Below are 72,089 nucleotides of genomic sequence, written 5' to 3'. Positions count from 1 at the left end.
GTCACGAAAAATAGTACTTGATGGTGCCCAGAAAGCCAAGTAAGACCCGAGCACAGGCAATAAAGCGAGCTCGGTCATCGATCGCGCAAAATGTGATCTACGGATCAAACGCATCTCATAATAGTGCGAAGCATTGTTTGGCTCATTGTCGGCACTTTGCGGTAGGCATGCACTTTACTGTCGCGCCTCGCGTCAAGAAAAATAAAATAATCTGTGACTGATGTGGGAATCGAACCTCTGTTGTCGAGCACGGCAGTAGAGTGCCTTCGAAACTTCGCCGCGATGGCTCTTTGAGGCTGTTCTTGTTATTTTCTTTTTGTTATTGCCGGCCGCAGTGAAACACTTGGGAGCCAAAAATAAACGAATATTTTATAGCATATAAATCAAATCTGTTGACAGCTTCAAGTCTCAACAAGATTGATTCAAACGCCTCGCGAAGCTTTGGACGAAAAGCGGTCCAGAACCAATTGTCACCTACACCAGCAAGGGATGTTATTGGAGCAGCGATTGAAACGTGGTTAGGTGATGAGGGGAAAAAATCGATCAAGAAAGGCTGCCTGTTAACAGGAAACAAGACTGAACTTGAATTTATTCAGCGGAAGTCATATCTGCAATGAATTTTATGTGATGCGTCGAAGAAAGAAAATAAATTTTAACTTGATAGTTAAGGAACACCCTGCATTTTAGCGCCTGCTATAGGAGGGTTGTTCACACCGCTATAAGTTGCAATGCAGTTTATCTAGTATAGTGTGCAGAAAAGAGCGTTGATAATATTCAGCTACTGCTATACGCCACCTATATATTTTGTTCACTCTGAAAAAACGCGGGTCAAAAGAGAGTCACACCAACGTGACTCCTATTTTCTTAGCTAAGACCCCTTTTTCATGAGTCTCCGAACAATGGCCAACCCGCCTGCATGAGTCAATTGTCTCCCAATGACTTGTGAACACTCGTCGTGAAACATGGCGACTTAGTAACTCGAGATGGAGTCTTGGCGAGAGCAAGGTTACAATGCAGGAGAAGTACCAGATACTTTATTTTGGTCTTATGCTTGCTTCTGGCTGAAGCAGACACTCAGGGTTTGTGTCCTGGTTGTAATGTAGTCTCTAACTCTTTCGTTCTTTTCATGTTCTGGGATGTCTTCAAAGTATAAATGTTGATTTTCCTTGGCCATATCTGTTGATATCGCATAGCTGGTTTTCTTGTGGTAAGGAAGACCTGGATTTGTCACATGGGATTCTGACCACAAGTGAATCTAAAAAAAAAAGCGTATTGGCTACTAAACGGAACACAGCAACGAGAAAAGATCAGCAGACGCACTCAGCAGTGTGTGTTCCGCGACCATGGAGAAACATTAGCGTATGCAACACAGCTTTTAAGAGCCCTTAGAAATATAAGACCAAAAACGTAGAAGTTTCGCCCGAAAGGCGTAACTTCGATAGCCATAGCAGTGTATTAGACAAGTTAACGAAGCAAGGTTCGTAGCTTCATCGGATGCATAAATTGCGGTAAACGTTCGCTTACTAATAATTAGCAAGTACGGAGTCACGCGCACACGTGCACACATGAACAGATCTCACTCAAACCGCGAACACTCGCTGTCACAGCGTTGGCGCGATGAAGGGCGCAGGGGAGACCGAACGCTTCTGCTGCCTCGTCCTTCAATGCGTCTCCGAAACTTGAAATCGCACTACCTCGGCTCCCCCCATCTTTGCACCCAACGGAGATTATCTCCAAGACAGGACGAGGGTGGCGCAAGACCAGGCTAGAGCAACGGCTAGAGGTAGAGAAGCGTGCTAAACCAGCGCCTTTCTTCCCCCGGCTCGCGCGCATTTATCACATGACGTCCTATATATGCATGAGGTGCCCACTCAGCTACTATACATCTCGCCTTACTCTTGAAGTGGAGTGTACCTTGAACGCTTCCTATCACGGACAGAGCCAACGGCGCGTGATAGGATATTATCGCACTTCGGCCTGATACATAAGCTCATGGCAACGCCGGCAGATATAGTGCGCCGGTTATGCCCGTATAATTGCTGTCGTAATAAACGTGACAATTGTATGAAGAATCAACCATGCTGCTTCTCGACACCGTGATAGAGCTGCGAATGATATTGCTAAAGATATGTTGCTAAATCTCCACCAAATCACTACGCTCGCAATTGGTGACAGCGACACACAGGCGCTATAATTTGTGGAGGAAATACAGGACAGCTTCAGGTGCAGCTTCAGGTGCACTAGAGAATTGTGTAACATGGGCGTCTTTATAGTTCTTACCTTACCTAAGGAAACTGCACTCGACAGAAATTGAGAGCAGCCACACCGTTAGAGTTAAGCAAATTAGGCGCAATTACGCCGCGTCTTCATTACTCTTCGAGCACGCTCCAAAATCTCAACGATACATATTTCAAACGTAACCACACTCGGACAAGTAAATTTTGCTTCTGTAAAGTAACGTAACGGGTGTTTCAAGACAAAAGTTTAAATTCATTGCTTACTAATTTTTGAACTATTTTTACCTGACGTTTCATTATCAGTGCGCAAAACAATTTTTCCACAATTCGACGAAAGCAAACCAAACCAAGCCACGTGTTATGCGGGTCCAAAATGATCCAAAGTCGAAGCCATCAAAAGAATAATGCCATTTTGCAGTTGCGTTGCATCGTGCGCGCGTCCGTTGTCGAATGGTTCTGAAAGCGCTGCGTTGTGGGCGACTGCAATCTGACGTTACGGCAAGTTACGGTGGCAACTTTCTTCCGTGCTATCTCATTGCGAAGAGAAGGACATCCAGCAGCAGCGTGGGAGCGACATGGAGCGAGTGCAGCTAGCCGGACCGTCACTTGCACGCGTTGTACTGGGTAGCGAATTAAATGGCCCTTCAGGACGCCTGCGCGGCGGAGCCTGATACTGCAAGAATATGATATCACTGTAATCTACAAGTCCGGACGAAAAGACGCGCCTCCATTATCCCGCCGCTGCAAGGCTACGATGGTGCGGACGCCTTCCTTGAAATAATAAACGCGGAAGACTTTGCTGAACGGCAACGCGCACGTCCGGAGCTACAAAGCCTCGTCGACCATTTGGAAGGGAACGGCGATATTATCCCTAAGGCATTCAGGCGAGGATTCTCTTCATTTTACCTTCAAAACAACCTAGTCGTAAAGAAGACCTTCTCACCAGTCCGCGCCAACCTCCTCCGTGTTGCTCCTTCTGCAGCGCGTCAAGTAGAACTGGACGCCCTACATGACCATCCGACCGCTGGACAGGTCGCACTCGTCCTGACGTTATTGAGGATACAGGAAAGGTATTACTGGCGACGCCTGACTGTCGACGTAACCCGTTACGTCAACACATGCTTAGAGTGTCAGCGATGGAAGACACCACCGACAAGGCCTGCGGGATTACTACAGCCGATCAAGCCTCCTTGCCGACGTTTTCAGCAGATCGGGATGGATGTGTTGGGACACTTTCCGACGTCAACATCCAGAAATAAGTGCGTCGTCATGGCGACGCACTACCTCACCCACTTCACTGAAATGAAAGCTCTGCCGAAAGGTAGTGCTGCCGAAGTGGCGAAATTCTTCGTCGAGAACTACCTGCTGCAACATAGTGCTCCAGAAGTCAATTACCACCGATAGAGGGACGGCCGTTACAGCAGGGCTCAGCCAATCAATTCCGCAATACAGTGAGACAAGCCACAGGAGGACAACAGCGCACCACCGACAGACGAATGGCCTTATGGAGCGCCTCAAATAGACCCTCGCCGACGTGCTAGCAACGCACGTCAACTTCGAGCACAAGACGTGGGATACAGTCGTTTCGTACTTAACTTTCACTTATAACACGGTAGCGCAAAAAACAACTAAAATGACGCGGTTAAAACTGGATTACGGCAGAAGCCCGTCGACGACTCTCGAAACCATGCTGCCGCACCTCACCGACGAAGAGAATCTCGACGTCGCCGCCTACCTCCAGCACGCCGAAGAAGCCCAGCAACTCGCCCGCCTGCTCATCAAAAATCAGTAGAGGACCGATAGTTGGCACTGCGATCTGCGATGACGATATATGGACTGCGAGCCTGGTGATTGTATTTGGGTTTGGACAGCGATACGCCGATGAGGACTGAGTGAGAACCATTTAGGCATCAATTTCCGACTTCACAATATCATCCGATGCATTGGCGCACTCGACTGTGAGGTCGCAGCGATGAGACTCACGACCATAGAGAGTCCGTGTTTTGCGACTAAAGGGGTTCTACCAGCGCTAACGAACTTTGGGACATTGAATGGCTTAACTATTGTCTTTGTTTTTAAAGCGAAGCTTCCCTTCCCTCTTCTCTTGACATTCCCTCTGTTGCTGCTGCTGTGGCTTCTGCTGTCAGGCACACCGCTTTAGGCGGGGGGGGGGGAGGGGGTGGCAGCATGTGGATACTTGAGAGGAGCGAGTCAGAGAGGAAAGTCGACGCTAGAAACTAGATTTTAGTCCACCGTGTCGAATGTGCGCAATGCTCTCTGGAGCTTCCTCGCCGTCGCCACATTAGCCTCTTGACAGCTGTAATTATCCGTGACTCCCCTCAGAAGCATTGCAGAAACTGCAGAGCTTCCCTTTTTAATAATACCCCTGTCAGACCGACAGCCTTAACCGAGGTTAAACTAACTGCGGTTACGTCTGACCGCAGTTACCACTAGCTACACAGCAGAGGTAACCATAGTAAGCCGCCTACTACGCCATGCTTACCGCAAATTGAGCTTGGCAACCTCGGTTTACTCTTGCAAACCAAGAAACAGGCAAGATGGCGGACGCCATGGCTATAGCGTGTTACCATCGTCGATCCAAATGCCAATGAGCGCAAGGCGCCGTAACTGGCCAGAGTTGACAACAAGGGCGCTTATACGCATTTGGGAGGATCATCTTGGGGCGCTGCGCTCGAATACGAGGAATGCGCGAATATAAGCGAAAATTCTGGCGAACGCTGGGCTCCCCCCTGGGGAATCACCGTACAACATGAAGCAGCTGCGGCTAAAATTGGACAACCGGAGCAAGTGTTATCGGCAAGTACAGAAGGTGCCGGTTGACATGCGCAATCAGAAAAGCTTGGCGCTTATGATAGAATAATAGGATGCCGGTTATTGCGTGGAATAAGCTTCGCCGTAGAGTAGGCTTCGCTCGATAGGCAAAGTGTCTCTTCACCAGCATACGTGCGCTTGCAGGGTAGTGGCGCCACAGTCTTTCAAATGTTATGTTTGCTCGCCCTTCTTTACTAACGCCTTCATTGTCGTGCCGCTGCGCGTGCTTGGCTTCGGGACTCGTGCCGCATATACAGTTCAATACAACCAAAGGCGGCCGACGACGTTATCTTTAACTCAAGTTAATGATGGCAGAAATGTCTGTACAATGAACGTGATATGGAAGAAATGCATGATACGGATGCCACAAGGACCTGTGCCGTCTACTTTGTTTCCATTTACAATACTCGCCTGAATCGCTGTACTGCTGTGCAGAGCATTGCTGTAGCTTGCTCGATACTTTGCTGAACCTTTCATTCTGAAGCCCATTTTGCAGGGACAGTACATGGTACACGAGCTAAGCGTCGTTAGCATTAAAGGCAGATTTAAAAGGAATTATTTTTGGAAATTTGTTGAGTATTTTATGCTCAAACAATCATAATGTCGTTGCAGCCGATACTTACCCTTTGTATATGCCACCAGAACTAAAGTGATAACAACGTGGGTTTCAGTGGCTTCTGGTGCTTTTTCTTTTTTTTTTGCATGGCACTGTCTGCTAGGTAAGTTAAGATATTTAAAAGGCTTTTACAAGTCTCGATAAATATGGAAATTCCCGGGCCTGCAGGATTTGTTCGCAAGGGACCCTTTAAAATTCATGAGGTGGAATGGTATGTACCCCACCACACGGTTGTAGAATGCGTGCACCAAAATGCAACTTTCTTTTCTAGGAAGGAAAGGCTGCTCAACACCAAAACTGGGTCCAGTAGCTCGAAATGGCCCTACTACTGGCTCATTCACAACCTGCTTGGGTCTTTACCTATGAACGATGAATTCCTGGTGGAGGAAAAGATCGAGGTAAATTAGGATAACAGTGTAGTTTGGGGGACTAGTTGATTGTTGTTTAGGAAAGTCCAATGCTAGAGATGAACAAAGGAAAACCGGCTAGTATACGATGTTCGTGATTATTTGTCATCTCTGAAACTACCCGCAATGGTTGCTCAGTGGCTATGGTCTTGAGCGGCTGAGCACGAGGTTGCGGGATCGAATCCCGGCCAGGGCGGCCGCATTTCGATGGGGGCAAAATGCGAGAACACCCGTGTGCTTAAATTTAGGTGCAAGTTAAACAACTTCAGTTGGTTAAAATTTCCGGAGTCCTCCATTACGGCGTGCTTCATAATCACAAAGTGGTTTTGGCGCAAAACACCCAATAATTTAATTAATCTCTGAAACTGAAATTGGATATTCTTCAAAGTATATTATGTACTAATTTCTCGCTGAATCTTGTGTAGCATGAAACAGGCAGAATACATCAAATGCAGTAATTGGGTTGTGTGCAAATAATTTTTTTTTGTTATCAATATAAAAGTGCCAGCAAGTCTCGGTTAGGTTAACACTGCAAGAATGCCACGCTTTATGATCAGGCAGAAAAGTGCCAGCACAAGATTGGTGAGTTGCAAGAACAATACAGAAAATTATTCTGATAGAGGTTCAATGGGCTATGAAGGAATGTAATCAACTATGAGAAACACTTTGCGAAACGAAAAAAAAATATAGTGTGTCTGCAATATTAAAAGCATTCAATACATTGTAAGCAATTTATGTTCGACGTTCCAAAGCGGCACTGAAGATATGAGAGACACTATAGTAAAGGCTGCCTAAAAAAATTTCACCCGAGGTTCCAGAATTTGTACGCATATATGTAAGTACACGAGTGTCCTTTTATTTCACATCAATAAAAATGCATCTGTTAAAGCTAAAAATGACCAACTATTGCTAGTCCTGCATGCACATGATAGACATCAGTGTGAAAAATGGTGCGAGAAATATGAAAAGGCAGAACGAGCAGTTAGCATCCCATTGTTTATTCTAAGTAATGGCACATCATCGGAAGTAGTGCATCAGTGCCAGTTTAAGTTCATGGTTTGCTTGGCGAAGTCAAAGATTCCCGCCTCCTTTTTCTGACCAATAGGTGTGCTCGAAAAAAAGCCTTGCAAGCTCTGCGACAACCTAACTTCAATGTGCGGCATAATGAAGTATCACAAAACTGCATTTATGCAGGACAAAAGTAAAAATGTGGTACTACATTTTTTTTATGCTGTCCCTTGCACATGTGTCAGAGGTTACAGAGCTGGCTGAAGGCGGACAGGTAATTGGGTCCTTGGAAGACAGTTTGGCTTTCGAAGCTGATGGTGACATGGCAAAGCCGGCAGCTACTTCTACGGCATACAGAGATGACATCCGTGATCCAGCATCCCCGCCTTCCTATCGGTGTAAATGGCGTAGCAGGGGAACTGAATGCTAGTACACCCTCGGCTAACCATAATGGTGCAAATGCTACAAGAAAGCTTGCAACAGGTCGCGTGCGCTCAGCCACTGTTGTGCAGACGCTCCTGGCTAGGCCCAACGAAGAAATGTTACTCCGTGTGCGGTAAACCTCCCCCGCGGTCTTACCCGTGCAGAGGAGGTTGCGCTTCGGAGGATCCGGGTCGGGGTAGCCCTCACTCCTGCCGTGACTAGGAAGTAGCCGCACTTTCGCTCGCTATATCCTCGTCCTGAGTGTCCACTCTGCAAGTCGCGAAATGTTGAAGCCGACATCCACCACCTGCTGTGGGTTTGCCCTGCACTGAAACCGACGGGGCTCCGGCACCTCGCAGCAGCGGGACTCTCGCCGCATAATCTGAGCCATTACACTGCTTGGACGCAGGGACCGTATTATCGATCCCTCTTGGACTTCATTAAGTAAGCAAATCTTTTTAAATTCATTTAATTATCCTTATTCACCCCCATCACATACCCTTGTATGCCCTGAGGCATTTATCCTCGCATTAAAAAAAATATGTTACCCACCAGGAAATCTTAGCAAAAATGGCGCAAGCAAATCAAGAGGTTCGTGCAGCCTCAAGCGGGAACTCATGACATCAATGCTTGCTTGATGCGCATGATGCCAAACATTTCGAATGAAGGACCAAGTGTCAATAAAACCGTTTATGATCTGCTGTTTCTCATGCTGGCCTTGCAATTAACATCTACACACTGACTTCTGGTGACCATTTTAAGCGTGGAAACGCCGAAGAGCATTCATTAGCAGGGTTTAGTCGCCACCACATAGCGACTCTTCACCAGATTAGCATGTGGTCAGTGTTGACAACATTAGGTTCTGGTTGGTGAAGTAGGACCGCCAAAGTCCCAAAATCACGCATATACTTAATAAATATGGCTGGACAAATTAATAAAGAGCAGCTTTATTTGCACTGCAACTGAGCAAACAAAGTAATGAAAATATGTATGCACAAATTTAGCACACAGGCCCACGTGGTTTTTGCATGAAAAAATTCTGTGCAGTTGTGATTGCTGGTATCATCCAGGCTAGTCGACCATTAGCAGGAACTCCAGACAGCAGAATATGTACAGTAACGTGAATCTACAACAAGATACCCTGTAAAACGAAGGATAATTCTGTCCCAGTTCTACTGTGAGCTGTGCACTACATTTACGACAAAGCGACCAGTATAATAAACGATTTCTAAGGCCCGAAGCTCTCCGCTCTAAAGTATTTCGACTGTATATAGCTCAACTGAATCTGCAAGCACGTGGTATGTGGCAAATGAGAATTGAGAAAAAATGTTAAAAATTGCAGTAAATGAAATAATACGCAAAGTGCAACGAAACCAGCACTAACTTGCAAATAAGCCCACTGAAAAAATCACGCTTTGACACAGTCGTGCATGAATCATCAAGCCTTCTTTCACAATTTTATTACTGTCGCATATCAACGATCACTAACGCCGAGGTATAAAGATTGTTTTCAGTTGCACGCTTCGAACGACAGGTTAACGACAGAAAACGCATGCAAGCTGCAAATGAATGAACATAGAGTGAATGACAAACCCATGCTGAAGTGGCATTTTTTGTAAGCACACTTCTCATAATACGACTATGAATGTCTTGTGCACTTTCAACTAAAGTACCTTGTATTTGCGGCAAATCCAGATCAACTTGATGAAAAGCTATTGGCAAAGTTCAACATATTTCACATCAGTACACTACTATGACAATAAATGGACACCAAGGCAAGCGAAGCAGTCATGCTGTGCACAATCTAAGCTACCAAAAAATTTTAATTCTTCAAATGAACCAGAAACTAATTTCACAACATGTCCACATTTGATCATAGAATGCAATGCAGGTGTTTGGCCAAGTCATTCTTTCCTACAACACTAGATGGTTTCCCTCGCTTTGTTGTGCAAACTGACTGAGGTCGTCGTCTGTCGTACTTTCTGAATGCATCAACCCATGTGACGTCGCAATGATCATTAAGCTGCTCACATACCTTATGTAGAACACAACACGCACGAATGATGCAGTTCATGTTGTCAACATCGCACTCGAGATGATACAAGATGTGAAACTCTGCCTTCAGCCAGCCAAATGCATTTTCAAATACGTGCCTTGCACTCTACAGCCGGTAGTTTAAAACCTGTGTATGTGACCTGGCCGGGCCAGGTTGCGTATATGGTTTCATTATCGTGGCCAGCAAAGGGAATGGCTAGTCAGAAAGCAACACAGGACCAACGCAACCACCCTGCAGTACTTTTGTTTTGCTTGTGAACAGGCTCCCTGCCAACACTTTGCAAAGCCGTGACGGCTGGAACACACTTGCATCATGATTTCTTCCAGGCAATCCTACATTGGTATACATAAACCTATATGTGTGGTTGACAATGGCCAATCTTATAACGCTGTAGCACCCTTTATAATTAATGTAATCAGTGGCTTGATCCCTGGGAGGGGGGGGCGACACTTCAATGTTGCATTCATCCAGGACGCCCATGCCTTGGGGTAAAACATAGAGAGCTGCGAAACGGCGCAAGTGCTCGTCCACTGGCGAAGCTTATGTAACGCGACTCTAGACTCCGTACAATAGTGGCGCAGAACTCGCGGAACGCCAGCTTTACCGTAGAAAGACAAACACCAAAGATATTGGCAACTCTTCTGTCCTCAGCAGAGGTAGCGAGACAATACAGTCTTTTCTCTACTCATTTATCTAGTGTAATCACCTCTCGCATGTTCGTGCCTAGTCGTCTCAAAAGCTCATAAACACTCACAATGTAATCGAAGGTCGAGTGGTTCATTCTAAGTTCTCTCTCAATCCGCTATCAGGAAGGTACGGAAGTGCTGCTCCGTATCACGAACTCTTCTGGTGATCGTCCACACAGAATGATCACCAGAAGGAAGTGCTGCAGCTATCAAAAGCTCTCGGCTCCTGCGCCGAGCACGTTCGAGGTCAGCGTCCGCTTTTTCTAACCTGTAAACAGAAAAACATTCAGATGGGCATTTTTCGCTTGTCCTCTAGGGCATTCCCTTTTCTACAAGTGTTTGCTCCCATTGAAAGGGCCTACGATAAAACTGCCAATGAGGTGGGCATTACTTCGGGATAAAACTGGAGTACCGTAATATGGCCATTTTACTCCCATTTAGCTGGGAGGTACAATGGGAGTTGTGTGAAGGAATTAAAGGCATTTTAGATTAGGAGCGGCAGGCACGTAGCGAAATGCTTGGTGACGCGGGTCAAGCACTTACACACCATGAGACGGAACACCGCAGGCCGAAGTATCGGACGCCTGCGATCAAGGCTCAAGCAAAGTCGGCTGTCCGTGAGCTGCCACCCGAGCAGGCGTTGCGCCTGCTCGGAGCGAACGCCGGCGTCCGACACTTTGGCCAGCGGTGCTCCCTCTGTCAATGCAATGGTGAATGAACCTGTTTGCACCCTTCTTCGACATTTTTCCCTTTCACTGATCACAGAGCCCCTCTTTGCAAAGCTTGTGCTGTCATACAGTCGTCCTAAAGTGATAGTTATTGGCAGTGGCTCCTAGGCCAGCAAACGCCTTCGAGAGCAGCTGCTACTAGCTGAAAGGAAAAAAAAATACACTAAACACACACTGATAGAGCAGAAATTATTTGACACCAAATGTAACGAATATGTTCACTTTCTGGCCGAAAAGAAAGCACATTTTTACCCCAGTAAGACAACTGTCAGGATTTTAAAAGGTAACACTGTACACCGTAAACATGCCCGTTACTAGTATTTTACATGTCCTAACACAATGAAACTAATAAATGAAAGAAATGCTATGAATGTTTATCTCTTTTCATATTGAACTGTAACTATAGAATCATGTGCTTGAACTGTTAATTTGTACTGATATTCCACACTTTTGCACAGACTATATGTTGAGCTTGCTTGACTAAGCCACGCGAAATTAACAGTAGCTTGTGTAATGAGTCACGTGAGTGTTATTTTGCGTTAACTAGCACAAAAGTTTAATGATAAGTGCCGAAGTACTATATTATGAAAGTTGCACTCATCACAGGAACACGCTAAATAATTTAGTGTAGTTATTGCGCTGTATTTCAGAGCAAGCTATTAAAAATTAAAATATTGTATTTTACGAGCCAGAACCACCACCTGATCATGAAGCATGCCGTAGTAACCCCAGATTGATTTGGAATCCCTGAGGGGCCTTAACGCGCACCTAAATCTAATTACATGGGTGTATTCGCATTTCGCTCCCATTGAAATGCAGTTTTATTTATGACTAGATTTGTGAGAGTTCCAAACAGGGTTCCCCCTATATTATTACAGTGCATGCTCTTTAAACGGAACCATGGGGGACCAGGGAAACTGGTACTCTTTACCAAGAGTTCTATTTACTGAGAGACATTGCAGAGAGCCAACCAACCAATCATAAGGATGGTGTTGAGTTTAAGCGGCAGTTTCGCTTAAGCGATTTCCGTTTATCGAGACTCCATTGTAGCTTGTCATGGGGGATGAGTTGTATTCTGCATGGACACTTTAGCATATGGCTACCATGTTTAGACGAATATTGTGCAAGCAGCAAGATTTCATTGTACCCAGTGCAAAATATAAAGTAAGCAATGTAACATGCTGCAAATGCAGCCTCGAACAAGTACCTTCCCTGATCATATCCAATAGCAGCACCTTTAGATGAAATTAGTCATGCTTTTCCACGGTTAAGTGCCTTGTTTCAGAAATCAAATCCTCCTTCTCACATTGGCCTCGAATCTTGTTGTTCCCCGAGTTGAGTTCATTTGAGATTTTATTTATTCTCACTTCAATTAGCATATCGCTCTTATTTAAAAACACATGGTATCGCAGTCTCCAACTAGATATAAAATTTGAGCTGAAAACAGTAGCAGACATCCTGAGGTAAAAGCCTAACTATTCTTTCGAATCAGAATGCCTACTCAAAACACAGCTACGCAATTGCAGACAGGACTGGTAGTATAGCAGCCAGGACGGATTTAACGGACATAAAGGAGCAAAATTGTGTGAATGTCGAATTATTATTTTCTCTGTGGAACTATGCTTTGAACTTATAAAATGGAGATGAAAATAAAGTAATTGGGAAGGAAACCTGCATTTGATTCAAGTAAATAAAATACTGCCCATGCTAGTTTTCAAGGTGCACACTACATTTCCTTTCTGCCAATGTGAGTTTGTTACCTTGACATGGGTTGCCAAATATATTGTTGTATTGTCGGTCGAGGGTGGTGGAACGAATGTAGATGAAATTTTTCATCAAGAAGACTTGTCAGGTTGAACAACAAAAGTCTCAGGCTGGAGCCATTTAGTTCCCTTGAAAGGAAGTTGGCTCCAGCATGAGACGTCCCCTGTTGGACAACCCTTGATGAATAAGGTCGCCATCTTTCCATTTACCCTCGTCTTATTCAGAATGGAGGTAAATGGGCCTATAGGGTAATGACAGATAGTGCTGGCTGACAACTGCAGAGAGAAGCTGGACTTTGTTTTAAAAAAATAATAATGAGCTCAAGGACTTTGTGCATGGCGGTCTCTCCAAGTGCAAAAATTTGCTTTCAATGAATGACAGAGTTGGCACGTTTATTGCGAATTCAATAGGACGAACCAAACATTAACTTAACAGAGTGGATATGACGACAAGTATGGATGAATGTATGGGGAGTGCCATTTCTTCATTTCACAAGCTTGAGGCGAGCCGGACTTCTTCCTGAATTTGAGTAAATTTTTCCCATGAAATACATATTAAGATTACTCTCTTCATAATTTGAAATTTAAGAATATGGTTATTTGGTTAGTTATCTTTAGGTGGGAACAGCGCCAAGGACACTGACAAAGTAAGGGCCTATAGAGTAATGACACATAGTGCTGGCTGACAACTGATTTAATTTTACACAGGCAAATAGTTAAGTACTCTCGAATGCTTCCTAAAAGCCATAAAAAACATAAGCAGGAAGCAGTTGTACAAAATGATGTATATGTATGGAAAATGTACCTGGTGATCGGTTTACAGACAAGTATGTCATTCGCTTGTCAGTTAACAAAGCATTTGCTACACTGAAACATTTTACCTACAATTTGGCAATTCTGTGGGCTTTCATCATTGGTCGGGTCAGTTGGTTGCTGTTGTTACTGCTATTAGAGTACGGTTGAAATATAATGTAGACTGCACAACTGCTACTGGCCACTATAAACATTGGGTAATTTCGCTGCAGCAGGATAACGCATTGTCCTCCTGACGCGAAACCTTCCAGTAAGGTTTCACAGTTGTCAGTAGCACTTGTCTCATCTGTCTCTCCTCACACTGTTCCATCGATTGCGCTTCACCATACTACAATAGGCATCACAAACAGAGACAAAAATACACCCTTCTGCAGTTCTTACTGCTACTTCGCGCTCATCAAATTCAGCCCGCCAGGCGTACTGATCACCATACAGTATTCTAGCGTAATGGCACCAGAGAAATAAATGAAGACAAAGACATGCACGACACAAACGCCTAACTTAACTCTAGTCTAATAAGAAAACAGGCATCATATTGAACAGGCAGTGACATGAAGTGACACCATTCATTCAAAAACAAATCCTTCATGCAGTGTAACTGAGAATGACTGACGCATTGGCGATTTCGTGTCAATCTGTCAAGGCTTAATTATCTTACATTCGCTTGATGATAATGTCTGGCTACTACGAGTTTTGAAGGACACAGGAATAAACCCATCTCTCTTGGAGTGCACCTCAATGTACGGATGAGAGTTGTTGCGCACAAACAACTTCATTAGCCCCAACCTGAAAGTAATACAATGTATGTCTATGCAATGCAGGGAAGACGGGATGAGAATGGCAGACTGTACATAACCTCCGTTGCACAGTGCACCGTCTGCAAGCTGTTCCACACGCCAGAAACAATTTGTTTTCATGGCTTAAGTGTTTTTCTCCAATCAGAGCAAATCTCTCTCCAGATGCTACATTCAGAATAAAAATGGTCTTTAGGGAACAGCTGCACAATTACCCATGAAAATCACAAAACCATACAGAACAACTGCGACCACTTTTTTTACTTCATTCATCTCATTCATTATATTCCATCTGTATGCGCAATTTAGGTGCGCAAATGTTTTTTTCAGGCCCTTGTTAGGAGAGTTCTGTGCTGTGACCACAAAAGGCAAGAAGCCAAGAAATAAAAAGAAAGGTTGATAGTGGCTTGAAGCACAATATGCATCCAGTGAGCTAGGCCGCACGCATTGTGTAGTCAAATGCCATCATAAGGTCATGCCTTCATCGGACAGACGGTATGCTCTAATAATGCGAAATCAGGGAGATTGAGAGAGTACGAGTCATAATTGTGAAACAACCCTCCCTCACACATTGTTAAACATTACAAAGAATGTGACTGCGGTCCTGTGTTCCACAAAACTTGCGTTGTAGCCAGGTATAATTGCCTGACAACATGCGAGGTAAACGTCGCCTGCAACACTTTAAAAGAACAACAAAAGTATCAGTGATATATTAGTCGCACTGAACGATGACTTTCTTTTAACAGAGATCATCACACGTCACCACCTCTTATTAAATATTGCCTGTTTCCTTATTTCAAAGCTTGAAGTGAGATCCGGTGCTTGTATCATAAGCGTACATATCTTCCTTCGTTTACTTTGTGTGGTGTCATTACACCAGAATTTGTATAACCAAACGGACACACATGTCTTTTGTCAGTTTATAGTGGTGCCCGCAAAGTCTCGCAAATATCAGCTTATTTTGTGAAAACATGATTTTGTATATATGCTTTTCCAAAAAGAAACGCTGCCAGGCCAAGAAGGTAACAAAAATCAAGGGCATTAAGTTAAATCCACGGCGATGTTTTACTTCTTCGCCTTTTTTTCTTATACCTAAGCGGATAAGCCAGAGTATGAATGGTGAAGAACTGCACCAAATAAGTTGTTGAAATTATTAAAAAAGCGTTAATGCAGCTAAGCATAGATTTATGTGCGATGAGAAACACCAGTCTCAGTTTCTTTCCTTCTGATACAAACATGGTATATTTTATTCCTTTGGCATGAAGAAAAGCATATGTAGACCAGACAAGTCGATATTTGAATGAAAGCCTTCATGATTGAGCACCACTAAAATGTGACGATTGGGGTGCATACATTGTAAGCCGTGCAGATGACGGCCTGAATTTCACAAGTGCAACGTGCTCGTAAGAGCCGCAATCATTAACCCAGAATGTATTAAAAAACTCACAAAATAACAAAAAAAAAGACGAATGTGGCAGTCCAGCATCTGTTTTCTGAAGTTACAAGAAAATGGCATGTTTGTTGACAAACCTACCACCATGGCACATTTGTGTGTGACCATCCCCTGGCTCTTTATGTTGTTTCATGCCTTTGACAAAGAGTTATTGGATATTTAATTGCTGGTCTTTTACGAAAACAGATCAATTGTCAGTCAGTGCACTGTGCACCAAGCCATTTTCCTATGTGGACTCGCTTTGTGTCCTTAGCCCTGCTCTCACCTTTTCAGAACTAAGAATCGCAAAAAGAGTTCTATTTAAATCTACATGCCAGAGGTTGTGGGTTCTGCACTTGAATTATGGTAATTATAAGTAAAACAAATTACTAGTTCTGATGAACTTTGTTTTAATATTCCAATTGCTTATTTGAGCGCATAACCAGTCAGATCATTCGTATTAATACAAGAAACCAAATTCAACACACAGTTCTATACCGGTTGCTGCTGTATTGACTTTAGCACGCAAATTGGGTGAAAGGACAGGTAACAAGAAATACACACAATCATCAACTTTCATATGACATTACTGGTAACATGTGCACATGATATAAGCTACGAAAACCTATATGAAAGTAAACAAAGGAAAAAGTACATCTTAATAGAAAAAAACAATACAATACAAAGAAAACAAAACTTCTTTAAGTAGCTAAGCCACAATCAAGATGCAAATGAGGGCCATACTTTGGCAAGCACACATTTAGTTATTTAGCCCAGTCCCTCGATGTCACAATTGCTTGTTTGACAGCGACACCGACGGGGCATCTACGCATATCTTTATGCAATGTGCCATTTTCGCTTCCTCCGAAATCCTTTTGTGGTTGTTTATTTAGTATGTGCTTCGCCTTTAAGGGCATTGCAGTCGGGGGTATACATTCTGTGTAATGTAACTTACACTGAACGCAAGCACACAAAGCAGGGAGGGAATTATCTTTCGAAGCTATGCAAACATTTGCGGGCGGAAGAACCTCTCAATCCCTTTGGTCCAACGAAAAACACAATGTGAGGCATCACCTATAAGTAAGAGGAAATTAGTAAATTTTCTTAGTCTGATCTCTTTCTTGTGAAGTATGATGATAGCCTTATATGAATTTCTCCATCTCTACATGTTTTGAACAGTGTATGCTGTCAAATAATTTTAATTAAAGCCATGTTGTACATTCTTTTAAATCCTGTCATTGCAGCTTACCCTTACTTTTTGTAATACAAAGCATTTTAGTATGACTTTCTCTTACAAATCTAACTGCCATATTTTGAACTTTTTAAAGCATGCCAGCCAACTCAATAGTATGGGCATACTAGGAAAACACTTGCTTATTCAAGTATTGAATGCACATAAGCACAATATAGCTGTTCTTTGAGGTTTTCGGGTAGCCGACAAAGATGTATATGGATGGACACACGACGGCTACTACACCGATAAGCATCGTGACCAACCAAAATTAAGTTTATTCCGACGTGGGCCGGCATGGAGCAGAGTGAGGAGACAACAGTCGGCTTTTTCTGGAGGTAGATATAGTTAAACACCGACATAACGAAGCCTTTAAAACCAGCGATTTGGTTTGGTGTACTGAGATTCCGCCTTTTAGTCAAATAAGTACATTTGGAAATTGATTGTTTTCACACACAAGGGGCAGCAGTTGGATAAATCAAACTTGAATGGGTAAAAATTGTTTGAATTTGAGAGTCGGCGATTATGGATATGGTTTCATAGTGCGTCAACGATACCTTCACATAGGTAGTCTGAAGCGAATCCAGCTCTGCTTTCGCATCCACTCTGCCCTCGCTGATACTGTCACACTCGGTGCGACGACGCTTTCATGAAAAGTGCGAGCAGTGGCGGCGAATAATTTGTCTCTCGCTTCAATGCATCTGTGAATCTACTGATTAGGGAATTTCCAGTGAAGCAACTCTGTAACTTTATGCAACCTCCAGTACTAAACACACGGGAAGATTATGCACATAATACCACGCCATGTCAGCACCTCCACTCTTTCCGCACGCAGCAGATCACCTCTAGAACAGGGTGTGCAGGCTGAATATGTGCTCAGCTGCTCTAGAAAAGAAGACACGCATGGAGTGGGCCCTTCTGAGGGTCGCCTTAAAAGCTCAGTTTGTCATATTTTAAGGGGGGGGGGGGGGGGGGGGTTTCTGTTATAGGCTAGTGCAAAAAGTGAATTTGCTTCATTCCTATTAAGACATTTTGTACTTATGGTAGAAAATTTATGAAAGTGTAGGACATTTTATTACTTTTCGCCTCTGTCACTCAGAATATCGTACAAAGGCATAAGTAGCCATTGTGGCTTTGTTTCATCCAAGATTTTCATGCTGAAAGAAAGGCATGTGTTCAAAAATAAGCTTGGTTGCGACATGTGAAGGAATTGTGTAAAATCACATGAACGGTAGCTGAAATCAAAATATAGTCGCGACTTCCTTGCGACTGGAACACATTCACAAGGAAAATGACCTTTTGCCACAGCACAAGCACCCATACTAAGCCAAGGACTGTATCAAGCTGATACGAGAAAAGGCTTTCAAAAAATAATGTTCCCCGGCTTGGTGAAATTTTTAAAACTATGGTTAACGCCTGGCACCAAGCCTTAGATCCAGAAGGAATGAAGTTCTTGTTAGTAAATAAATGTGCCCAGAAAAATGGGTCATGTAACATCTGCGGCAAGGTGTGAACAAGAAACTCGCTTTAGCTGGCTGCAGTGCTCCCTGCGAGGAGTATTCAGGCAGAAAATTGTTACCGCAGTATGACTGTGCCGTCAAGAAAAACAAATGTGATAGACTACATCAACGCACATGGAAAAACTTTTAGTCCGTGCTTGCTGGCACCCTGTGTCTGTATTCGCCTCAAGGAGGCCTTGTGGCGCCCATCTGCTGGAATCTTTCCGTGGCGCTGAAAACAACATTGTGTGACACTTGCTGTTACGTGTTAATCAGTTTATTCAGCGGTTTAATCATGGCAGCAGTTCAATCACAGTTACTTCGAAGTGTTTACATGTTTGAAGCATTGCATGTGGGCGTCTTGGTTACACAACAGCCTAGATCTTACATCCCAGTCTGGTGTGCAACGAAACAGAGGCTTTTTTTGGAGCAATTTGGCGCTTTTATATTGGTTATTTAGTTGGCATGATTATTCACAAAAGAGCTATAGGTAATTTTGCTGCAATAACAGTACTGTTTTCACGTCATTCGTCCTCGGGAGTGCGACTTGCCCTTTAACCACAATTATTGCTGAACTGTGATATATTAATGGCCTATTATATGTGGAACTTCAACAGCTTATATTTTTCTTGTCCTCAATCCACACTTCTGCCAGCATTTCTGCACAGGCTGTTGTGACTGATGTCATACCAAGGGACCATGCTACAAGCCCTGTGTACATCGCTTGCATGACTCTTTCGATGACAATATTATTTCATGTTCAGCGACTTTATCAACTAAGCAACTAGCGGCGGCTTGAACTTGGGGTATGCATGAGAACCCGCACCAGGCTTGGTCAAATAGGTCCGGCACTGCAGCACTGTGCAGTGAACCATACTGCAAAAGTTGGCAACTAAATTGCCCCCTTGTGATTGAAACAATATTTTCAACCTTACAATCAAGGCTTCAATTGCCCAGCCAGAGAGCTGCAGCAAAGGTGTGAACTATAGTCATGTGAGGTCACATTCTATGTCATAGTGATAGCAGTCGATCTCTCCAGTCGTGGCCTTCAGCCTCGTCAGGCATCCCTTTTCTGTGTACGTGCTTGTGTAGGACTAAGCCGGTCGTGCCAGTTTGTTATTCAGCATTAACATTATGTTCAAACTGTATCCGAAACACATTTCCTTACACAGTGCGACAGCCTTTGAACGTTCAGGATTACCGCCAAGAGCCCTTTGTCCAAGAAGCAATAAAACAATGTTCATGTTTTCCAACTTGAACATTGCTTCATTAAAAGCTAACATGATTTGGTCTCAGCAGACAGATGTGAGTTAAAAAAGAACCCTCACAAACTTCTTTCGAAGTCATTCTAACTTTGTCAATAATCCCGCGCCTTTTTGATGTGTCCGTTCAACAATGGTCAAGGCAAGTTGGCTCTGAATAATCAAAATAATAACTTTGCAAGGCCAGCTACTTGGTTACCCCTGTCTCTTCAGCGGGCCTGAAGTGCCTTGCAGCCATCAAGGCAGGAGTGCGGAAAACAACAAAGCAAAGTGTGGCAAACAAAATGTGTTCGTGGAAATTCCACATATTTATGGACTATTACACTGACTGAAAAAAATAGTGGTTTCCCAATACGGTCTTGATGTACGTAGCTGTTTCAGTCACGAACAGCCAGCTGCCAAGTCCTGCACAAACACTGTGTACAGATGCCCATGGATTAAAGTGATTAAAGTTTAAAGCGTGCGCATATGGTGCAGTGTGCTACATTTCATGTTCCTAAGGCTGCAGTACACTGGGCAGATCGGTTGCTACTTCAATAGTAGGCCCTTGGAGTCTCACAACCCTTTGTTCACATTTTGCTGCAGATTGTATCAAATGCGAATTCAAACTGTTTTGCAGGACCACACCAGTTCAGTTGAAGCAATGAGACAGAGTAACCCAACAAGTAGTTTAAGCCTGCAAAGCGTTTCAATACAGTTTAGCACAGGTTTTCGCATCACGTTTTAGATTCATTATCCAACAAACAGGTTGGCGTGCAGACAGGACACAAGAGTGCAGAAGTGCACACGTTTTGTCCACTTCTCTACTTTTATGTCCTGTCGGCACGCCAACCTGTTTGTTCCATAATGAATCCTTACGAACTAGCTCAGTTTCTGTCGTTCAAAAAATATTTTAGATTCTTCTATGGTACAATGCTGTTGCTTGTTAGACACTGGTGTTTTGATGTGCACACACTCTTGTGTTGCTGTAATGACAACTTTTAACAACGATTTTCCTTCCTAACAAACGTTTGGAGACAGTGCCTGTCAGCTCATCTTTTAACCTGTTTTTCATTCGATCTGTGCATTTACATCAAACATAAACTACAAAATATCAGTACTGAGAATCGCAAAATAACACACCTGCGTAGCGATTCCGCTGAGATCATTGGAGTGGTCAGCCGCAGAATGCAGCGCAGGTACAAAGGTATCCTGAGTTAAAGAAAAATAACAACCATTGTAAGATGTTGATCAAACATTTTATTCTGTGAGGCTTTTAACATGTATACTATTTACCACATTTGTATATAAATTAGCTTTCAATAATAGCTGAACAAGGTTTATGTCTTGCCTTGGGACTGTAAGCCAGTGCTACGCCAGGCAATGGTGGCGAATAGGACACAACCTTTCAAGTGTAACTTTTGTGGGTTACATGAATTCAAAAGAACTTAGGTTCACATACTACATTGCACCTGTGGTTAGAAGGATGTGTTGCATGCAGCACCAAGGCCATGAATGGCACTGCCTAACACTTCCAGGGCCAGACTTAGTACACACACAACACAAATGTGCAACAAAGTGAACAGGTGGAGAGCTGCTGCTATAACTCAAAGATTGCATGCCTAATGCAGATGTCAATGCAGCTCCCATCTGGAGCGACTAGCCATTTTGGCCGTTTCACTTCCCTTCCTCGTTTCTTTTGTCTTCATTTTTTCTTGGTGCCATATCGTAATAAAGAACAAAAATAAAGCCCCTCAGTTCCCATTCTTGTTTTACTACATGCTGTAAAGTCATCCAAATGTACTGACGACTCTTAAGGATGTACTTTAAACATTTTGGTTTAACAACATTTTCCTCTTGGCTTCATTACACCTTAATGTACTGTTAATTCTAGATAATGCTAACAAAAAAACCTATATCCACCCAATAACACCTTCGATTAAGGTTGCACAGTCTATGGCTTCGAGATGTGTAGATACATACTTTATACACGTATACAATGGAGATATAAGTGACTGTTCTAATACGTACACTTAGCATACTGCATAACAGTCACCTGGTTCCAAATGCTTTTTTGTTATCACACATAGGACGGTTACAACTATAAATTAATTCTGGCAGTGACTCAAGACACTGCCTAAACCTTCATAGAGCCATCAATGAAATTTTTCGAATTCAGAGCAGTTGGACATAAATTGGACAAATAGCTTTATAGTGTTAAATATTGAACTGTTCTGGCACATGGCGGTAAAAGCCCATGCGCCTGAAAAATAGGTACTGCTTATCATATAAGCACTTTCTTACATTTTTGTTTACTTTCCTAGGGATTGCATCAAACAGTTTGCTTATGTGTAAATTTTGCTACATGGCTGTATTGTGTTATCACTTATCTTCTCACATTTCTCTTAATGCTATTTAAGTGCATGCGAATGGGCCAATACTACCATCAGCTAAAGGCCAAACACTATGCTGCCCAACGTACACGCATTTTACAACATTGAACAATAGACTTAGAGAATGAGCAACTCTTTTAAAAAGTGCGGTTCTTTGGACGCACTTTAAATGACACATATCCGGAAAACAATTATTTCGCTAAAATGATAACTTAACCTAATTGGTACTAAGCACAATGCATCACGCAATAAATTTGCATTTACCGGACACCATTATAGACACTGCGAACTTTTCGGCTTCTCCACAATATGGCACAATGTGCTCAAGCTGCCTGTAAACTATGGAATGTGTCTATGATACTTTTTCTAAGAAGCACAGCAAGCATGAGAAGGTCCTAAAGAGAAGGTCAGAGAAGCAAAGCAAATTATTAACCATTCCTGTCTATGTGGCTGTGGATGTGAAGGTGCAAGCAAATGATGTATTTGAACTGTGTTTTTAATCGTGGAATACTAGAGAGCGCATTTTTGCAATAATAATGCGATAGACAACAATTACAATAATGTGACAGAAATCAACCTAATGAATGTTTTTATGAACTTGCACGAGGTTTTGGTCCTCCCCTGTTATGCTGATGGACACACCTGCGTACTTCTACTGTGCACAGTCTTGTTTGAGTCTTTTATTTTTTTGTCACATAATGATTTACATAATGGACTTGTCCTGAAATACGTCATGTTGGGCTTCCCCAGTAAATTTTTCTTACTGGAACACACATGCCTATACAGGGGAAGCCCTCGAATACACGCAAAATTGCCTCAGGCTGGCTGTTCAAGGCACTTTGCAGGTATTCTCGGACTTGTTTCATGTTCCGAAAAAGACATCATGCAGCACATGTTGAGCCACAGAGAGATGTACTGGGAAATCTTTCATGTTGCTCTACAATTTACTAATTGACACTTTTCAGCTAAATATAATATGAGAAGCTGATTAATTCATTATTACTAATTAAGTAATTAGACAAAATGCGAAAAATCAAGGTATTTCCAAGTGACAGCAAAAACATTCACTAGGTTCTGTCCAGCTTGGTGGCATTTGCATATCTTTAAAGTTTGCTTACATTACGTGGTATAACCTGCATACGTTGCCCCACGGATCGGGTGTCACACCAGTCACTCTAAGTGAAGCCGCTAAACAAGGCATTCCACGTAAAACATGCAGGGTAAAAAAAAGCAAACTCTAGGTACGAGCACACCAAGGCGACTTGGTATGTTGAAAAGGCAAACTGCTGGAAGGCGTCTCATGTCCGGCTATCGAGCTGCTTCATCCTCACAGCTGGCAATGAGCGGCCGCAGCCACAGCTCTGAAATAAAGGAGAAAAATTAGACATTACAATGATCACACAGCACATGAAAAAGCTGGTCGCAAGCTTATATTGGATTACTTCCGCTGCTACATTGAGTGTTGTTCACTTTATTGTTAAACTAAGCTTGCGAAAATTTTGTATCTTAATGGCTTTGCTATTTACTCATGCAGTTAGGCTATTAAATGTTTACTGATCCCCTACAATGAATGCCTTCTAATACAAACTATTTCAGGCAAAAGGATGCATAATTAAAGAGTGTTACTGACATTCAATATCAAAGTGGCATCTATCTTTAGAGTGGACAATGGAGGACTTCAAGCACACTTTTTTACAGATATGGGTTGATCAGTCAGCGTTTTTTTTTCACCAGCAGCAAAAATTTGTTTATTCATAATTATGCAATACAGTATGACGCTGCGAAGTGTGATATGGTCCTGAGTTGAAAATTGCAACACATTTATGTGATTTTGGCACCTACAAATCAGAACTGAATATTTGTACCCAGTGGCGTTGCAGCAAAGTAATTGAATATTAAACAAGTCGAGGCATCCAGTGCACAGAGGCGGCTGTTGAGTAACAACACGGTACAAGTGCTGACTATATAGATATAGCATAGCAGTTGCACGGGAGGCGCGCAATGCCGGCCTCAGCAAAGAACACAGCCACCGAACGACGCGGCCGTACGACTTATCGCCGGCAACGCTATCGCGTAAATTGATATCGCGTAAATGGAAACCGCATGCCTTTCTGCCCGCCGAGGGTCAAGTGACGGCGTATCTAGAAATCTGAACCGAAGCAGAACACCTGTTGCCGCCAAGCAGTAGGCTATCTACAGAGTTTCTTAAAAACGTATCAGAACAGTCTCCGTTACTTTGATCGGCAGCTCGTGCGGCGTTCACCCGTAGTACCGCTGGAAGCTCACAACACGCTTTTAATAACACGCGCCGCCGATATTTGTCGCCCGCAGACCTAAGTCGACGGGCACAGGCGCTCCATGCTATGCGTTGCAATTGCGCCCTGCACAATCAGTGGCGTCGGCGCGAAGAGACGCATACGATAGCACGGAGCGTACCGGCACATCTGCACAGTGCACGCTTAGTGAGCGACCTACTGCACACACTAGCACGAGCTAGGGGATTGGCGCCACGCACGCGCCAGCTAGCAGATACCGCGCACAAAGAAACGCCGCCGGTGCTCGCTCAAGTGATCGTTGTACAAACACACACGCACGCGCACCGCAGTAACTCTTAACGAGTCGCCACATTTTGAGGCCGCGGTTAGGCGGCGAAGCTTAGCCCACCTCGCACTGCACGTAACTTTTGTGGAAGTGGTTCGCGCTTCGGGGAAACATGTCCAACGTTCACAGCCATCCAATTAAAGACGCGGCAAAGCCCCTCATCATCTAAAATCATGATTTTCACGTACTATCGCTTCACTCTAAGCACTCAACTCGGCTCAAATACGATAAGGTCGAACAAACACAGTGATCGTGCAAAATGTTTCTGGACGGCCAACTGTCGCGCCATGATGCACTGAGACCTTCAATAAGTCATACCAGCGCGTCCCCTTTATTGAGAACACAAACACGCTCGTAGAACGTCCAATGGCCGTTCGAATTCACTTACCGTGGAGTCTTCGAGGCTCAAAACTGTGAGAGACATCAACAACGAAAGGAGAATGCGCCGTTGCTGGTAATGGCTGCTGCATGGCGCGCTCCAAAGTCCCATGCTCCTACGCGCGTAGTTCCGACTTTCGGCGTCCTCTATAGCGCCAGGGCGCGGCTACTCCGAACAGAAAAACAGCGCGGGAACACACTGCGTGAGATATTTCGAATCTGACTGTAGAAATAATTCTGCTGAAGTTGTCGCTCGGGCTGACAGCGTTGTTGCTCACGGCTGAATTATTATTCTCTCGATCTTGCTCGCGTTAGATATGGGCGTATTCAACATTCCCAATCTGCGGTACGCCACCCGTTATTTTCTGAAAGCCCCTATTTTACAAACGCAATGCCCCTTAAAATGAGGTCGGGGGTAAAATAATGGTTCTGGCTTATGTTAGTTCTTTTCGAGGGAGTACTTATATTAAGCTGGGGAAGAAAAATTGCATGTGAACTGTGAAAACGCCCATATGAGCTAATTTGTGTTTACACTGTATAGTTCAGCAAAGATGGACAGTAGCTGTATATGCCGCTGCTGAACAGATACGTGAAAAATGGCGAATGATGCGCAAAATTCCAAGTCTGCGTCTTCAGAGTCGGTGTTGGGTGCAGCCACGAGGGCCATCGCACCAGCCTCACGGGTCCTCTCTTTAATCACACACACGCGCACACGCGCACACACGCGCACACGCGCACGCACACGCACACGGACACACACACACTACTTAAGCAGAGCACAGAACAACACACGACGTAAAGTATTCTCAACAGAGCCTACGGCACGTAACGACACTTGTAACCTGAAGCAGTGGAAATAATGAACACAAACTGCTAGCACGCCGCAAGAACAACGCTCGTCAAAAAGAAACGCAATGAAATCCTTTGACTATCGCAAATGCTACGCCAGTTACGGCAACCAGTGTTGAAAGACTTAATGTGAAAATAGCCAACCTATTCAATATTGTTGTGTTATTAAAGGCGTTCAGTATTAAAGCAGTGAGCGTATATCTTATTACAACATCTGTATCCATGCTAATTATTATTTCTTTATGATACACCGAGAACTTTGTTTAACAAATTTTGCACGCATGACTACCACAAGATCGCGTCGGTTTGCTGAACCGAGTCCGTGTATCACTGGCAAACCGCGCTCCCCTTAACCGCGGTTAACCCTGTGAACCATGGTTTAGCTTAATCGCGGTTATATCTGCTCGTGTGGCGGGGTTATAATGTGCGAGTCTAGAGGGGACGCAGATAGAACTGTATGCAGGAGAAGAGGCACTTCCCTTACATGGGATTTGGAGGGGGGGTGGGGGGGCGCCGTGGGAAGGCAAGCAAACCCTCCTACGATACGACGGCGGTTGCGGGGAAACTGGATAAGCTTAAGTTCAAGGTACGGCAGAGTACGTTGCTGCTATTTCTGAAAAATAAACAGCATGCAAATATGTCAAGCGGACAAACTACGCAGGGCGTGCGAAAGCCAGGCCGCATTAATTAAAGCGCACCACAGAATCCAAAGGCGGTACGGAAGCGGTCGACCGTCAAATCAAAACTTCTGTACCCGCCGCGTTAGCTCTGCGCCAATGACATTGCTGGAGGCCGTACATTTGATCCCAACCGCGGCAGCCGCATTCCGATGGGGGCGAAATAGAAAACGCACGTGCACTTAGATTTTGGGACAAGTTAAAGGACATCACGGTGTCAAGATTAATCCTGAGTCGGCCGCTACGGCGTGCCTCATAATCCGATTGTGGTTTTGGCACGTACAGCACCATAAGCAAATTGAAATTTAATACTTCCACCACAATGCGATGTGCCTAGTTAGGCAATGAATATGCTCATCCCCCTCAGAGGTTATGAAATATGGCGCACAACAACTCCTCCAGCAAACACCTCTCCCTGGGCGCTCTGTGTACTACGCAAACAGCAGTGGTGCCTGCAAGGTAACGTTATCAACTCACCACTCCCGTGTGAGACTAAACAATGAAGAAATTAAGCTTCAGCCGTCAACATCATCGCTAATTAGCGTCAATCAAAGCATCCAGCATGGAATGCTTCGCTTACATCGATTCCTACTGTGCAAGAATCTGCATATTTTTTTTTTCGGACTCTGATACTTTGAAGAGTGTTACTTCGGGGGCGAAATGCGAGAACAACCGTGTACTTAGATTTAGGCGCACGTTAAAAAACCTCAGGTGGTCAAAAATTCCGGAGTCCCCCACTACGGCGTGCCTCATAATCATAAAGTGGTTTTGGCACGTAAAACCCTATAATTTCTTCTTGTGTTACTTCGGACTTTGTTTCACCATCACCGCCACCTCCACCCCCCCTACGATTTCAGTCGCACATACAGCAGGCGGTGCGCGGTGAATATATTATAGACCTTGGACTTTATACGGAACATGACGGCGACGGCAGAAATGCGCCTGGAGTGTCAATATATTTGCTACCGCTATAACATAATAAGAGTATTCGGCAAGTGAAGAGTACCATGACCCATTACTTTTTGCGAAAGAAGGAGCAACAAAATCGAAATTTCACTATGCGACAATTCAGTGCGCCGCTACAATGGCTTTTTTCATTTGTGAGGCGGGGGTACAGAAAATGAAAAAAAAAAGAAACCACTAAGGAAAGCAAGTTGGTCACAGTTCAATGCCTACTTTGGGCACCTAATGTGGCTACTTCAGGGATATAGAATAAAACGTGGGACATTTGGTTCATAGAAAGCCTATACGCATGCTGCTCGGTATCCTACACCGGCGAGACAAACGACTTTCCGGAGAGGTTGCGATAACACTGAAAGTGATGCTCTCCAGCGATCGCGTTGCAAATTGTCGAGTGCCCACAGTGATGGCGGCGACTGACCATCGTTTCTTTTTCTCGTCTGCTAGCCAAAAAGCGTTCAAAACTCCGCTGGGCCAAAATCCACTGGCCCAGAGAGACACAAACGCGCGGTGGTCGACGGAACACGAGAAATACGCATGCGCTCTGGTTGGCTCTGGCTGCCCGCGGGTAGCGAGAAAAAGAAAATTGAAGAGGCTCAATGTGTCCTCGTGAATAAAAGTCAAAGTGAAAAAATAAATAGCCACGTAGTTACCGTTGCTGGCATTAGTGTCTTGACATGGATGCTTTGGCACAGCTGAAAAAAAAATTTTGATATTATTTTCTGTGATATGACGGCACAAGTGAACCACCACAACGCTCCGCCTCATCGACTTCGCTGCGTGCTTTATCGACTTGTCTGATCAACAATGATCGACGTGTTGTTTTGGCTTGTCTCGTTGTAATGTCCGATGGACGACTTTCTAATGCACCGTTGGCGTCAGATGTTTATAAGAACATTAAACCCACAATGGCCCGTAATTAAAAAATCTAAAGTGCGACTTTGGAAATGTCATTGCACCTTTCGCATCAAAAGTTTATGAGAACTTTATAACCATAAAGTTCCGGAATGGAAATCCATGTGCTGCATAGATTCCGCGGCCTCCGCGAGACGCCGCGACGACGCCATCAAAACGCCCTTGAAACTTTGGGCTCTAATGGAGCCGTCTTGCGTTATGTGACTCCAGGTGCATGAGCGTTGCCACAAAATCCAGTCCCAGTTTGTAATGTTCACGCCGAAATGTCTTTTGGAGCGTGAAAAAAACATTCTACACAAGATTTATAGTGATTTCCGGCGCCAGTGGTCTTTTTTGGTCGGCGGTGCATGACAGCACGAAAAAATTTCGCGCGAGCGGGCTGAAGCACCCCGCCACGCCCTTGTACGCCCCTGATCCATCCATCTGCTGCGGGGGCGGCTGTGGGGAGGAAAGAAAAAATTGACTCCCGATCACAGCCCTGCGAAAGTGGATATCGAACAAAGCTATGAAAAATCATCACTTCTACTGGTGAGCGGGGTTGCGCAATGCTTAATTATTGCAGCTATATGAACACTCCCGATGCTTTTTTCCTGTCGCCGTCGCCGTGCTGTTCCATATAAAGACCAAGGGCGATAACACCACCGCCGTGCGTCGTATGATGTATGTGCGAGTGAACGAACGCGATAGAAGGCGATGAACGCGACACAATATGGCGCGCGCGAAGTAGAAAGCGGAGGGAAAACTCTCCGTCTTCCGTGAAGCGAGAGGTCATGGGGGGATGGAAGGAAGGGAGGAGGCGGCGTTGTGCTCTGGGAGCAACTTCTCATTTTGCGACCCGGTGCAATGGGAACTGCAGATCGTGGCTCAATCTCGCGTGGCATACCAGGAGGAGAGAAGAGATGCAGGACGGGAGAGAGGGAGGGAAGGCGGTTTAGGCTCCGCCCACAAGTGCGTTGTTTTCATAGCCACGCGCCGTCGCGTGCCGCGTATCGTGAAGGGGATCTGCAGACGGCTCATACCTTTGTGCGGGCTGTGTTAACGCCGCTATTCGGTTGAAACGTAGACCGCAAGAAAGTCCATTCACTCGCTGCTGCTGTCACGCTTGCTCAAGCCAGCGTCCTGCGTTTCGCAACGAGTGTCCGCGCTTATCGAGTGTGATGTGTTCATGTTTGCTTGTGCGCACTGACACTGTGGTTGTCAAATCCGTTAGTAAGCGAATGTTCGCAAGTTGATACGGTAGATAAAACTACTATCCTTGCTTCGTATAGCTGACTACTAATTAGCTATCCCAGTCAATGCTTCGCCTTTCTGGCAAAACTGCAACTTCTTCTCAATTCTTCCTCCGCCGCATTATTCAGCCGCAAGGAAAATGCGGGCGTACCGTATTATCCATACCTCCGTACCGGCGACGTAGCGCTATACGCCGCTACTGATCTTATTGCCGTTTCTTTTCTCTTTGCCGTTCCCTGTATTCACGCTTCACCTGGGCAGTCCTAACTATGCGTTGCCATAGCGGTGCGGCAACAACAATGAAATCAGTCGCTAGGCTGGGTATTTTATATCTAAAAGGCTAGTGACGGCACTGCATGCGTTGCAAGCTGCCGTCCCCGCGACAGCTTGTGCAACAGTAACCTTTAGCGGGAAATGTATGCGGTGAGCGCTACGTGCTTGGTATTGTTAGCAGGAGCGGCTTATAAACATTATGTGGTTTGACTGCTTGTTTGGTGCTTTTTATTTATTTACACGAATGCCGTGCTGTATCTTGCATCCGTGACACCAAATAATGTACGCACTTCTCGCTTCAATGACTGAAGTTTTTTTTTTTTTTTCGTGATGTCGACGCCGCGAGAAATCGGCTGTAAAATAAGAGAAGCAGAAAGCTCGCCTTCGTGCTTCGGCGGCTACATGGTATGATGATGAATTAAAGGCTTCTTGCGGAAATAATAAATTGGAATTGCGCTGCGTTCGTATGCGCATGCTGCCTCTGAAACCAAGTTCACGGCGCCGTTCGTACGTGCTGATAGTCAGCAACACCGGTTAGCAAAAGGCTCGGTGTAACCTGCGAGCGCCCGCGCTTTTCTATGTGTATGTGTGTGTGTGCGTGTGCACACACACACACTTTAACAAATTTTTAACGAATTGTGGCACTAAAGTCTCCAAAACAGTCAGTCAGCAATAACACCAAGTTCTGTACATCAGTCCAGTGATCTACTTATATGTTCACACGGGAAACAGGTCGCTGAAAACAAAAATGCATGGGAGTGGAGAGCACAGCCAAACTATCTATTGCCGCTGTATTAAAAGCAATAATATAGATGCATAGAGTACACACTTGAAGAGAAGGTGTACCGATTGCGTTTTCGGGGGAAGTAGTACAAAGCGCTTGTCGAAAAATGAGCACTTTTTGTCCGTTGGCATTCGCTAGAAACTCTGTCTGGCTTTTAAGCCGCAGTTACTGTATCACCTCTTGTAGCAATACGAGTGGTAGTTGTTGGACTACTTCCTCATGTAACCCTGAAATGAATTAGCAGTTTGGTCTAGAACAGTTGTCTGAGTGGCTCGCTCTAGCCAACGCGCCACTCTGTCGCCCAAGTGCGCAACATCCTGGTCTACCTGTTGCAACTTCGCATCGAAGCACGTGAAAACAAAGATTCTAATGTCTACTGAAGGCTCTTTCATGTCATTCGCATCAGCTATTGGTCGTCTCGCAGCTCATGTCCGGCCCGCTTTTGAGCCGCGATGAGTCGGCGGCAGTCTAATAGCGATACCAGAAGTTTGGCACCGCGAGCAGATTAGTCAAGCTTATGCTTTGGTTTCGCTGTCTGGTGTTTCTGGTTCCCAGACATTTGAAAATTGTAATGACATCACGCGTGTTATCGTTGCATCATAGAAGGGGTACGAATGGCATTGACAAGAAACGCATGTCTCTACCGGGGCCTCGGGCTCTATTCTGGACATTCTGCCATTTGCTTCGAGGTGTGACGTAATTGCAAGGTCAATGGTGCGGCTGGCGCCGATTTGCTTTCATAATGTGACGAAAACTTCACCTTCTGCATAAACAAATGAAATGAAGGCTATGAACCTAATCTTCTTGATAGATAAGTAGAGTTTTCATCTTCAGAAAAATAAAAGTCGCAGTTTAGACTTAAGGCGACTTGACAGCAATCCGAAGTAAAAATTGTAGTTTTATCTGCCGTGTCAACATGTAAACATACGCATACCAACTAAATTAGCAAGCGTTATGTCAGGCGTGCACAAGAAAACACGACCACATCTAACTCGACGACTGCGGAAACTCGTTGTCAAAACTCTGGAGTGAGGAGGCGTGGCAGCAGCAGAAAGCGAGTTTATGTTCGTGCGGCCTCTCACATCAACGCGAAATAAGCGGCCAAAACACAGCGCATGACGGACTCTGCTCCCGCCGCAGATGACTTTCAAGCTGCAGCAGCCCGGGCGGGCGGACGCGGCCACCCGTAGTAGAACGTGCCCCCGCTCCCTACCCTCCCCCTAGAGCCCGGCGCCCCGAAGTAGAACGCAAACCCCTTCCTACCTTCCCCCAACAGCCTTCCCGCGGTGGAAGATGGCTCGCTTTCTCTTTGCTTTCCTTCCTTGCGTGCGTGAAATTGAGCCACGATCGTCGGATCACATTTGCAGACTTTCTCCCGCGCATACAGCATATACGGCGCGCGCTTAGGATTTTGTCGCCTTTTGGGGGCGAGCAGTTACGGAGTCGCCATCTGTCGGAAGCGCCTCCCTTGCGTAGTATGAGGGATCACGCGGCGCGCTCCTCATAGGTTTCGCTTACGGCGCTCAATAAAAACACCACGCGGCAGCCCTCCTGTACATTTATGTAGGTACTCTCAAAACGATGGAAGTTTTTGGCTGTGGATATAATAATCTTGGGCAAACTGAAAGCACAGAATCGTTTACGGACGCTACGTCTTTACGGAATACGTGCAGTGAACGCCACTCCGCGCGGTCGCCGCGATGGAGTCTCCCGAACCGGCTCCTTGCGTGAAAGGTAGGCAAACGCGGAGAGTAAACTATGTGAAATATGTTCTTATAGTGGGCTGTCTGTATGGGGGGGGGGGGGGGGCATAACAGAATGGGGCATACCAGAATGAAGCCTCAATGCAGCCATCGCACAGGTTCGCGGCGACCGACTGCGCGTCTGCATGTAAGTCTGCGCACAATGTTTTGCTTTCGCTGTGAGCGCGTTTTTGCACCGTGCCGTGAGCTTTAGACCGCAGCATATGAGCATTTGACAGTACACTAGCAACCATTGTTGCGTGGACGCTATCAGAACTGTTCAAAAGTAATGCTGTTATGGAGACTTCGACGCCAAGCTACGGCGACTGTGATGTGCTGTCGGGACGATTCAATCTTCTTCTGTCTTCTAAATTCTTGGAGATATCAATATCATTTCTCAAGTTGCGTCGCACTGTATGTTTATCGGTCTTGTTTTTCGTAATCCAGTGCATTAATTCATAACACAAATATGAACATATGTCATACGTTTTTTTTAATGTGCGTCTTAGCGCTCCCTTTACATTCCACTGAACTTGCCTGTACCTAGCATCAACAAGTTCATAGACCAAACAGTGATGACATTAGCCGGGCAGCCGGGCGCGGGCGAGCGTCTCAGTGCGCGTTTTCTGCTACTCACCGAACATCGCGCAGTGCCGGCGCCGTAGCAGAAATGTTCCTCACGTCTGAGCTTGCTGCATACCCGAGTTGTAGCCGATGGCTGTCTGCCGGTTCTAAGTCTCGCCAGTCAAGCTTCACGCAGCTCCTTGCCCTGCGGCTACTTGTGAATAAGGCTGACACCGGGCTCCGTTGCCTACGTCCGGCACTGCGGCACCGAGCAGTAGCCTACCATGCTGCACGTCTCCAAAGGCTGCCACTAATAATTATAGTACTTTCAAATGTTGTCAAGCAGACATCCAAGGCGGTAAAGCATCACCACTTAATCAGAACCGCAGCGCAGGTGGGACTTTAAACTTTCGTTTTCAGCTCGCTTCGGCGCTTCCGAAGCAGCCGACGCGGCCACTGTGTCCACGTGGTCTCTAATGCCACGTCACGCCTACAATGGCGCCAGCTTTTCCTGTGGTGAAGCTCGCCGCCAATAGGGAACCTCACGGTGGCGGCAGAAGTAAGCCTGGAGTGTCCATATAACTGCCATCGCATCAGAACAAAGCAGAGACCTGAACAAATACAATTATTCTGTCGAAAACTTCTCCCGCTTCCATCGTCTGTTTCAATCGGCAGGATGCGTCTTCCCGAGAAACATAATGAGCCATTGTATGTAGGTTAAACGTGCTTATTTTATACCTTGATACAGCATACAAGGTAATACACCTGGTAGCGAAGCTTCTATAGGAGCCCATACGTTCAAAACATGGTGGTTCCTCGGCGGTTCACGGGGCTTAGCGCCATCTATATGTGGAGGGAACACTTCCGGCAGAAGAAAAAATGATGTGACGTCATATCCGTTAAAAACAGGAGTGACGTCATTTTGTTTTCGAAGGCGCGAAATTTGTTTTGTTGGTCTGCCTTTAGAGCCAGCCGCACGGTTGTCGAAATCGCACCCGTGCACAGAACATACTTTCTTTGGAGGCGAACGAAAGCTTTAGGTGTAGATTGCTGATCCTACACTCTAAAAACTAGGAAGGGTATCGCAGGAGTGAAGCTGCCGGTTCACTCTTCAAAGCGTCGTTTTACTCTCGCAAAATGTCGAGGAGAGTGAAATGCATTGTTCACTCTGTCACCAAGGAGAGAGTGAAATGTGCTTTTCACTCTCCCCTTCAGAGAGAGAGAGTGAAAAGACTCTTGCGACAACAGAAAAGAGAGACTCTTGCGGCAATAGAAAACAAAACGTAGCGTAATCTTCTGCTTCAACTGTAGGTGGCTGGCCCCGAACATGGCAATGTATCATTCATGCACGCTGAGCAAAGAACACATCGTTTTGCTTCTAAGAGAACAGGCCGCCGCAGTTCAAAGGAACGCGTAGCGAGCGCTCTACTTTTTCACTCGGAGTGGCTCCACCGCGCGCGCGCGCGCGCGCTCAAGATCGCGGAACAATACAGCACCGGAGAAAGAAGATCCGTCCAGCGAGCAAAGGCCAGCCGAGGGAGATCGTGTGTCAGCCATCTCGCACCGCCACGAAAACACGACAGTCGTTCGTCATGCCTTGGATATAACAACAAATCCTCCACGGTAAGTGAATTCTAACTTAGGTGCACATTCTCCGTATATGTCATGCTATCGCCAGGAAGTCGTCGCTGCGCTTAGCCGACGCGATTGACAAAGGACTAGGCGTACGCGTTGTCTCTCGATGTCAATCGAAAAAGCCAGTCGTCGCGATAACTGCATGTGATTTTATCACTTTGCCGTTGTCCGTAAGGGCTTTAAAAATCGCAAACGCTGCCAGAACTATGGTATGTTCAATAAGACGCCAGGCGAGAGGACGCTTAAAATGGTTAGTTCACCAGCCCGTGATTCCGAGCCTATGCGGAGCGTGATTAGCGTGCGTTTTGTGTGTTTGAATTTATTCAATTTGGCAGTCTACTGTGTACGGAACGCTGTTGAACTAAGGAATCACATAACAGAAGGCGTCATTTTGCTGGCAGCATGCTTTTTTTTTTATAAATAAACCGCGCGCTTGACGGTGTCTCGCGCAGGGGGAATCTGCGACCACTGAAGTTACATGCAGCACCAGTGCTAGTTAGAAACTTTGCCGCAGGCATTCAGCTGCATGCTGCAAGAAGTCAGTTGGGCGCGTTATCTTGAACTTACTGAAAACGCATGAGGAATCCATGTTTTATGCTGAAAAAAAGTATAAACCCCATATAAGCGATCTTGCGCGCGGCAGCTACAAGCGACGCGACGGAGATGGCTGTCGCGTTCGCTCGTCGCCTACAAGTCGTACTCCGTGCGAGCGACGATTTTGAGCGACGCCTCCCCGGTGTTGCCGGCATGAGGGCTGCAGTCACGCGTGACGCGTGCTTTAGTAATTTACGTTGATGTATTTTACTATAAAAAGTAGCATAAAATATTTCCGGAGGTCTTGCAGTACGTTCTTATCCTTGCACGTATAAAAATTTAATCATTTGCTCGTTCCGCGCGACAATCGGTAGTATTTGAGCGATGTATGTACATCCAGTTCCGGCTTCGCGCTATTGGCTAGTCGCTCATAGCACTTCTGGGCGACGAGCGACGATTTCTAGATTTCCAGAACCGAGCCATCTGTTCAAGCGACGGCCCGTTTTGTCGCTCGAAGCCGTCGCTCGTCGCCGTCGCGCACTAAATCGCTCTCACAGTGTTTATCCCTAAGACTGAACTGTTTTTGCTCATGTTGAAATGGTGTGATTATAGGTCTGGTTTTGTCTCCTGTTGCGGTTTTCGTGCACGGTGCGAAACTGAAAGGGTGCTTATGTCTACGAACTCGGTGAATTGTCGAGCAGCTAGTTACGCATCGGCATCGAATATAACGGCTGCTGTGTGGAATTACAATTGCAGGGGCGCTTTGCATACGCTTATTGTTTTGGACATGCCTGTGCATTTGCTAATATGAGTTGGCGTGTCAGAGTTATGTCATATGAACAGCTAAATCAGCCTTCCTCTGGGGGTTACAAGCGTAATGTGTGCATTTTGCTATAGCATGGCAGATCAAGATGTGTTTATCGCTTGAATATTTTTAGTAGAGAAATAAAATATCAAAATAAAATGTTGCTTTAATTCCGTGTTACCAGTCTGTAGTACACAGAACAATAGGTTGGTGTAATAAACTAATAACTGCGGTTTAACTGCAACTTTTACATGCCTACAAGAATCTAAAATGCTAGATTTCAAACTGCAGCATTAGTCGGGTCTGTCAAAAATGAACTCCACTGCGCACCTCATGCATGAAAATAAGTTCATGCCTTTTAGTAAGCTTAGATGTAGGCTGCAGTGAACTTGTTAGTATTGAAATGTGGGTAAGCTTGCCATAACAAGCCTTGTTGCCCTTTTTTATAGGCACATCCATATATCCATTGAGCTGAAGGACAATATTTTCATCCCTACTGAGCATCATGTTTGCAGCTATAATCCTCAAATTATGGCTTCAGCAGTGGCACAACCAGGGATGGTGCGGGGGGGGGGGGGGGGGGGCACACTGGGCACGTGCTTAGGATGTGTCACAAGTGGTGTTTGCGATACACCAGACTCATGACAGACCTACGACGTCTGAAAATGACCAATATTCTATTCATTAGCAGGAGTATTCTAACATTCATGAAAAACAAGGATGAACTGTGGTTTATTTGCTTTTTGCTTAAATCTAAAAATTGAAGTTAGTTTAGCAGTTGACTGTTGCAGTCATTATTTGGATGTTTTGCATGCATTTCACTAGGAAGACTAAGAGCTAAGACTTTTTTATTGCCATGGCCTTGACTGTCTTGATGTTGTTTTGCACCATGCCCTTGTGTTGACTTTTGCATACGATATTTTTCAGGCACCCACTTTATGTAACGCAAGAAGGCAGCTGCAAGGACACGAGGATGTGAAAGAGCCAGTGCAGCGCGACTTCACGTAGTGCAGAGGAGCCAATGCCAAAAAATCAAAATACATTGGCATGTTATTTGGACAAGAAAACTAGTATGTGGGTATATTGGGTGTACCATTTGACCAAATGTCAACAAAATCAAGATACAGTATGTTACACGAAGATGAAAATTCTCACGTGCTCCAGGCAGTCATCTTAACATGGTATATTTATGTAATGTCTCTGATTGGAAAGTCAAATCAAGTATGCTCTCTGGAGACAAACACATAGCAGCAAGTGTCATTGAAAAGTTAAAAATGTGTTTTAAGAAAGCTGATTTGTTCTGAGAAGTGACTGCTTTTTGTCTTGCCTCTCAACAGATATATCCATGTGATAAAAAAATAGTGGTACAATGAAATTGCATATTTGCTTAGCGACATGATACATACTTGCAATGAGCACGGTGCCTGTGTTTACTATAAAAAGCAACAGCCATGCTTGCTTAGGTTAGGCCCACTACAACATGCAGGCATGGGTGATTGGCGCTTTTTTTATTTCTGTGTCGTGAGGTTTATTGACGTGCGTATAGGTGCAGTGGCACGCAGTATGGCTAGTACAAAAAAGGGGGGGGGGGGCAGATATATGTAGCTCACTGTACACGACACAGGGCAAAGGAAATCCGTGTTCAGCAACTATGTTAAATGCCATCTACGTAAATTTTACAACGCTACTCGTTCGAAGCGCGCACAGGTGCATATTGAAGAAATGTTTCCAGGGTAGATAATTTAGTTCGTAATTTACACTAATTTTGCTCTAACCACGAGACATAATAATATGAATATACTGCACGGAAAAACCTAGAGCGAATTAAATTGTGTGTCAGCTTCGTGTGTATACATATAGTCTTTCCTATGCATTAGGTTTTTTGCGTAATGCATTAACAGTTGACAGCCTATCTTATGATGTGTACTCTGTTTACATTACAGTTGTTTTAGTTTACTCGTTTGTTTTGCGACTGATGAAATGCCGGCATATATATATTTTCAACATTTGACATGACCCTGTATGTTTTGCAGGGACAACCCAGGACGTGCATTTCTCAGCACCCAGTCAACTGCCAAAAGTGACTCAAACACAGGCCACCAGTAAGTCGACATCAGTTGCAATTTCACATTATGCAGTTGGCGGCTGCCTTGTACGGAGGCTGTTTTTTTAATGAGATGGTGATGTCGTTCTAATGTACATTTTGACCACAAAGGTGCGATCATGTCTCACAGAGGCATATATGGTTGCTATTCTCTGCGAGGGACGTGCTCTCGTGTTCGTGAAGCATTTGTGTTTGGCAATATTGTCGCCCAATGAGTCGGATATAAACACTAACTCGCCACTGCCGGCAAGTAGTTGCGAGAAACGCATTATGACGCTGTTAAGTTATTTCATTAATTCGAAGGAAAGTTTTGCAGCAGGAAAAAAGGTTGCTATTCCAGGTAAACATGTCTTTTTCTCACAGGTTATTTAGCCAAACTGTGGATGCATGAAATTCGTGACTAATGAATAGATTTTAATTTATTCTTTAGTAATGCTTCTAAAAGAGACTAGAAATAGCATGTGACTACATCTGCAATCAGCAGACCATACATTTACAGTCATAAGTGGCAGTTCCATGCAGTCTCGCACTTTATATAACCTTTCTTTTCAGCAACATTGGAACTGGTGGCTGCGTTCTCAGAAGAAGTGCACTTGACACTGTATATGTATGTGTGAATTCGGTTTTCTTTGTATGTGTCGGCTCACTGACAAACAGTGCAAAAATCTGTTGTACCATGAGCCTGACGACGCCTTCTGCTGCTAGAAATGCGGCACTTCGTATTTTATAGTACTGCATTACATTTAAATCAAAGCTACCACATAAAATGATCAAGAAAACTAACCGCTGTTATAGCTGTTTTCCTCAAAGAACGCTTGTCCTTTATGGGCTGTGTTAATCTGAGCTCTCCGCCGATGTTTCAGTAGTATTATCCCTTAGTGAGTGAGAGATTGGGGGCAATTAATCGTGTTAGTGTTTAAGTGGTGTCCTAATTATGTGCATTTGTTCCAACAAAGTTGTCTAGATTACTTTATTGTGTAGTGTAAAGCTTATGAAACCATCAGCAACTACTGAGTTGCTAACACGCATATGGATTTGTCACTATACAGGTGGAACTTGGCTGTACCACTGCAGTGCTGCGGAAATTGCCTTCACCAGCGGCTTAGCAACAGCTGTTTCGCAGCATGTCGGTATGTGTTAATTTATATTTATGTTGGGATGGGCTAGTATTATGGACCACTGCTACTCTGTATTGTGACAGATCCATATGATAAGGGATGTAATATGCACAGCGAAAACCTTTGAATTTTTTACTATGGTACATAAACAGGCTCTCCTTTTCGTCACTGGAGCAGGAGAGAAGGGCATGCAGGCATTCCTGAATGTACATATATTTCAAAACATGAAAGAGAGAGACACACACACACACACGCACACGCACACACACACACACACGCACACACGCACACACGCGCACACACGCGCGCACACGCGCGCACACGCACGCACACGCGCGCACACGCACGCACACGCACGCACACGCACGCACACGCACACACGCACACACGCACGCACACGCACGCACACGCACGCACACGCACGCACACACACGCACACACACGCACGCACGCACACGCACGCACACGCACGCACACGCACGCACACGCACGCACACACGCACGCACACACGCACGCACACACACACGCACACACACACGCACACACACGCACGCACACACGCACACACACACGCACACACACGCACACACACGCAAACACACACACAAACACACACACAAACACACACACACACACACACACACAATTAAACTAAAGGCAGGGACGTTCCATCTTTCATCTTGAATTTAATTGTGCAGCGCCAAAATAGAACACAGACCACAGAGAAGCACACATGTTAACAGGTTTGATACACACGTTAGTTCAACAGATTTGATACTTCAAGTGTGCTATTTTACACAAGGGGGAAGGGAAAGGGGAGAAAATCTGAAAAAAAAAAGTGGAGTGGAAAAAAAGGAATCGTGCCAAAAAGCATGAGAAGCATCGCGCAGCCAGGATCACCAGCAGGACATCTAAAAAGCACTCTGATAAAATTACATACAGGACAACCTTACGTATAGTTTGTTTCAATCAATTCAGATCACATGCAGCCATTACTGCAATCAAGTTGTTTCCTTATGTCATATGAGGGAATGATGTGGGCCCAAAAAACTGTTTAGAGCTGAAGGATTATGTTCCATTCTAGCCTCATTGCCTGCTTTTTTATCATATTGTTATCAGCTGCTTATGTTAGGGACAAAAAGTAAGAGTACGAACTGTTTCCCGATTCGCCATTCCACACAACATGTCTTTGTGACTATATGTACATGCAGATGATCCATAGTTGAAAAATATTCAGTACAGTAGAATCTCATTACAAGATGCACTTGGTTGTAGGAGACATCTGAAAATGGTTTGGTTGGTTTTCCGATGTTTGCCACGTTAACAATACTGTATACAAGAGACACCTTTGTTACTAAGGATGACTTTTTAAGTATTCACTACTTCGAAGGGACACAACCCAGACACATTCACTTTGTGCACCTTGTGTGCTCCGAAGGGCGTAAAGATCACGCAATCCTTACACAAGTCAATCGCGCATGTCTCTTTTAGCATGAACCAGAAAAGGAGGGCAACGAGGACAGTGCAGGGCAGAAAGTGTTGGCAATTGAAGCTGACGAGCGTCTAAGAACACCTCAAAGGTACTCCGAGCAACAAGGCTTGCAAAGTGAAGTTTTAAATTCCAGAAGTTGGGAAGGAAGCTAACACAATCTACAGTCACTAAAAAGCTGTGAATGTCTTCTTTAAAGGGCCCCCAAACCACCGAGGTTGAAATTTAGTTGCGGTGTTGCAGTTCTACACAATAAGGCAATGAACAGGTAGCCACGAGAATTTTTCGAAACGGTGCAGTAATAGTGGAGCTACGTGTGTTTGATTATCGAAAAGTAGTCCCCACTCATTTTACTCTTTCATCTGGTACACGCCATATGGACAGTATCGTCTTTTCCTTGCCTAGTACACCTCCAAATGTTACGGGACAGGCCAACGCCAACGAGCTCTGTTGCTGCCGCGCTGGCCCATCGTCCTGCGAGGGGTGGCGCTAATACAACGGAACTGTATGGTGACTCGTGTTGAAGAGCCTCATAGGGAGACCCTTCTGTTGGCGTTTCTGTTCTTTGCCCCCATTGGCTGCCCACAATGGCACCGCGCGCAACGCGACGAGGAAGAAGGAGTGTGTGTATTTGCTTGCAGGCCTTGCCGGCAGTCGTACACTTTCGTTCGACCAATCGACAGCACCGGAAACTGGTGACATCATCAGAGACAGCCTGGTGACGTCAGGACAAACTGGGGGGTGCAGGATAGGTCCAGAGACACGCACGGGGTCATTTTCTTCATATTGTGGTGCTCCGGCAGTGCTACGCACTGTGGCATTTGGCTTCGTCAATCGTGACGGCATTCTGATTTCGATACGCGTGTTTACTTGAAATGTTCAAAAAATGGCGAGAAGTGGTTTAGGGGCCTTTTAAGCCACCCTGAGCATTTATTCCTTCAGATATATCAAAACGTACTTTAGTGATGATGCATAATAAAGTGATCTAGTCTGGCTCCTCAGTGTCTCAAAATTTTTGGTTTCGAGAGACATGTTTCCCGTGCCTCTTGAATATCTTCTGATGAGGCTTTACTGTAATATACACAAACAATTGTGTAACTCCTCCTGCAAGTATTATTCATTAAGCCCGGTCACTTATGTGCAAAGCTCGTGGTTAAGTCTTGATGTCCGTACTTTTTAGAGCTATGTTTATTAATTCATGCTGTTCTTATTGGTTCTTCGATGCAGGAGACAATGCCTACGAAATTATTGGCCCTGATCATGAGAGCCCTCAAGGGGCAAACAACATCTCTGTTGCAGAAGTGAGCCCGATACCACTTGGAAGTTACCATGACAGATGACACGGCAGCAATAGATACAGAGACTGCCATGTCTACTGCAGCTGCAACAGTGTACGAGGCAAGCAGCAGCGCGTCAGCATCAGCAGCAGTGTCAGAAGGAACCACACCAGGCCTGGTAGAGCAACATGTGTGCTATCACTGACTTTTTTTGTAGTGGATACAACTCATTTGCTCAACATACAAAAGCTTTTCACCACGACTGTGAGCCAGTGTTATTGTGCAGCAAGTGCAAGACTAAGTTAGGTGTTATAACACAGTACAAGTATCACTTTAATATATGCAAATGCAAACATATTACAGTTGTTGCCTCCCCAGCCAGCCCACATAGTGACAACAATGTGGAACACATGGTGGGACACACCTCTCCCCCATTACAATATAGTAGAGACTGTCAGTGTTGTTGCTAGATTGACTTGTCTTTGTAGGCAACTAGAAGGACAACACAGGTGTCATAAGATTATTGTTGATGTTGTTGTTGAAGAGGTAAAAAAGAAGTTTGATGCAGCTGAAGTGCCAACTGATATTGAGAAAATCAAAAGCAACCACCTGAGAAAGCAACACTATCGAAATTTGGGTATCTATGTGCCGCCAACTCTGGTAAGAATGGCATAGGACAGAAGTGTGATGAAAATCACACAGACACTGCTGTTGCATCACTGGCTACAGTGAGCAGCGACTTGTAGGGCAAGAGAGTCAACTGAAACTAACATTATGATATAGTGTCATGCTCCCATGTGACCACTTTTCAAGTTATTTTGCAAGATACAGCTCAACCTCCAGAAACGAGACTGCAACTTGTCTGTAAAAAAGCTTTCACAAAAAATTATTCATAACACTATTAACATAGCAGTATCTTTTTTTTGTGTCGGTTCGAGGTTCCCGGCTGTCCATTAATGCAAAAATTGAGGAAAGAAGAACATGTGTCGTACTTACACCTTTTTAACAAGTACGAGGGGGACAGAACTTTTCTAGTCATGCATCTTCATCATACTATCAAGTTTTTAAATGCCTTTTATAATTATTATTACCAGTTATATCTGAGTGCATTGTATGCATGTAGCAGGTGTAAAATCAGGACAGTTGGATCAGATGCCTTACCTGCAAGCGAGCCCTATATTCAAGAAATTTGAATTAAAATAGTTATGTTAGAGACGCAGCCTTTCAGCACTTTATTGCCTGTCGTTTAAGCATTGCTCAATACTTTTGTGGGTGGCAATTTCAACCAGCACAGCACTGCGCTTTGCCACAGTCACATTTGTCTTCAAAGCGGTGTTTACCATTTGTGTTGATCTGTTTGTGTATGCATAGAGCAAGTTTTTAATTTATATTTTTCTGCATTCTTGTGCTTGCACTAAGCTTGTATAAGGCAGTTACAAAATGTGCGTCACTATAACGAACTGTTCTGTTGAGCTTACATTTGCAAATAATCTTGTTCAGATGGCCGCACTTCTATGCGGGTGCACCGCTAGCTTTGTGTATGTTCTCATGTTTGTATAAAGCTTATATAAGCTAGTTAGAAAATGTATGTCACTAAGCATTGTGATATTCTTTAAAGAACTGCTTGGTTGGTTTTACACTTGTGAATTAGTATTGAAGCGGTGGTATTCCCATGTATGCCCACTGCTAGCTTTCTGTGTCCTGACGTGTTTGTATTAAGTTTCTACAAGGGAGTTACAGCATGTAGGTCACTAAGCGCTGTGATATTTTTTAAAGAACTGCTTTGTTGGTTTTACACCTGTGAGTAATAGTACTCGGGTGGCACTAGTCATGTGTAGGTACACAGGGACCATTTGTATACATTATGCTCATGTAAAGCAGTTACAAAGTGTATGTCATTAATTACTGTGTTATTTGTTGAATTGCTGTGATGGTTTTACACATGTGAATAATAGTGGTCAGGACACAGTACTTGCGGTGTATAGTTGAATTTATACACTGCCAAGACATGGGCTGTATACGTACCAAAAGAAATGTATGTCATTATATTGTTGTGATTATTACTGTTTGGATTTTATTAAACTGTAATAAAATTGTTTCTTGTATCTATTGAGGTATCGCAATTTGTCATGCAACCAAACTGAGGACCTGAACTTGTGCATACAAATAAACAGCTAATTTAAGAGTATACTGCTCATATTCTGCTAAACCAGTTTAACAAATCTTGTACTACAATGCTGGAAAAATGACAGAGCTGACTCGGATGTACAGAAAAAGTTCTGCACTGGCTGAAGGACTGCCCCACACTGGAGTTCGTAATGTTGCGTTTATTGGAGTAGAACAGAAAGTGCACTTCTATTAAAAATGCGACAGTCGGTGCAGAAACATAAGGCAGACGAGCGGATGTGGCACATTTTTTTCAGGGCCCTCCATGCCTACTACTGCATTTCTAGTCTTCCTGTGCTCTGCGTATAAGCCCCTGTTCAGCCAAGGTTTTTTACTCCATGACAGTTGTTCTACTGGGTTCGTAGCAATATTGAAGAAAAAAATTCAATGGTTTTCAAGGACTTTCGAAGCCCCGACACAGTAACTTCAAGGACCTCGTGCAATGTGTGTAGTTGTTTGGACAGGCAATAACTTGTTCAAGAACACCGTTAACTTTAATGCAAGCAAAAGAAAACAAAACAAATCGCATTTCAGTGATTTCAAACATTTGAAAGACTGCTAATTTGCCTTTCACCGCCCACCACTAAACGCACACAAGGAAGCATTTCAAGAAAGCGCTCAAAGTTTTTCTGCAATAGCACAATTAACTACTTGGACCTGCAACGTTTGCAGTTTTTGATTACTGTTTGGTTTGACAGTGTATGTGATGTCATCTGTTGCCTCAGCTTTTTTCACCATCAAATAAGCAATAGTCATTTCTAATTTCTTTTTATTGTGTCTGTCGCTCTCAATTTCCTCTTCACGGCTTCTCTTCGAATGCCTCAACTGTTGAGCTTCCTGCTTCTGCTCCTCCAAGCACATTTGTCGCCGGTTCCATGTGCATAAAAGTGGTATCTGCAGCTCCTTTGTAATTTCAACTTTAAGGATGTCGCTTTCCTTCTATTAGCTCTAGAGACAATTTTCTGTGACATGCGAAAGAGCGTCACAGAAGGGAAAAAAACGCTTGGCAATGTCTAGCCAAGTGTACAAGCTTGAGGACTTTCCAGTACTTCTAAAAATTCAAGGGTTTTCAATGCCTTGAAAATGGCATTTTAGAAATAAAGGATTTTCAAGGATCGCTACAAACCCTGGATTCTAGCACCTAAATAATTTTACAAGCTTATTTTGGCATGGAGTTAGGAAATTCATGCTTTCTAGCTAACGCTGCACTATCTCTGTACAGTGAAGCCACGAGAGCGCAACTATTTTGGAGTAAAGAAAAATACTGAAAGCTTTTAATACCACTCTTCTTTTTTTCTATGGAGCTTCGTATTGCCTAGTTAAGTTTACGAATGTGCCTGGTTTTGGCGGGCGTTTCTTCGACATTTTCTGGAAGAAGCTGATGTCTAGGCCCCGTATTCAGAAATGTATCTTAATACAAAGCTCATGCTTGACTTGATATAAACGACGCCTGGTGCGAACGTCCCCCAAGACGCTCACTGCCTTTCTTTTGGTGCGTTCACGAATTGCGTCGTTTAGATCAAGTCAAGCATGGGCTTCAAGTTATGATGCATTTCTGCATATGGGGGTAAGCGTGCACAATTCCGGGCAACGCACTGTGCCATTGACACTGAGAGAAAACGGGGAAAACAGAGTTAACCACTTATGCTCCTAAACTTTCGCGTACCTGTGGTGTGCGTGTATCGTGGAAGAAGAAACAGCGCAAACACAAGGACGAAAAAAAGCATCAACCACACCAGCGCTTCGTGGTGTGGCATGTTTTTGCGTCGTCCTTGTGTTGCGCTGTTTCTTCTAAAATGCTCAACCAACTAGCCGGCAAGTCCATCCTGTGCATATATAAATTGAACACACGCATGAGTGTAGATGGTCTTCGAAGCATTTAGAACGAGCAGTGCCACAGGATACGAGCAGTGCACGCGTAACAAGTGGACACATTAGTCATTTAAACATGCGTGCCAATGCATTTGACGCGGCTATCGGCATAAGCAGTCTCCAAATGCTGGAATGCATGCGCTTCAAAACGCTAACGATCCGCTGCTAATGCAGGACAACAGCTCACAGCGGACTGAACCAAACTCTAAACTAATGCACTTGAAAAGAACGCCTACACGGCAGGGTGAGGCACGTCGAAATGCCTGGTACTGGCGTCGCAGTTGCTCACCAGTATACGCGCGAATTAAATTCACATACGTGGATGGTTGTCGCAATACTTTGTATCCGCGTATTTTGGAGAACATGGACTGGAGAAGCACTCGATCATGAGCTGAACGGCACATTTGTTATTTTCCTGCGGTGACGACAAGCCGTGAATAGTTCTCACGTTGTCGTCTACGTTGTCTTCCTTCGTTAGTCGTAGCAAGGAATGGAAATGATGCAAACGCACACGTATTCCAGTACACAACAGCGCAGCACACTGCAGAGAAACCCCACCCACCACAGCCGATTCATCAAATACGTTTGGTATATATATAACCTCTAAAAGAACACGACTGGGCGTGGCGGCGCTGTGGTGTAATGGTTATGATGTGTGTTTTGAATTGTACAAATGCGAGTGTACGCGGGTTCGAATTCACATGATGTATAGAGCATTGTGATTCTTGATAAGTATGTGATTCCCTTGACAATTGTATTCTAATTAGATTGTGTGAGTCCTGATTGTGAAATTTGCGAAGATATTTGCAGATTAAATGTTAATTCGCTTTTTTTTCTCCTCAGTGGCGTTCGTGACGCATACGCATAGGCCGCTTCAGAGCAGTCACGCCTCACGGTAGGCAGCAAATAGCCAGGAAAAAATGCCTTTAAAATCCTGCATAACTTTGCTGACGCCTATTCTGAAGGCCGCTTGGAATCGGGCCAGTGTCTCTGAGGAGCCGCCTAGGGAACAGTATATCAGCGGCCCTAATTTGATCTGATTTCCTGCCTGCATGCGTGACCAGGACTTGGCTAAGAGGGCGTTGGGAAGAGTACTAGCACTGTTCTGAACGAGTACAAGCACTCTGTTTGGGGGAGTAGAAGTACTCGGTCTGGCGGTGTACTATTAACCCTGCGGGGAGAGTATTAGCACTCTGCGGAAGAGTACTAGCACTCCCTGTGGGAAGAGTATTATAACTCTGCGGAAGAGTACTAGCAATCCCTTGCGGTGGAGTAACAAAACTCTGTCAGGAGGAGTTGACCTACTCTCTCTCAAAGAGGGTCGATCTACTCTCGAAAAGAGAGTGAAATATGGGACAAGCAGCTACTCCCTCAAAGAGAGTGCCCGGCACTCCCTTAGTTTTTAGAGTGTATCATCGGATGCCAAGCCCGTCGGCCAGCGCTGTCGCACGAACACAACTACTACACAATTATCTGGCTCTCGTAACTCACTACTTCTGACTGAACAGGTTAAAAAGCGATGAATCTATCCGCGTCACCAAATTCAAACTTCGACAAGCATGAAGGCACAACGTATGAGGTGGGCGTCTTTCAAAAGGTGAACTGTACGAGCACGCCTTTCGGCACATTTCAAGAGGTGGATTGCATTGCGAGTCACAGCGGCGACAACGCCCCCTGTAACAATGGGCGCTGAGAATATAAACTTGTATTTTCTTAACTCGTCACGAATATATACGATTCCCCAGGAATTTTTTTTTTTTTTTCGTTGAATGAACATAACTGTGTCTCGCTTGCATTAAAGAACGCTTTTTTTATTTCCATATGTTTGTTCCCTCCAAACAGAGCCGTGCTTCAATCGCTGCTCCCGTAACCACTCTTGCTGATGTTGGTGACAATTTGTACTGAACCGCTTTTGCCCGAAGCTTCCCGACTTATTCGGATCAACCTTGCAGCATACGCGAACCACTGAGTGGTGATGAGCGCGCGTTAAAGGCCCTGTTATCGCTGTCTCGTGAAACGCAACCACTCCGTCCGATTCGGCTGGCTAAGAAGGGGCGGAATATCACAGATTGCGTAGCGCGCGCCACAGATAGCTGCATGTGCGACGCTAGCGCCGGCGCTGACATCTTTTTGTTCATTTCGCTGCTTACTCGCACTACGTCAGGAAACATGAGGGTGTTGCTTTCCGTAAATTTATTTTTCGTACAAGATCTCCATTGTCACAACCTCCGATGTTGTGAAAAGCCATTTTTCTGGATTAGAATACAAAAGCAGAAGTAAGAAGTGCAAGAAGTCACAGAAGGTCTGTAATCTTCAAACAATATTATTTCAAGTAAACGCGATCCCTTTAAAATGTAGGCCGAAAACACCAGTGCCAGCACCACCCGAGACCGATGCAAATGTTTGAGCAGGCGTTATGTACAAAATAATTTCAGGGCCCCAAAGGACATCGAAAATGTGGCGATACGCATGCATCTCGGCCGTCATTGCATATGGCCCCTCATAAGCCTAAATCGTGCGGCTCGCCGCACCGCAAATTACAACGGAAGATGTCTGCAATGGCAACCCACGCAACGTCAAACTGACGTTTACGAAATGGCCTTTCCTCTAACGCTCCTCACAGAATATTCCTTCAGCCAATGAGCAAGCTGACAGGGCGGCTACAGGGGCACGAGCGGGTGTCTGCGCGAGGCGTGGTCGCATGACTTTCTATACCGCACACTGTCTTCCCCACCATAGGCGGTATTAGCCACTTAAGGCTTTCGGCTTGACAAATGCTTGTCCGACGATGAGATTGTGCCTCTCTCGTACAGCATAGCAGCCCAATACTCTCACGATTGGGTTAGGATCGCATGCGTGCTTCTCTCGGGCCACAGCTGCGTTTAGTGCGCCACGTGCCAGTTGCTCAAATGGTTATCTCGTGACAGCTAGCACTTCAAGAAGCTGTGTAACACTGCACTGCCTTCGAGAGGGGCTCACGTTTGCCGCCCCACGGATACTTGAAAATTCAGTGAGGTCCGACTATATTTCTATCGCACTGAAAACTACTCAAAGCGATCAAGGCAGAAAGCTGGGCTAGTTGGCGTGTAATTATTATTCAAAAGACTAGCTCAAAATATGCGCTAGTGTTGTGCGCTAGTCTTTTCAATAATGAAAACTACTGTTGGGGAGTTCTGATTGTTCGACACTGTTATGAGTGCACCATGGAACGTGCTCTGTAAGCTACCACCAGTTTAGCCAATACTCACTCAAACGATATTCCCAAAAGAGAAAACAAGTACTTTGCGTGAAATAGTACGGTAAATGAACCCTGTTTATCAGCTCCCTTCAGAATGCGTCTTATGGTGAAGTCATCAAAAAAAAAGTTAGTTTAGCCTGAAAGGCGAAGCATCGATCTGACAGCAAATTAGCAGACAGCCATACGAAGTAAGGATAATACTTTTATCGGCCGTAACAGCTTGTATATATTTATTTGCTAAATAAGCATGCTGCCAGCGCACACATAAAACATGAGCACATCATACTCGATGGCCGCAGGCACTCGCTGTCCAAACGCTGGCGTGAGCAAACGCGGCAGCTGCAGCAAGCGAAGTCATCTTCGTGCTTTCTATCGCTTCAACGCAAAGTGAGTGCTGGGAACACGTAGCACGCACAAAGCTACGAGCCGCCGACGCACCTAGACTCTGCCCCTAACGCCGATCACTCTCAATATGTCGCGGCGCGACCGCGCGTAGCCGCCACATCCGCAATTGCAGCCGGAGTAGAACGCCGACCCCCTCCCTCACCTCTCCTCCGGTGTCTCGAAACGTCGGGTAGCTAGCGCGCGACGGAAGACGGCGCGCTTTCTCTACGCTTTCGTCCCGTTCGCGTGGTCGAGATTGAGCCGCAATCATCCGCTACCCTGGCACGTTTTCATTCGCACATGCAGCGTAGAGGGCGTGGCGACGGTGTTATGGCCCTTCGAATTTACATGAAACCTCATGGCAACGCCGACGGCAGAAACTCACTTGCAGTGTCCATCTAATTGCTATCACAATAAAAAACAAACACGCCATCACTTTCGGACAATTTATATAAGGCACGTCTAAAACAGAAGGGTTATAAATCGACTGTGGGGCAACAGGAAAAGCGGAATAATCTCAAAGAAATACTAAGGACATTCGTAGTTTGATCACATTCTTCATTTGTACGCACCCAGTATTATGCGCCTCACGAAACGCACAGCTAAATCCAACTGATGTTACTCGTTTATACACGATACACAGCAAGCATAGGATTTATTCGGATTCACTAGGCACAAGCCGCCACTTTAGCCGGACCTTGTCATTCTCAATATAGCCTTCACGTTCGAGATATTCAAAGTCCCATTTATGGTTAAAAACGGTACTTGTATTCCTCGCAGCTGCAGGCCCGCCAGAAGTTTCCAGGCTCATGGCAGTCTCATCTGAAAACTCGCCGATCCTGTTTGTTGGGAAATTCACGAAGGCAACCATCAAGGTATGACTGAATGGCCATTTCAGAAATTCATCGATGGCACCCTTGTGCAGGCGGTATTGCCCGTACACAAATATAGAACCTTCACTTTTCTCCATAAGCAACCCCGGCGAGATGTAATAGCCACCGAGATATACGGGATCCGAAAAGAATTCGGCGCAGCCGACTGACACTGCCATTTCTTTTAGATACTTCATTCCCGTGACATAAACCTCGTAGTGTTTAAAATTCAGTGTGCTGTGTCCGAAGAGATCTCTTATCACATCCGATGCCACATGGCCGGTTTCCGTCTCTTGAGCGTTAAGTGCAGCTATGGGGTCGGTGCTGGTATTCAACTCTCGGCAGATCATTTCTGTGGCACGCTCGAGTGCTTTTGAAAGTTTACCATGGAAGGTGCTCACACTGTGGGAAACTATCTGCACTAGGTCGCCGTCGGTGGCAAAATATCTCCTTAGCTCGGTATTGCTCTGTTCCAACTTTTCGAGGCATTTACTTGTTGCCTCACGAAGAGCGCTGACGCATCGCCAAACGTCACCAAGGTCATTAGGTTGACGCACTGCTTTTTCCGACAGCTCTGCCAGTGCCTCTCTCAAGGCATTTACCTTACATGAAAGCTCGTTTAGTACATTGCAGCGAGCGATGCTGCCGCGTACTAATTCATAAAGCCGGCATCTCATGTCTCCTGCAAGTTCTAGTAATACTTTTTGCAATGCCATGAAAACTGCTTTCTGCGCCGACTTGTTAGATGAGTTGAGATCTTCCGCCACGCTTGGCGCTGCATAGCTGCTGCAGTTACTTCTCCTGTGCGCACACATACTACTGCGCAGAACGAATGCCGAGCATTTCGGGCAACGTGTACAATGGTAGCCACACTCTTCGTAAAAATGCCTGTGCATGTCTGAAGCAGCCAGCACCAGCTCACAGCCATGGTCCTCATTCCAGCACTTTACCTGCAGGAGGAGAAAATTAATGTTTTGTAGCAACGTCAAATAACTCCGGCAAGCACAGCACTCTTGCTCCTTTTACAAGACTTGAAAAATTACGTTATAACACACTGCTGAGAAACCGTGCGACCTCTTCAAGCACCTCAGTTTAGCTTTCGAGTCAAGTGAAAGGGAGGAAATACATTGTTTTCTAAGCCCGAAGTTATCGTACTATCTGACGGCGCAGAATGTTTATCAACGTCAGGGTTAAAATAAATTCTGGGAGATTACATGGGAAATGACGGTCTGATTGCGAAGCATGCAGGACAGAGAGAGTCCAGTTCAATTCTGACCGTCTGCAGTATTTTCGCGTCGAGCAAATGGACGGTATACGAGCATTTTCGCACTTCGCCACCACTGAAATGCGGCCATCGCGACTGCCAATCTAACCTGCGACCTCATACTTGGCACCGCGACACCGGCGCGGCTACGCCATTACGGCGGACAATACACGAGTTAGCCGCTATACAGCGCCTCAGTGCAAGCCGTTTCACCCGCAAGCAAGTATTACATGATGGTCCTCCAGAATGATCCTCCGTGACGACAATACAGCGCAAAATGAAAATGCAGTCCTCCCTCAAAGATTCATCTAAGATATGAATATACCATCGGTTTCAAGGCAATGTGAAGAGATTTTTAAAACAATCGCCTTTGGCATTTAGGACAAATCTTGTTGTTGTGCTGAAATACTCCAAGTATGCTTTACATACACTGAAAATGAGCACACATGTATAAATAATTAGCAACACTTCACTAATTGTCTTTTAAACTAATTACTTTAGGGCATATTTCGCAATATACGAACTGAAGTCAGAGAGAGAGTGAGAGAGAAAACAAGGATAGGAAAGGCAGGGAGGTCAACCAGAACAGCATCCTGTTTTTTACCCTAGACTGGGGGTGGGGGAAAGGGGAATAGAAAGAGGAAGAAAGAGAGAGAGTAAGCACTGAGTACGTGTGGGAGGGACACCATACACAAGGACACTATAAACGGTCTCTTAAGCTGGTGCACTTCAAGTACTGCACTATTGCACGAATCGCTTTTCGAGCCAGTGACGGGTGTGGCCACGGTCCGAGTCTCTTTGACTCGGTGAGCGGTCTCGAGTCCAGTCGGCGTACAGTTGCCCGCAGAGAGGGCTACACAATAGGCGCTCGATGGTCTCCTCGCACCCACAGGATGATGATATGTGGTTTTTAATGACGAAAGGGCCAGTTATGGCCAAAGAGCGCCATGACAAATGGTAATTTAAAGAATTTATTCTGAATGTTGAGTTGACTATGTTGAGTTTAATGGCGCATAAGCAACTAAGGCTATCATGCGCCAATCACAAGGTATAAGTATTCTGAATTGATTGATGAATATTGTTTCTTGGCGCAAGGGCCAGAAATGGCCAAAGAGCGCCATGACATTTGGTGAAGAATGGCAATGAGTATCGATGAATATGGCGGTTATCGAGTGGCTGTATATTGGCCTAAAATATTCGCTGTAAATGCTGTAAAATATGTATCAATTAAAATAATGTCAATGAGAAGTGAGTCCTACGGTTGTAAAAGTACGTTGAGAACGATAAGATACTAAAAGATGTTAATTTATAGCAGCACCAGTGCCTCTGCAGAGCCCTTCAGTGCAAGGGCTGCGAGGCATGTGCTCTGTAAGTGATTTCATTGCAGCTACAGCCTCTAAGCAGAGGCTGTGCTACAAATAGCCTGGCCAAATGATTTCTATGGTATTAGTTTCTTCTAAGAACTTGAGTACTGATTTAAAATTAATTAGAGGGTCGTTGCCTAAAAAGAAGACTGGGTGCAGAGGTATATTATGACGGTATAAGGAAGGGAAGAACTTTTTTCTCTCCTCTTCTAATAATGGGCACTGAACGAGAACATGAAGGACTGTAAGTCTACTTCCACACCTAGTGCATGTCGGAGGGTTAGTTCCAGTTAGAATGTATGAGTGAGTGCTATAGGTATGCCCAATTCTTAACCTACAGAGCAGTACTTCCTTATGTCTCGTTGTTTTCTCAGAGATCCAGTTTCCTATTTTCGGTTTGATTAGGTGCAGTTTGTTGGATACCTGAGTGTCCCATTGCCGTTGCCAATATTTCCGTAGTTTATGCTGTAAAAATGGTTTAAGGTCTGTGTAGGGTACAGGTATATTAATGTTTGCATCACAAAAAGGTACGGATGTAGCCCTTTCGTCAGCAGCTACGTTGCCCTCTAGGCCTCTATGGCCAGGCACCCAACAAAGAACAATCATTTGGTTAGACAGGTACGCTGAACATAGAAGGTTATAGACTTCATTAAGGATGGAGTTTTTGTGTTTTCGTATACTTGATATGCAGCTAACAACGCTTAATGAGTCTGTGAATATGACAGCCTTTGTTATACCTGTTTGTGTGATATGTTTCACAGCAGAGAGGATCGCGTATGCCTCCGCTGTGACAATGCTGGTGTTTGGATTTAATGCACCGAACGTTGAAAACGAAGGTCCCAGCGCTGCATAAGCTACACCATAAGTAGACTTTGAAGCGTCTGTATAAAACTCTGCGCAGGAGTACTTCGCCTGGAGTTCGAGGAAGTGTGAATGTATATGCACCTCAGGCGCATGTTTTGTTATTGCGACGAAAGACATATCGCACTGGATAGACTGCCATTCCCAAGGTGGTGAAAGGTTAGTGGGAGTCATTAGGACTGTTTCTTGATGTTGAATACCGGTTTCATTAGCCAGTTGTTCTAAGCGCACAGATAGAGGAGCTCGAACAGACGGGTGGTTACGGTAAAGTCTTGCAGAAGATAAGTCAAGTACAGTTGAATAACACGGATGTTCGTCATTCGATTTACATTTTAAAAAGTAGCAAAAGCTTAGGTATGTTCTGCGTAGGTGTAGGGACCATTCGTTCGCTTCGACATACAGACTTTCCACAGGGCTTGTCCTAAATGCGCCTGTTGCCAGCCGTATACCTAGATTGTGGACCGGGTCGAGAATTTTGAGAGCACTGTCCGATGCGGATTGGTACACCACGGCTCCGTAGTCGAGGCGTGATCGTACAAGGCTTTTGTACAGGCTAAGCAAACACCTCCTGTCACTTCCCCAGCTTGTTCGAGAAAGCAGCTTCAGCAGGTTCATAGTCTTTAGGCACTTGGCTTTAAGATATTTTAAGTGGGGAATGAAATTAAGTTTTGTGTCCAAAATAATACCTAAAAATTTATGTTCAAGACTGACCGATAGTCGTTCTCCGTTAAGGTCAATGGCGGGTTCCGGTGAAATGCCTCTCTTGTTTGAGAAGAGAACACATGTGCTTTTTTGAGGGTTAAATTTAAAGCCATTTTCTTCTGACCACTTGGAGAGTTTGTTTAGGCCAAGCTGTAACTCTCTCTCGCAGATGCTAAGATTGCGTGATCTAAAAGCTATCTGTACATCGTCTACATAAACCGAGTAAAAGAGTGTGCGTGGTATGATGGTATGTAAGGAGTTCATTTTCACAATAAAGAGTGTACAGCTCAGCACTCCACCCTGCGGTACACCTGTCTCCTGTACGAATGATCGTGACTGCACATTGCCAACTCTAACACGAAACGTTCTGTCAGACAGGTAGCTTTCAATAATGGTCAGCAGGTTGCCACGTATACCCATTCCAGAAAGATCCCGAAGGATCCCAAAGCGCCACGTAGTGTCATACGCCTTTTCCATATCAAGCAATACAGATACGACAAGCTGTTTGTGGATAAAGGCTTCACGGATGTACGTTTCCATGCGGACAAGCTGGTCTGTCGTCGACCTACCTTCCCTGAAACCGCATTGGTATGGGTCTAATGTTTTGTGGGTTTCAAGATAGTGGAGCAAGCGTTTATTCACCATCTTTTCAAAGAGTTTGCATAGGCAGCTTGTCAACGCTATCGGTCTATAACTATTTGGCAAAGAAGGGTCCTTACCCTGTTTCAAAATGGGAATTATAATGGCCTCTTTCCAAACAGAGGGAATCTGGCCGGAAGACCATATACCATTGTAAAGAAAAAGAAGGGTTTTTTGTGTTTCAGATGGCAAGTGCTTTAACATTTCATATATTATGCGGTCAGAGCCTGGGGCAGATTTGTTGCAGCCATTTAGTGCTGCTTGAAGCTCTGCTATGCCAAATGGTCTATTATATACCTCACATTTTGCAGTTTTTCGTACTAATGGCTGCCGTTCTATTCGTGCTTTATGTCTTTGAAATGTGTCCGAATAGTGCGACGAACTGGATATGTGTTCAAAGTGTACGCCTAGAAAGTTCGCCTGGTCTTCCATACTATCTCCCTGTGTATTTACTAAGGGTAGCGAGTAAGGTTGTCGACCTTTTATTCTGTGCACTCTATTCCAGACCTTTGTCTCATCCGTGTAAGAGTTAATTCCTGATATATAATTTTGCCAACTCTCTCTTCTCGCTTGTCGGCGCGTTCTCCTTCACTGAGATTTGACATGCTTGAAATTAACAAGGTTTTCTGCAGTCGGAGAATCGCGGAGCAGCCCCCATGTTTTGTTCTGCTTTTTACGCGCGTTACGACATTCCTCATTCCACCATGGAACACGGCGCTTCTTAGATGATCCCTTTGTTTCTGGGATACATTTGGTCGCGGCATAAATCAGAAAAAATGTGAAGTATTCAACCGCGGCTTCCAGGCTTAGAGCAGAAACGTCAGCCCACGATATGAGAGTAATTTTTCGGAACTGTTCCCAGTCGGCTGAATCAGTTTTCCACCGAGGAAATTGTGGGGGACATTCATTCGTGTTCGGTGTAGATAGAACTATCGGGAAATGGTCGCTCCCGTATGGATTTCTAATAACGTTCCATTTAAGATCAGGTAAAAGGGTGGGTGATGCAATACTGAGGTCTATAGAGGAATAGGTCTTATGTGCAGTATTATAATATGTAGGTGCCTTACTATTCAAAAGGCATGCACCAGATGAAAAGAGAAACTGTTCAATCATCCGACCTCGCACATCGCAATGAGAGTCACCCCATAGGTTGCTGTGTGCATTGAAATCTCCTAGAACCAAATAGGGTTGGGGTAATTGATCTATTAATGCATAAAATTCATGTTTATGGAGCTGATAGTGCGGGGGTATATACAGAGAGCAGACGGTAATAAGTTTGTTTAGAAGTATGGCTCGAACGGCCACTGCCTCTAGGGGCGTTTGTAGTTGTAGATGTTGACACGCTATACCTTTATCGAGTATAATGGCTACACCGCCAGATGATGCGATGGCATCATCACGATCTTTTCGAAAAATAAGATAATGACGAAGAAAGTTAGTGTGTTTAGATTTCAGATGGGTTTCCTGTACACACAGCACTTTTGGAGTGAGTTCGTAGAGAAGTTCTTGAACATCATCAAGGTTTCTGAGGAGACCTCTGACGTTCCACTGCATAATTAGCGTGTCCATAGTGAAGTTAATTTGGTGCTGTGTGTATGGAAATGGAAGTTATACCTTAGATTACAGAGCCCTTTCGAGGCCCTGTAATCGGGGTTTTGCCCTTTTTGAAGCGTTCGAGGGAGCCCCGCCGCTCCTTAGGCGTTTGGTGCGCCTTCAGGACAGGTGTAGTGTCCATTGCCTCTATTGAGGCGCCGGACACGTGCTCTTGAGAGCGAGAAGTTTTCCGGGTGAGTCCCGCCTCGGAAGGCAAGACCCCTGCGCCCACCAGCCCGGAGGTCGATGGGGCTCCCTGAGGGATTTGGCTGCGCCGGCTGTTGCCAGCGCTGGAAGGGGCCGGGGAGGCCGGGGCAGCCTCGGCTGTGCCAACCTTCGGGGTCGATGATCCCTCATTCTGGGTTGACGGGGCAGCGCTAGCTGCGACCGCCGCGGGGGCAGATGGCGTAGCTGTCGACTCACTGCTTGTGGGTCGGACAGCCGCCGGAGGCCGTTGTGACGCTGCCCCCTGACGCGCCACTTCGGCAAAGCTTTTCTTTGGCAGGTATGCTACCCGCCTGCGTGCCTCCTTGAATGAGATATTTTCTTTCACTTTGATCGTTACTATTTCTTTTTCTTTCTTCCAGGATGGGCACGACCGCGAGTACGCGGCGTGCTCTCCATCACAGTTTACACAGTGGAGAGCGTTCTCACAAGTTTCAGTGGTGTGTTCTTTGGCACTGCATTTAGCACACGTTTGGCGGCCGCGGCAGCTCTGCGAGCTGTGGCCGAAGCGCTGGCATTTGAAACATCGGAGTGGATTGGGCACGTAAGGCCTGACACGGAGCTTGATGTACCCGGCCTCGATTGATTCGGGCAGGACACTTGAATTGAAGGTGAGAATTAGGTGTTTGGTCGCAATTTCTTTACCATCGCGCCTCATCTTTATTCTTTTCACATTAACAACATTTTGCTCATTGAAGCCCTCTAGGAGCTCTGCTTCTGTCAGCTGAAGCAGGTCATCATCTGAGACAACGCCGCGTGTAGTGTTCATAGTGCGGTGCGGAGTCACTGTCACTTGAAAGTCTCCAAAAGACACTAGATTGGGTAGCTTATCGTATTGTTTCAGGTCACGGAGCTCCAAAAGGAGATCTCCACTTGCCATCCTTGATGCCTTGTAACCTGGACCTAGAGCCTAAGTTAAAGACTTCGAAACTAGAAATGGGGAGATTGTGCGTACTTGTTTATCTGGCTTTTCTGAATGAATGACGTGAAATCGTGGAAAGTTCGGTCTTTGTCGCCCAAAAAACTGAAATACATCTTCGGTGCGCCCTCTTTTCTGAGGGCGATCTGGGAGGGCAGGGAAGGAACTAGCCATAGAATAATGTAAATTTCGGCAATAACGCCAACCACCCACCGTGGAGCCCTACAAGGGGACGCTGCAGGGCCTGAAAAACAGGGCCTGCAAACGCCAGCTGTACGTTATCACTATAACCAAATATGAGATAACCTAGGTTGGTTATTCACACAGGGTTAACCCTTGCTGCCTGGAAAATTGGAAGTGAGAAGAAGCCAGGAGAAGACAGGAAAGGTGGAAAGTGAGAGAAAGACGAAGGCTGGGGGGAGAGAGAGACAGGAAAAGGCAACTATCGATTTCGCCCGGGTGGGTCAGTCCGGGGGTGCCGTCTATGTGAAGCAGAGGCCAAAGGGGTGTGTTGCCTCCGCCGGGGGGCCTTAAAGGTCCAAACACCCAGCATCGGCTCAACCCCCAGGATCCCCTTTTCCCCAGACACGGCTAAGCCGCGCACGGCTACACGCGGGAGGGTCCGACCCTCGTGTGCTCGGGTCCGTGGTGTCGCAACACACCAAACGCCTGCTGACGCAGACGCCCCTGCGGGGACGCACCCACAGGAGTCGCAGATCGGGCTCTCGGCCATTCCCATACGGTAGGAGTATGCGTTCGTCAACGCCACTCCCAGCCACAAGCAACACAACAAGGTTGTTTCACCGCGGGAAAGGCTAGATGGCAGTCGTAGCCGTAGCGTGGGGTCCAGTTTACGTAATCTGCAATTGAAGGCACTTGAAATCCAGAGATCTTGTGACTTCTTGTGTGCAAGTAGGCGAAGTTCTCTGGAAGCGTCCGACCTCGCCAAAGGTGTTGGACGCGTCTTGGTATCTTCGTGGGCACACCGGGCAGCCTTGTCAGCTAGGTTGTTGCCGACGATGCCACAGTGAGCAGCAATCCATTGTAATATAATGTGGTGTCCTCTTTCCAGAGCATGGTGGTGCACTTGCCTGATGTCAGATACCATCTGCTCGTAAGTTCTGTGACGTAATGCAGACTTGATGCTGTGAAGTACTGCTTTAGAGTCACAAAATACGACCCATTTCTCTATTGGCTCTTCGGTGATACACATCATAGCGGCATGGAGAGCTGCAAGTTCTGCCGATGTAGATGTAGTCGTGTGCGACAATTTGAATTTAACTGTAACGTTCTTGGCTGGAACGACGAATGCGGCAGTTGATCTGGTAGGTGAGGTCGAACCATCGGTATATATATGAATGTGGTCATGATACCTCTGGTGCAGTAATAAGAGCGTAAGTTGCTTCAGAGCCGCGGCTGGATGATTGGACTTTTTTGTAATTCCAGGAATAGCAAAATTCACTCGAGGCTGTCGCAGGCACCACAGGGGAGAGGAAGGCTTCGCCGCCGGTGTAAAAGATGCCGGTATGCACTCTTGATGAGCGTTAATCACTCGTGAAAAGGTCGCTTGATGTCTCTAGGCTGGTAGGGAGGCCTAATGATGATCGCGGATCCTTGACAGATGGCGAATGTGCGCTCTGAGAGAGTCGACAGCTACATGTGTCCGGATTGTATGGTCTCCCGCCACGGCGATTGTTGCTGCTGTTGAGGTGCACCGAGGCAGCCCTAAACACGTGCGTAGGGCTTGTATGCTCTCCTTGTATGCTCTCCAAGGCGAGAAAATTCGTCTTGCATGCATTTGACAACACTAGTTGGCTGTAACGTAGGAGTCCGAGAAACAAGACCTTGTACAGCTGCAACATAGAATGGACTGGTGTACCCCAGTTTTTCCGCAGAGAAATTTGAAGACCTGAACAATGGCGACTAACCTCTTCTTCAAATAGACGCAGTGAGGGCTCCACGAAAGGTTGCGGTCAATGATGACGCTCACAAAGCGATGCGTCTTAACATATGATACAGCTTGACCATTGATGGAAACAGGGTACAATGAAAATTGTTTGCGCGTAAAATCAAGTAATGCGCACTTTTCAGCAGCCACATTGAGGCCTTGTTCTCGGAGATAAGACGCCGTCATGGTTGCCGCCCGGTGAAGCCTGGCTCGTTCCTGAGGGCGAGTCACCGCAGAGGCCCAGATGCAAATGGCCTCGGCGTATATTGAGACATGAACTGTCTGCGGTACGTAATCCGCTAGTCCTACCAGAACGAGGTTGAACAAAATAGGGCTCAACACTCCACCCTGTGGCACACCACGGCAGATGTAATGATATGAAGTTGGGCCGTCTTCGGTCTGTAAGAAAAAAACGCCTCTCAGTCAAATAGTCCCGAATCCATTTATATATCCGGCCACCAACTCCAACAGCCTGAAATGAGTTCAGTATGGCCTCATGGGCAACGTTGTCCTATGCTCCTTTTATATCTAGAAAAAGTGCCGCAGATAGGCGCTTGAAGCTTTTTTGATTTTGGACCCATGTTACGATGTCAATGACGTTGTCGATGGATGTGCGACCTCGACGAAAGCCTGTCATGGCGTCCCGATAGATGTTGAATCGTTCTAGGTACCATCCCAAGCGAGCAAGAATCATTCTTTCCATCACTTTGCCGACGCAGCTCGAAAACGCAATCGGACGAGATGATGAGATCTCAAGCGGAGACTTTCCAGGTTTCAGAATGGGGATCCAGCGGCTCGATCCAGCGGCTCGATCCAGCGGCTCGATCCAGCGGCTGTTCTGCCAAGACTCATTGTAGTAGTTGAGCAGCTCATCACGTGCGTCATGTCCAAGGTGGCTTAGCGCAGCATACGTGATGCCATCAGGTTCTGGTGACGAACTCCTACAGGTCGCCAACGCAGCATCGAGCTCTTCTAGTGAAAATAACACGTTCATTTCTGGTACACGTGCCTCAGGGATGTCATTCAATGCTGCGTCGGTAATGATGGCCACGGACCCAGCAACCCGTGCACAGAACTCTTCAGCCACTTGATGTTCCGAGCGGAGTTGGTTGAGGGCCAGAGCAGCGAAGGGCTTCCTTTGATGCGGAGATGAGCGAAGACCCCTAACCGTTCTCCATATGTTAGAGAGCGATTTTCGGGGATCAAGCGACTGACAGGAAGTATTCCATCGCTTATCTTCCAATTTATCCATGCGACGCTGGACTTTCTTTTGTATGCGTCGTGAAGCCCTGAGCTACAAGACGTACTTCGCGCGCCGATACCTCCTCTCCGCCTGTCGGCGTGCCGCACGCAGCCTCTCCAGCTCCATGTCCAAGTCTCTTCGCTTTGCTTACCTTGTAAGCGAGCAGATGGATGTTTTCAATGCCTCTGCGACTGCTTCTTCGATATTGTGTGAAAGGCCTTCCCGACATGTGTCATCCATATCATTCTTAAATTTTGACCAACTGTACGCAAGTCAGTAGAGGAGCGTTGCTCAACTCCTGTAATTATTATGTATGTTGGAATATGGTCGCTTCCATGTGTTTCTATGATTGTAAACCATTGGACACTCGAGGCAAAGCGCCATGACACCAAAGTTAAGTCCAAGCAGCTACTATAGGTCGTGCGTCGCAGAAATGTAGGGCTGCCGTCATTCACACAGCACAAATCATGGTCGGCAGCAAAGCAGGCAAGACTCCTGCCTTTGATGATATTTGATGTTTTATGGCGCAAGGGCCAGTATGGCCAAAGAGTGCCATGTCCGTGGTAATTAGTTCGCAGTGTAATTATGAGTTCTATGAAGATGGTGTGACGTGGCTGTAAAGGGGCCTTAAGAATGGTCGCTCTAAAGTGCGTAAAATTTGTATAATAAGATTATGGCGATAAAGGTTTGACGTGTACTATGAACATTCAGATGCATTTAAAATAATGATACGACAGGTATCTTTGGAGTCAATTATAGTGCTTCTCCACAGCTGGTGATGAGCGTTGAAGTCACCTGTGCTAACCCAGGGGCCGTTGTTCATTAGTAGTATTTTCTGAAGTCGTTCGCCGTCAAAGTGACCCGCTGGGGATATGTAGGCTCCAATTATTGTAAATGACACATTCTTCTTTTGGACACTTAGGCAGACATATTGGTTGTCGTCATGGGGCTCTACCACGTTAGCAACATATGTTATGTCCGTGCGGATGTAGATGATCACGTTCGTGCTCGCACCAGATGTGGACGAGACGAAGGATTCATAACCGGACAGTCTGAGTAGCGTTGATGTGTTTGGTTCGCAAATAACCAGTATGGGGAAGCGATTTGTAAAAATGAATTGGCGAAAGTCAGATATACGGGTCCTTAGACCCCTGACATTCCACTGAAAGATCGACGCGCTTTTAGCTTCAGTGCGGAAGGGGACTATTGGTCGAGCCATGATGCTTAAACGATGCTAGCAAGCACTGGATTCAGTGCATCCAGTATTTCCAGAGCGCTTCGAGCTGCTTGTGTTTGCAGCTTGTTCAGTATAATGCGCATTGTATTAATCAGCGATTGCAGCTTATCAGCCACCTGCCTGTCTCGGTCGCACAAATCGCCGACAGTAGACGTCGGGGGTTGTCCAGCGAAAGTTTGCTGTGATTCTGTTGAGGAATGTTGTCGTTTCGGTAGAGCCGGCCAAGATTCGGTAGATGCGGTCTTCTCAGTTGACTTGCTCTTCGCGGTCCTTTACACATTGTCTGGCCTGGGCGGTGGAGGAGGAGGTGGTGTTGTAGGAAGTGGCATGCGCCTTCCTTATCGGCGGCTTCGCGATGATCTCTCGCCATATCTTTCAATATGGTCATTTCCTTCTGAATATGTGGGCATTTCTTCGATGAAGCTTCATATGATCCTCCGCGGTTTGAACACTTCATTACAGTCGCGCCACATTTATTTATCTGCAGCGTGGGGCTCTCCACAGCGGGGGCATGCTGCCCGATTTTCGCAGACGCTGCTCACGTGTCCCAGTTTCATGCATTTGCGGCACTGAAGAGGTTTTGCAATGAAAGGCCGCACTGCATGTCTGAAGTGTCCCACCTTAACATGCGAGGGTATATATTTATCCTTGAATGCTATTTTCACGCAGCGTGAACTGCCTAGCCGCTTAACATCAACGATGACCTCATCATTGGCTGGCTTGATAAGAATCGGCAAATCGTTATTAAGGATGGCGACGTCTACGTCGTAACGCCGGTGACTACGTCAGATCCCAGAGGGATGTAAGAGTGCACCTGAATGCCATCGAGGTCCGTTACGCTGCGTAGAGTGGTTAAAGCAGCCGCATGCTGGACATCAACCGCCAGTAGATTTTTTCGGGTGTTCACTCGAATGTCCGACATTTCATTTGGTACCAGGGCTTCCAGTGACATCGACACAGATTGCCTGTTAAGTAGCTTCATGTTGACGGTGGGAAGCAGGGGCACAAATATGATGGCATTGGTGTCCGGCTTCTGCGTCTGTCTCACTGTTTGCGTGCTTGACGATGAGGACGTCCTGGTGTTCCTTCTATTCGCTCTGCGGCTCTGCACAAGCTGGAAGTCGTCATCGGAAGTGTCATCACTGCTGAGAGAGTAGACATGGGTGTCCTCGCTGTCGGTGTCGCTCTGCTGACAGATCCGCTTCCTGGAGGCGGCCGCCGCAGACGCCACCGTCGCCGATAGACGTGCGGGGTCGTCCACTTACATGACGAACAAGCAGGGAGCGAGGACCAGCGGATGAACTTAGGTTTTCACAGAAATAAACCGGAGCTAGAAAGAACACGTTTGAGGCCCTTGTCCACGTTATGGACAAGGGCCTCAAACACTGTAACACAAGAAACACGCCTACAGGAAGCAGTAGATACCATCGAGAGCTACTTGCACAAATGCGGCCTCCGCTGTGCTCCCGAGAAGTCCGAACACCTCGTCCTCAAGTCAAGAACGAGAGGCAGACCACTCGGCTACGATGAACCCGATCATAACGTCACCCACAATGGAACGCCCATTCCAAAAGTGGAAACCCTACGAGTTCTAGGGCTACACATACACAAACACGGGTCCGGGGCGGCCACCTTCCCACGACTACAGCGAACGCTATCACAGCTCACGCACCTCGTCAAGAGAGTTGCAAGCCATAGAAGCGGACTTAAAGAACAAGACACGCTACGCGTGATGCAAGCACTCCTCACCAGTCGAAAAACATACGGCACGCCCTACCTCGCGCTGAAGAATGTAGAGGTAGAAAAAATTAACATTCAAATACGGAAAGCCAGAAGAATCGCCCTGGGCCTACCACCTACGGCTTCGACTACGAGACTTCGCAAGATGGGCGTACACAACACCTGGCAAGAGCTAGCTGAAGCTTATAAAGCCAGTCAATTAGAACGACTGAAGCTCACGCCCACCGGAAGATCAGTGCTGCAACGGCTGAGCTACGGTGAAACCTTTATCGCCACCACGGACCGAAAAAAAAAAGAATTCCTTCAAACCTCCGCGAATCCCTGTGCATAGTCCCAATTCCACGCAACATGCACCCCACCTACCACAAGGAATGAAGACAAGCCCGAGTAGATGCTCTACGGCGAAGACAGGCAAAATCCGGACGCCAGATACACCGACGCAGTCAAATACCTGCAAAGAAACGCTTACGCCCTGAGTGTCGTAGATTCTCAGGGCAGAGAGCTAGCGTCTGCCACAGTCCGTGCACAAAACGCCGAGACAGCAGAAGAGGCGGCGATCGCCCTAGCAACTACCATGTGCATGGACGCAGCTGTCATCTTCGATTCTAAAGCAGCCGTCAGGAACTACGCTAAGGGTCGCGTGTCGACAGAAGCACTGAAGCTATTGAAGCACCGCAGAACTCCGAACCCCTACACCTGCGTGACATGGGTTCCAGGGCACGAGGGGCTGGAGGGGAACGAAGCGGCACAGGCCGCGGCCCGAGACCACACCTGCCGGGCCTACCCTTCCTACTCTCGAGACGCCCGGTCTGCGCCAGCGGAGGCAGAGACCTTACCCATCACGTACTCAGCGATCCTTCAACATCACAGGCTGGAACGCAGGATGTACCCACCACCTCACCCAAAGCTCAACAAAGAAGAGAGCACTGAACTCAGAAGACTGCAAAGTAATACTTATATCCACGGAATCATCATGCATAGACTATACCCAACGCTACAAAGATACCACTGCCCAATGTGCGGCGTCCCGGACACCTTAGCGCACCTGACCTCCGAATGCCCATGGCATCTAGACAAAGACGCATTGCCTTCACCGAGAGACTGTTGCAACGCCAGACAAAGCGAAGACCTCATAGAAACGTGGGAGGCCAAGCTCTTCTCCGAGGACCTGGAACAACAACGACGTCTTGTCGCCAAGGCCAAGGAAGCAGCGAAGGCCAGAGGGTTCCTGGAATGAGACCTCCCACCGAGAGTGGAACCGGGGCTTACCTCGGAATACTGTTTCCAAAATAAAAGTTTATTCCTCCTAGGAAGAACAGCGCTGTATCAAAAGACAGTTCGTCGTCGTCTCTCACTGAAGTCGGAGATCTCACAAGGCTCATTCACTTGGAGCGCATTGCGAATCTAGCTCTTGTTTTGAGGTGGGTGCAGTCAAGCGTGTGGTAAGAATGTACGGTAAAAAATTGCGGTTTCAATTACTTTTTCAACAAAACGTCGTTTCCATGCACCGATCCTTAGAAGTTATTGGAACACTAGTGCGTTCGGTCGGAAACTCTGGGAACGCATATCTCGTAACGGGTGTTATCTTTAAAATTAGTTAAATATCAATATAACTTCAGAAATCTCCGCTTACAATTTGTAAATTGCAATATGCGGCGCGAAGTAATTAGCTTAACTGTCATTAGCACAAATTTCTTAAGCAGTCAATTGTTCGCTTTCATTTGTGCAAATCATGTCTGCCTCCGATAGTAATATAGGTGAAGTATATAGTTTTACCAGATGTCATGGGTGGTATTTCAAAGTTTTATTAACCATCAAATTAAACACCCCGTAGATTAAAAAAGGCGAGAAAATTGAGACTTTTTTATGGTTTGCGCCATTGTCTTTAAGCTTACGAGCAGATCGGCGAGAAGTGGCCAGGTGGTGCCGACGGCGTTATGGGGTTATCCATTTCAGCCCTTCGATATCCAATTGGGTACCAAGCTTTCATCCTCTAAAGAAAACTGAACCGACTGCGTCCCGTATCTATGACCGATATGAAAGCAGATGCATTCAAAACTGTGTCAAATGGGGTTAAGCGCATTTTGTGGCCACTTACAATTAGTAATTATTATCTTTCCAATACTGAGAGTTGACGCTCAAATTAAGGATGCAAGCCCCCCTGATTAGTAGACCCTAATTGGTGTGTATTTGCCAAGAATGTTTTTAGTCCATCTGGAATTCTTGGGGAACTGACCATGACTTCTCGGCTAACCAACTTAGTGGGCCTATCGTGCAGTCTATTGCAGATAGTGCAGCAGTAAAAACCACGCCACGGTAAGAGGAGCGTCCTTCCATCGAAACAACTAGCGCTTTGAGAAGGTGTCGTTGAAATGCTGCGCGTTTGGTCGCATACACGGACTCCGTCGTTCGAGACCCTGCGCTTCAAGTCACAGTCGCAGCGCAGGGGTTCAAACTGGTCATATATGAAAGCGTATTCTCGGGCAGCAACAGGGGTAGTTTAGTGACGCGCAATGCTTCTATGCGTCATGAAGCGAAAAATTCTGCGAGCGTGTGGTGGTAACATCCAGTGGCAAGAGAACCCATCTGACCAAGTGGTAGTAGTAGTAGTAGTAATAATAATAATAATAATAATAATAATAATAATAATAATAATAATAATAATAATAATAATAATAATAATAATAATTATTATTATTATTATTATTATTATTCGTATCACGCGTATACATGATGCTGGAGGCCTGCAGAAAAAGCTGTCATAATGGCAGCTTGACAAGGCCGTGAGCCCCTGCACTGGCAACTTCACGTAGCGGTCAGCAAATTATGCAAAATGTAATATAGAAATCCATAAGCATTCAAATTTTGCATACGAAAGAAAAAGAATACAATAAACTTTTATGGCATCACGTTCGAATTCTCCAGAGGCACGAACCGCATGCATTAAACTTTCAGGACACCATATATCTAACAAATTTTTAAATTCTCAATCAGCACAAGTTACTGCATACATATAACAAAGCCTAAATTTACTATCAAATAAACAAACAGAAGTTAGAAGATTAACGAGATAAATCTACACAAAGGCTTGGCTCAAAACAGAGAGCGTAACTCCAACAATAGGCTCCCACCGGAAATATATACAAAACGAATTGTAAAGAAAATAAAGCAAATGGAAGAATAGCGATGTGATTTCGTGTCTTTTTTTCTATTTACGAAACTAGTCACAAAGTTTCTTGAAAGTAATGTTATGAGGTTCAGTGATTTTCTTATGCATTGTATTTAGCAATCTCAGTAGCCAGTTTTTTTAACATTCGTAAACCATATGCTGTCCTGCATGTGTCAACTTCCTATCTCTCAAAAGTTCGTGTGTTATATGTGGTAGAATGTTTTTTCTTTAGCTTTGCTAACTGGCGCAATAAACAATTATTATTCTTTATCTCTTGTTAATATCGTTTGCACAGACGATAATCACAAGTCTTTGTAACAGGTAATACATTATACGTGATGACGTCGCGTCCCCGTCAGTGGACCTGGTGCGAGCCGCACTGTGAAATCCCACGGTCAACAGTCATGGTATCGGTGGGAAGCCGTGACACAACGATCTCGCTGTTCCCAATATTCGGTTAAGCGGGAACAAAGTAGACAAATGCACAGTCCTAATTTAAGGTAATAACTTACAGAAGTCATTATGCTTGCGCATTCAAATCATGTAAGGATACATAAGTGACAAAATTATAGTTTTACAATAAGGAGTATGATCATATAGGGACCTTCTCCATTTCAATGAAGAAGGGGCCTCAAGTTTTTGACAGGGGTAATTAAACATGTTTGTAACGTACCAGTCGGTAACAAGGTAACAAGGCCTACTTGAAGAGCATGTGACTTTGAGCAGAGTTTGGAATTGTTGTGGATAAGTTGTGCGAGGGTGACGCCGAGATTCATTGGCAGTGAGAGATTTTATTCTGTCTAACACAACGTCAACGGATGCGGAAATTTTTTTTCCCCATAAAGAAAATAACCTTTCGGAGATATAGTCTCCGCTAGCGCTGACACCAATTTGGGGATGATACATAAACTGGTTTCCGCCAACAGCCATCTGATGCTGTGAGCCCAATGCACGGCTGTGTAGGACGAAGTAAAATTAAGATGTAAGCCAAACATAGAAGCTACTCCTAGATAATACACTGCGCTCCTAACTGTACTGTACACTATATACAGTACTAGCTATTATATACCGAGCTGCTCGGCTTCGTACAAGCACTATCCAAATTATTCAAAAGTGGTCAAATTATTCGGCGATTTCAATAGTTAAACAATCTTATTAGTCCAAGCTTCATCCTTATTGTTATGAGCTTTAGTGTAGTTGTTGCTAACACATTTCTCTTATATTATGGCAACTCGTCATATCCAAAGGCAATCGATTTGTTTTCGGAACCTTTACGAAGAACAGAGATTACCGATATTTCCAGAAAACTGTTAGCACTTTTGCACCCATCTGCATAGGCATGTTGTACGATTGCTAACGTCATCCTTACTTGCCATCTTACCTCGTTCAGTTGAATAATCAATAATACCAAAGGATAATGCACGATTATTGCAACAAAAGGTAGTGTCATAATAAAAATATTTTAGGGCGAATGTCCTAGGGATCTGATAACTTTCTGAACGAATCTAATTGATTTAATAATGAATACTCCTATACATTTTGAATATCGAGCACGCTTCTACATTAATGTATTCATGGTGCAGTGACAATAAAAATACGCAAAGGCAGAATGCAAGTCACAAAACTAACTGTTCATCGGGCGTACCTGCCCAGTGAAACAAGTAACAACATAATAGCGGCGAGCACACTCATCGAACCTGGAAAAAATCTGATCTGCGGTTTAAGCTTGTCGGCGATTACACATGACTTGTAGAAAGTTGCAGCGTAAGCACTGATGCCCCCGTACTTTTCACTAAGTAGCAGACTGTTCGCGTCCCGCATGCGATTTGATTAAACCACCATCGGCGAGAACTTAGACGAGATAGAATCAACGATACCATTCGAATAAGTTGAAAATCATGCAGCCGCGTCTTGCGCTCAGCGACAACAATAAGCTGCTAGCATAGTATATACGGCCCTCGTAAAAAATGTAAATACGTACATGCCACGTGACAGAACAAGACATAGATCACATTGTATTTGCAGAGTTAGTAAGGTTGAGTGATTACACCAAACGTTATTATGTACGCTTTACCAGAAGCACCAACTCATAAATTACGAAAAAAAAAACATTTCTTGTCCGATTCGGGACTCTTCTGAAGCTATGTAGCTGTTCATCGGCAGAAATTGTCTTCAGGTGGCCTCGAGTAGCTGGCGTTCCGCCGTGTTCTCCCGGTTGCGAACCACGGGATCAGCGCGGGGACGACGTCTCGCTTCCGTCTCGTTGATGCGCACGATCGGATCGCATTGGCGCTGCGTACGCATGGCTTCTGCATGCCGTTGCCCATACACAGGATTGGCCTTACGGGCACGATCGCGCTCGCGCTTACGTTCGCATACGGCATCCTCTTCTTCTGGTGTGCACTGCACCCGCGGCCTACCCCTAGTGATGGCCGGGAATGCATTGCGTGACGCTCGTAATGCAATGTAGATATATACAGTTCGTCTGGGTAGCGTGGCGTTTTCCCATTGTTCCCATTGTTCTTATCGCAACAAGTGCGAGCGTAAACTGTAGTGTACTACGCAGATGGGTAAGTTGGGTTTCCTGCAGTGCGTTTCCTGCACTCACAGACGAATCAACGTGACACCGAAAGATTCGCATTATTATCTGCATTGTGGCAAGACGCCTAGCACGTGCGTCGGGTGTCTCCTAGGGCATGCCAAGCCCGCACCTTTGGCCGGACTTGTTCAGAGCGTGCCCGACGCTTGGCGATGAATTGGGGAGCGGTCGACTCGTGCTCGGCCTGCCTCCGCTTGCGTCGCTGCTCCGTCCTCGCTCGACGCTGAGGCCTCTCGATTGAGATACGAATCCAGTAAGTCAATAGCGCAAATAAATCCTGCAGGAAGTGCCAGAGGAGGCCAACCCAGTGCGCATCGGCCTACCCTCCTGCTTCATGACGCTTCGCTATCCTTTCTCAATCACCGCTTCACTCAATGCCACCTAGACTTTCCTGTACCTGGCGTAGCTTTGCCGAGCGCATATTGCTACACACGCAAAGGAGACACCGCGGACATGAACAATGAGGAATGAAGCGTCGAAGCGCAAACGGTAAGGGCGCGAACGCGATCGCGGACGTTACGGTGATCTAGACGGAGCGACGCCTGGTACTCCGGCGCACGATTCTGTTCACCTCCATGCGCCTTCCGCCTCAGGCGCTCACTTTTATCGCCGCGACAAACATAACATAGCTGATTTCACAAAGGGGGCATGTGGTTGCGTGTAAAAACACCAAGATCTGGGAAAAAAGTTATGCAGATCGAATCCCCGTAGCTATACAAGAAAGCGCTTAGCATGCTTTCGGAGGTGTCCTTTTGTAGCAGTATGTTGTACATTGCCTTGGAGTTGGTGCTGCCCTTACTACTGTGCTTTATGCGTACGGCCCGGAAACCAACCTGGACTTCGAGCGCTAATTCCAAAAGAACCAGTTTGCAATACCCCGAAACGTCTGCAACCGCCTGTGCGACCAGAGGCGCTGCGACGCAATGGCAGCATCTGCGTTATTGACCAGAACTGCACCATTAGAATGACATTAAAATGGCGGCTGTAATGAGGAAAGATTCAGAGAGCGCTTCGCTTTCGACCAGTGCCACAGTATGGTCGTACTGTACGACCATGCCATTTCCAACGCTTTGTTTGACTGCCCTATTTCCTACATCGGTCAACGTAAACGGTGAGACAGAAATAAGAAATCGTGGTTCCATTTCCAAGAACGGTAACGACAATGGAATAACAGACAAAAGTTCTTCACGTTCTCACCTTCCGGCTGAGCAGGTTCTCCAAAGGAAAGTATGCCCACTGAGTGTCTTCTTCAAGAAACGGGTAATCGTCCAGCGGACAGGCGTATGCCTCGTCGAGGAGGCATTGTTCATAGCAGCTTCGGCATAGCACGTGTCCACACGGCATAAAGATGTTCACTCTGGGCAGCAGACCACACGCTTCGCATATTCTGTTCACTGGTGCGGAATCGACGAAGTGCACTGGTCTCCAATCCAGTTCCGGTGAAAACCCAAACAACGTATAGCGCTGGTCTTGAGAAGCCATGAGGAGCAGCGCGTCAGTTTGCCTGAAATTGCTGTGCCAACGGTTCTGTGGAAAGTTCTAGCGTCGAAAGCGCAGTATTCTCGGAACTGTCGGTTCCATTACATTACATTCGCCGTAATGCCATAACCACTCCCTGTTGGCTTCCAGCACCGACCGTGGCGCTTCATACAAGGAACAGGCTGGAAATTATCTAATCGCCTGGTTGTGTCAGCAATCTCTTGAAAACTTTAGTCACAGCTTTATCGTTGCCTCAAGCACCACAAAGGACAATTTTGATCAGGCACGCAAGTTCGAGCTGAACGCGGTCGAAGAATAATTCTAAGAGAGGCATCTAGATGGAGAGGATGATTGAATGGCGTCTGGAGGGTGATACACTAAAGAATACCATCTTTAAAGACTGCTCGAATATTGACACGTGTACTTATCTTTATCGGGCAACCACGTTTCGCCGCCTAACAAATGTAATCGCACAGCGTG

At 45.6% G+C, this 72,089-nt stretch overlaps 1 protein-coding gene and 1 long non-coding RNA gene across 2 annotated transcripts; one reads left to right on the top strand and one right to left on the bottom strand.

The window, feature by feature from the left end:
- Nucleotides 1-36,968: 36,968 nt before the first annotated feature.
- LOC129381981 (uncharacterized) lies at nt 36,969-44,139 on the top strand. The gene is made up of 3 exons (XR_008610064.2): nt 36,969-38,208; nt 39,260-39,340; nt 42,046-44,139. It is a non-coding gene; the product is annotated as an uncharacterized lncRNA (long non-coding RNA).
- A 6,048-nt stretch (nt 44,140-50,187) lies between these two features.
- On the bottom strand, nt 50,188-71,874 carry LOC126518983 (uncharacterized). The gene is made up of 2 exons (XM_050168596.3): nt 71,328-71,874; nt 50,188-51,577 (listed from the first exon to the last, which is right to left on the bottom strand). The coding sequence occupies exons 1-2, from the start codon at nt 71,610-71,612 to the stop codon at nt 50,411-50,413; spliced, it is 1,452 nt and encodes a 483-aa protein (XP_050024553.1). The 5' UTR covers nt 71,613-71,874; the 3' UTR covers nt 50,188-50,410.
- Nucleotides 71,875-72,089: the final 215 nt, after the last annotated feature.

Source organism: Dermacentor andersoni, chromosome 10, assembly GCF_023375885.2.
Source record: "Dermacentor andersoni chromosome 10, qqDerAnde1_hic_scaffold, whole genome shotgun sequence".
Lineage (NCBI taxonomy): Eukaryota > Metazoa > Arthropoda > Arachnida > Ixodida > Ixodidae > Dermacentor > Dermacentor andersoni.
This window is presented reverse-complemented; position numbering and strand designations above follow the sequence as displayed.

Coding starts and splice junctions, on each gene's coding strand:
- LOC126518983 (XM_050168596.3), bottom strand. CDS start 71,612: ATGGCTTCTCAAGACCAGCGCTATACGTTGTTTGGGTTTTCACCGGAA. Junction 51,578..71,327: donor AGAACCTGCTCAGCCGGAAG/GTGAGAACGTGA, acceptor CTCCTCCTGCAG/GTAAAGTGCTGGAATGAGGA.